The following is a 72,089-nucleotide window of genomic DNA, read 5'->3' as shown; positions in this document are numbered from 1 at the left end:
AGGATAAGAAACGAGCTTTTAAAAAAGTGACAGATAAAACCTTTCATAAAGACAATTGTCCTATTTTTATAACATTGAAACTTTAGTTCTCAAGCTCTAATTGGGATTTCCAGCCATTCAAGGTTATGTCTTAAACCGTTGTTGAGTGATGTATCCCCATTCACTAATGAGTGACGTGTCAATAACATCCCACATATTGAAGAGTGCTATTTTTTTCTTCATTGTATTCTATATTCAGTAGTTGAATCAGATTTTTTTCCAAAGTAAAGTGTTGTCACGAGTGTTTATGTCTAGTTTATTCTCAGTTGAAATTTTATAGGAGAGAAAATTTATAATGGTAAAATTTTGAATGACTAGTTAATGTTGTTGTTTCTTTTTCAGGTGCCCCAGTTGGATGAGGTCAGCTGATTGTATTTTTTTAGGTCATGGTACACTATTATCAATCCATGCAAACCCATCTTCAGTTTTATTTTTATTTGTTTATTTTTTAGTAGAGACAAGGTTTTGCCACATTGCCCAGATTGGTCTTGAACTTCCAAACTCAAAAAATCCACCTGCCTCAGCCTCTCAAAGTGCTGGGATTACAAGAGTGAGCTAATTGCCCAGACGGTTTTTTTTTTAAATGATTAATTTTATCCTTCAGTCCTGACCCTCAAATGCATTCATTCTTGCCCACTAGCCTCCAGTATGTTGCATTTACTTAGATATCTGTGTATGCTTGTAAAACTTTAGTGTTGGTGTGTGTGTATTTTGATGTGCATGATTAGATATTATCTACAATTATAATGCTGCATAAATTTCATTATGTTTCACTCAAAATTATTATTGAGCTCCATCCGTGTTGCTATCTATTACTTCTGACTGATGCATCTTTTTTTTTTAACTGTACACGTATACCACATTTTACTTTTTCATTCTAAATTCATGGATGCTTGACTAACTTTCTACTCTTCCTCCTGCAACAAATGCTGCAGTAAACATTCGTATGCATGGACCTGTGTATTTGTTTCACAGAATGACCAAAATGAAAGCTCTCTCTATTTCTACATAATTTCAAATTCAGATTGCCCCGTTTAAAAAATGTTAATTGCTTGGATTACATTCATTTTTCCAATTATCTATTCACTGAACTATCCTTTTTAGTACATTAGAATTTTAGTTTGCAGCCTCAAATGGAATTATACTTTTTTCTTTCTCTCTCTCTGCATTCACACTTTCCTACCTAGCAATTTTTGGGTTACCTCTAGGCTTTATATTGAACTTTCTGTCTCACTCTGATAATCAGTGTCACTGAGCTTGTGGGCACAGAAGTTAGGTCCTGGTTAGGAAGCTGTTTTTGCTTATTTCTGTCCCTTGAGTGTGCAGACATCCTCAGGTAGCAGTCTCAGCTTTTACTATTTCAGCTTCCTTTCAGAGAAAGGGCAGGCAACTCCATTCCTGGTTTTAAGCAGTGAGCCTGGCTTAGATTCCTCTGTTATTTAGAGTACTCTGGGTCCACATTAATAATCATACTGGTCCTTACTGGCTGTATAATTAGCTTTGTTACACAGCATCTCGGTCAGAAGCTCATAGTTATGAATTTTTAAACCTTTTCTTTCATCTAACTTGTTTATACTTGAGGACTTGACATATCATTAAAAGTATACTCCTATTGCTGGTTCTTGAAGCTCTGCTTCTTCCTTCAAGTTTCTTTTACAGTTGATTTTTTTTTAGACATGCTTTGTTCAAATGACGTGGAGTTCAGAACTAGGTTGAAAGGTCCTGAAAATATGTCTGTTTAATTTATGTGCCTTGCTGGTGCAAAAACTATCTTTGTTCTTTCCATGAGTCTCCAGGGAATCATAGGCCATCTTCCAGGCACTTTGGTATCAAATCTGACCAGTGCTTTAGTCTGACAAGATGGAGTTTGAAGTTCTAATTAAATGATGTTTTGAATTGGAGAAATAGAAATGTACATGTGTCTTAATTTTTAAACTGTGGAGTCAGACATAGTTCCTTGAGTAACGTTATCCACCATAACATTTTGAATGTGATTACCATAAATACCCCAATAAACAAACTGACTCAGGAGCTCCCTCTCTGATGCTTCAGGAAGAAGTGAGCAAGTTCCTCCTCCACTGTAGGGGACCCAATACACGGGGGCTGTTTTCACATCTTTCCAGAACAACACTTTTATTGTTTGATTACAAATATTTACTTTCTTCCTTCTTTTTATCCTAGGATTTAAGCTGTCTGTATCTCAATTTTTGGAAGCATTTTTGGAAGCAGGGGGTGGGATGTATGTTTATGTATATATATAATATTTTTGTTATCCATTCATCCATTGACTAAGACACTTAGATTGTTTATATATCTTGACAATTGTGAATACTGCTGCAATAAACATGGGAGTGCAGAGAGCTCATCGGTGTACTGATTTCATTGCAGTTGGATATATATCCAGAAGTGAGACTGCTGGATCATATGGTAGTTCTATTTTTAGAGAAACTTTCATACTGTTTTCCATAATGACTGTCCAAATTTACATTCCCACTAACTGTGGGAATGTAAGGGTTCTCTTTTCTATACATCCTCACTAATACTTGTTATCTTTTGTCTTTTCGATAATAATCATTCTCACAGGTATGAGGTAATAGCTCATTGTAGTTTTGATTTCCAGTTCTCTGATGATTAGTGATGTTGAGCCCCTTTCCATATACCTGTTATACCTGTTGAAAGTATACTGTTGGATCTTGCTTTTATATCCAATCTTACAACCTCTGTCTTTTGTTAGAGTCTTGTATCTTTGCTGTCCAGTATGCTATCTAGTATATGTGGCTAATTGAACTTTTGAAATGTGGCTAGTCCAAACTGAGACATAATGTAAGTATAAAATATGTACTTTTTCTTTTCATGTTTATAGATGTGGCTAGTGGAAATTTTTTTAAATCATACTTTAAGTTCTGGGATACATGTGCAGAACGTGCAGGTTTGTTATATAAGTATACACGTGCCATCGTTGTTTGCTGAACCCATCAAACCATCATTTTCATTAGGTATTTCTCCTAATGCTATCCCTCCCTTATCCCCTCACCCCCTGACAGTCCCCAGTGTGTGATGTTCCCCTCCCTATGTCCATGTGTTCTCATTGTTCAACTCCCACTTATAAGTGAGAACATGAGGTGTTTGGTTTACTGTTCCTGTGTTAGTTTGCTGAGAATGATAGTTTCCAGCTTCATCCATGTCCCTGGAAAGGAAATGAACTCCTCTTTTTTATGGTTGCATAGTATTCCATGGTGTCTATGTGACACATTTTCTTTTTTCTTTTTTCCTTTTTTTTTAAAAAAGTATACTTTATGTTCCAGGGTACATGTGCACAATATGCAGGTTTGTTACATATGTATACATGTGCCATGTTTGTGTGCTGCACCCATTAACTCATCATTTACATTAGGTATATCTCCTAATGCCATCCCTCCCCCTATCCCCCACCCTACAACAGGCCCCTGTGTGTGATGTTCCCCTTCCTGTGTCCAAGAGATCTCATTGTTCAATTCCCACCTATGAGTGAGAACACACAGTGTTTGGTTTTCTGTTCTTGCAATAGTTTGCTGAGAATGATGGTTTCCAGCTGCATCCATGTCCCTACAAAGGACACAAGCTCATCCTTTTTTATGACTGCATAGTATTCCACGGTGTATATGTGCCACATTTTCTTAATCCTGTCTGTCATTGATGGACTTTTGGGTTGGTTCCAAGTCTTTGCTATTGTGAATAGTGCCACAATAAACATACGTGTGCCTGTGTCTTTATAGCAGCATGATTTATAATCCTTTAGGTATATACCCAGTAGTGGGATGGCTGGGTCAAACGGTATTTCTAGTTTTAAATCCTTGAGGAATCACCGCACTGTCTTCCACAATGGTTGAAATAGTTTATAGTCCCACCAACAGTGTAAAAGTGTTCCTATTTCTCCACACCCTCTCCAGCACCTGTTGTTTCCTGACTTTTTAATGATTGCCATTCTAACTGGTGTGAGATGGTATCTCATTGTGGTTTTGATTTGTATTTCTCTGATGACTAGTGATGCTGAGCACTTTTTCATGTGTCTGTTGACTGCATAAATGTCTTCTTTTGAGAAGTGTCTGTTCATATCCTTTGCCCACTTTTTGATGGGGTTGTTTGTTTTTTTTCTTGTAAATTTGTTTGAGTTCTTTGTAGGTTCTGGATATTAGCCCTTTGTCAGATGGATAGATTGCAAAAATTTTCTCCCATTCTGTAGGTTGCCTGTTCACTCTGATGGTAGTTTCTTTTGCTGTGCAGAAGCTCTTTAGTTTATTTAGATCCCATTTGTCAACTTTGGCTTTTGTTGTTATTGCTTTTGGTGTTTTAGACATGAAGTCCTTGTCCATGCCTATGTCCTGAATAGTATTGCCTAGGTTTTCTTCTAGGGTTTTTATGGTTTTAGGTCTAACATTTAAGTCTCTAATCCATCTTGAATTAATTTTTGTATAAGGTCTAAGGAAGGGATCCAGTTTCAGCTTTCTACCTATGGCTAGCCAATTTTCCCAGCACCATTTATTAAATAGGGAATCCTTTCCCCATTTCTTGTTTTTGTCTGGTTTGTTAAAGATCAGATTTATGTAGATGTGTGGTATTATTTCTGAGAGCTCTGTTCTGTTCCATTGGTGTATATCTCTGTTTTGGTACCAATACCATGCTGTTTTGGTTACTGTAGCCTTGTAGTATAGTTTAAAGTCAGGTAGCGTGATACCCCCAGCTTTGTTCTTTTTGCTTAGGATTGTCTTGGCAATGTGGGCTCTTTTTTGGTTTCATATGAACTTTAAAGCAGTTTTTTCCAATTCTGTGAAGAAACTCATTGGTAGCTTAATGGGGATGGCATTGAATCTATAAATTATCTTGGGCAGTATGGCCATTTTCACTATATTGATTCTTCCTATCCATGAACATGGTATGTTCTTCCATTTGTTTGTGTCCTCTTTTATTTCACTGAGCAGTGGTTTGTAGTTCTTCTTGAAGAGGTGCTTTACATCCCTTGTAAGTTGGATTCCTAGGTATTTTATTCTCTTTGAAGCAATTGTGAGTGGAAGTTCATTCATGATTTAGCTCTCTGTTTGTCTGTTACTGGTGTATAAGAATGCTTGTGATTTTTGCACATCAATTTTGTATCCTGAGACTTTGCTGAAGTTGCTTATCAGCTTAAGGAGATTTTGGGCTGAGACAAAGGGGTTTTCTAAATAGACAATCATGTCATCGCAAAGAGGGACAATTTGACTTCTTCTTTTCCTAACTGAATACCCTTGATTTCTTTCTCTTGCCTGATTGCCCTAGCCAGAACTTCCAACACTATGTTGAATAGGAGTGGTGAGAGAGGTCATCCCTGTCTTTTGCCAGTTTTCAAAGGGAATGCTTCCAGTTTTTGCCCATTCAGTATGATATTGGCTGTGAGTTTGTCATAAATAGCTCTTATTATTTTGATATACGTTCCAACAATACTGAATTTATTGAGAGTTTTTAGCATGAAGGGCTGTTGAATTTTGTCAAAAGCCTTTTCTGCATCTATTGAGATAATCATGTGTTTCTTGTCTTTGGTTCTGTTTATATGCTGGATTATGTTTATTGATTTACGAATGTTGAACCAGCCTTGCATCCCAGGGATGAAGCCCACTTGATCATGGTGGATAAGCTTTTTGATGTGCTGCTGAATCCGGTTTGCCAGTATTTTATTGAGGATTTTTGCATCGATGTTCATCAGGGATATTGGCCTAAAATTCTCTTTTTTTGTTGTGTCTCTGCCAGGCTTTGGTATCAGGAGGATGTTGGCCTCGTAAAATGAGTTAGGGAGGATTCCCTCTTTTTCTATTGATTGGAATAGTTTCAGAAGGAATGGTACCAGCTCCTCCTTGTACCTCTGGTAGAATTCAGCTGTGAATCCATCTGGTCCTGGACTTTTTTTGGTTGGTAGGCTATTAATTATTGCCTCAATTTCAGAGCCTGCTATTGGTCTATTCAGGGATTCAACTTCTTCCTGGTTTAGTCTTGGAAGAGTGTAAGTGTCCAGGAAATTATCCATTTCTTCTAGATTTTCTAGTTTATTTGCGTAGAGGTGTTTATAGTATTCTCTGATGGTAGTTTGTATTTCTGTGGGGTCAGTGGTGATATCCCCTTTATCATTTTTTATTGCATCTGTTTGATTCTTCTCTCTTTTCTTCTTTATTAATCTAGCTAGCGGTCTATCAATTTTGTTGATCTTTTCAAAACACCAGCTCCTAGATTCATTGATTTTTTGGAGGATTTTTTGTGTGTCTATCTCTTTCAGTTCTGCTCTGATCTTAGTTATTTCTTGCCTTCTGCTAGCTTTTGAATATGTTTGCTCTTGCTTCTCTAATCCTTTTAATTGTGATATTAGGGTGTCAATTTTAGATCTTTCCAGCTTTCTCTTGTGGGCATTTAGTGCTATAAATTTCCCTCTACACACTGCTTTAAATGTGTCCCAGAGATTCTGGTATGTTGTGTCTTTGTTCTCATTGGTTTCAAAGAACATCTTTATTTCTGCCTTCATTTCGTTATGTACCCAGTAGTCATTCAGGAGCAGGTTGTTCAGTTTCCATGTAGTTGAGCAGTTTTGATGGATTTTCTCAGTCCTGAATTCTTGTTTGATTGCACTGTGGTCTGAGAGACAGTTTGTTAGCATTTCTGTACTTTTACATTTGCTGAGGAGTGCTTTACTTCCAACTATGTGGTCAATTTTGGAATAAGTGTGATGTGGTGCTGAGAAAAATGTATATTCTGTTGATTTGGGGTGGAGAGTTCTGTAGATGTCTATTAGGTCTGCTTGCTGCAGAGTTGAGTTCAATTCCTGGATATCCTTGTTAACTTTCTGTCTCGATGATCTGTCTAATGATGACAGTGGGGTGTTAAAGTCTCCCATTATTATTGTATGGGAGTCTAAGTCTCTTTGTAAGTCTCTAAGAACTTGCTTTATGATTCTGGGTGCTCCTGTGTTGGGTGCATATATATTTAGGATAGTTAGCTCTTCCTGTTGAATTGATCCCTTTACCATTATGTAATGGCCTTCTTTGTCTCTTTTGATCTTCGATGGTTTAAAGTCTGTTTTATCAGAGACTAGGATTGCAACCCCTGCTTTTTTTTGTTCTCCATTTGCTTGGTAGATCTTCCTCCATCCCTTTATTTTGAGTCTATGTGTGTCTCTGCGTGTGAGATGGGTCTCCTGAATACAGCAAACTGATGGGTCTTGACGCTATCCAATTTGCCAGTCTGTGTCTTTTAATTGGAGCATTTAGTCCATTTACATTTAAGTTTAATATTGTTATGTGTGAACTTGATCCTGTCATTATGATATTAGCTGTTTATTTTGCTTGCTAGTTGATGCAATTTCTTCCTTGCATTGATGGACTTTACATTTTGGCATGTTTTTGCAATGGCTAGTACTGTTTGTTCCTTTCCACGTTTAGTGCTTTCTTCAGGATCTCTTTTAGGGCAGGCCTGATGGTAACAAAATCTCCAAGCATTTGCTTGTCTGTAGAGGATTGTATTTCTTCTTCACTGATGAAACTTAGTTTGGCTGGATATGAAATTCTGGGTTGAAAATTCTTTCTTTAAGAATGTTGAATATTGGCCCCCACGCTCTTCTGCCTTGGAGAGTTTCTGCTGAGAGTTCTGTGTTAGTCTGATGGGCCTCCCTTTATGTGTAACCCGACCTTTCTCTCTGACTGCCCTTAACATTTTTTCCTTCATTTCAACTTTGGTGAATCTGACAATGATGTGTCTTGGAGTTGCGCCTCTTGAAGAGTATCTTTGTGCTGTTCTCTGTATTTCCTGAATTTGAATATTGGCCTGCCTTACTAGGTTGGGGAAGTTCTCCTGGATGATATCATGCAGTGTTTTCCAACTTCGTTCCATTTTCCCCGTCACTTTCAGGCTCACCAATCAGACGTAGATTTGGTCTTTTCACATAATCCCATATTTCTTGGAGGCTTTGTTTTTTCCTTTTACTCTTTTTTTCTCTACACTTCCCTTCTCACTTCATTTCATTCATTTGATCTTCAATTGCTGACACTCCTTCTTCCAGTTGATTGAGTTGGTTACTGAAACTTGTTCATTTGTCATGTAGTTCTCGTGTTATGGTTTTCATATCTATTAGTTCTTTTAAGGTCTTCTCTGCATGGATTATTCTAGTTATCCATTCTTCCATTCTTTTTTCAAGGTTTTTAGTTTCGTTGTGCTGGGTACATAGTTCCTCCTTTAGCTCTGAGAAGTTTGATCGACTGAAGCCTTCTCCTCTCAACTCGTCAAAGTCATTCTCTGTCCAGCTTTGTTCCATTGCAGACGATGAGCTGCGTTCCTTTGGAGAGGGAGATGTGCTCAGATTGTTTGAATTTCCAGCTTTTCTGCCCTGCTTTTTCCCCATCTTTGTGGTTTTATCTGCCTTTGGTCTTTGATCATGGTTACATACTGATGGGGTTTTGGTGTGGGTGTCCTTTCTGTTTGTTAGTTTTCTTTCTAACAGTCAGGACCCTCAGCTGTAGGTCTGTTGGGGTTTTCTTGAGGTCCACTCCAGACCCTGTTTGCCTGGGTATCAGCAGCGGAGGCTGCAGAAGATAGAATATTGCTGAACCACGAGGGTTGCTGTCTGATTCTCACTCTGGAAGCTTTGTCTCAGGGGTGTACCCCATCATGTGAGGTGTGAGGTGTCGGTCTGCACCTAGTGTGGGATATCTCCCAGTTAGGCCACTCAGGCGTCAGGGACCCACTTGAGCAGGCAGTCTGTCTCTTCTCAGATCTCAACCTCCATGCTGGGAGATCCACTGCTGTCTTCAAAGCTATCAAACAGGGACATTTACCTCTGCCAAGGTTTCTGCTGTTTTTTGTTTAGCTATGTCCTGTCCCCAGAGGAGGAGTCTACAGAGGCAGGCCGGCCTCCATGAGCTTTGGTGGGCTTCACCCAATTCAAGCTTCCTGCTGGCTTTGTTTACCTACTTAAGCCTCAGCAATGGTGGGCACCCCTCCACCAGCCTCACTGCCACCTTGCAGTTAGATCTCAGACTGCTGTGCTAGCAATGAGGGAGGCTCGTGGGTGTGGGACCCTCTGGGCCAGGTGTGGGATATAATCTCCTGATGTGCCATTTGCTAAGACCTTTGGTAAAGTGCAGTATTAGGGTGGGAATTACTCGATTTTCCAGGTGTTGTGTGTCTCAATTTCCTTTGGCTAGGAAAAGGAATTCCCTTCCCCCATGCACTTCCCAGGTGAGGTGATGCCTCGCCCTGCTTCAGCTCTCGCTGGTCGGGCTGTACCCGTGGACCAGCGCCAACTGTCCGACACACTCCAGTGAGATGAACCTGGTACCTCAGTTGAAAATGCAGAAATCATCTGTCTTCTGTGTGGCTCATGCTGGGAGCTGGAGGCTGGAGCTCTTCCTATTCGGCCCCTTTGGCTACTTTTAAAGGCTTAAAAGTTCAGGATTAGTTTTAATTCCAGCATATGCTAGTGTATTTTTAAAAAAAGATGTCCTGATGATAACTGAAGAGTAAGTGCATAATTTGATGAGTTTTTCTCCTGGTTATGGGTCAGATTTTCCTAAATTTTGCATGCTTGGTTATTTGAGATCAAATACTGAATTTTGTGAATTTTACATTGTTAGTGCTGATTTTGTTGTGTTATTTTAAATATAGTTGAACTTTGTTCTAGGACACAGTTTAATCACTTGAAACTAGTGTGGTCTTTCCAAAGCTACTTTTAAAGGTTTGTTAGTATAGGTCTGATCAGCTCTCAGTCAAGGGTTAATTTGGCCTCATTATTAAAACAGTATCTTTTGGAGGATTCTACCTAATGCCCTATGTATTAGGAGGCATTTCCACTCAGACTGGTGGGAAGATAAGTTATTCCCAGTTCTATGTGAACTCTAGAGATTGTTTTGCCTATTTCTTCCAGGTCGTTTATTCCCTAGGCCTTTGGCACTTTCTTCTTATACATGAAAAGAATAGTACTCAGACAGAGTCTTTAGGGAATCTCCTCCATAACTCCTCAGATAACTTTTATGCAGTTTCTTCTCTTATTTTGTTTTGTCCCACAATTCCTGGATATCTTTGCCTCCTTGATCTTACATTTCTCTCTCGTCAATTCAGGTAATTTGCTGGGCTCTGTTTGGATTCCCTCTACCTGCACTGTGGGCTGGAATTCTCTCTGGGTAGTAAGCTATGATATTTGCAATACTAGTCTCATTTGTTTTCCTTATATTCAGGATCACTGTCCTTTACTGCCTGTTTCCTAATGTCTTAAAACTGTGGTTTCCTGTTTTATCTGGTTTTCTAGTTTATACAAGGCATTATTTTAAGAATCAATCCAGTTATTACTCCATTATAGATTGAAGTGAAAGTTGGTAACTGAAATTTCCCTGGGGATAAAACTGGGCACTTGGGATAATTCAAGACAACTGGTCATTCTTCTGATAGTTGCTTCTGATGGAGCTTAGGCTCCATAAAATGAGTCGCATTTGGAATTTATTGAAAAATATAAAACTTAGGGAAACAACTTAGTACATTCAATTTATATTTTAAAGTTTACAGATAGCATTTCAAGTTAATGTTTGCAAGCTCAAAGAAAATAAAACACTTAGCAGTACAGCATAGAGCATGCATTCAATTTGTGAAAAGGCTAGAAAGATTTAAAGAATTTTGTGGTTTTGTTAAGCACAATCTTTTGGTGACATATGCTAACATGGAAGAATTATAAAAACTTAGGAAGCAAAGAAGTATATATATAATATATTATATATATATAATATTAGGTGTTTATCATAATGACTTTAATCTGTGTTTAGTTATACCATGATACGTTTGTTTTTATTCATGTATGTCACTACCCTTGTCATCTTTTAGTCAAATTCAAGAACAATAAAATTAAAATAGTGTATGATAGTGTTAAACTTGCTTTCACTGCTTAATTTTAGAGCATCAAGACAGATTGTATTACTTTATTTTTATAGTGACTTCTATTTCTCTCTTTATTTTCAAGAAAGATTTCTTAGAAGCTACCATAATTGGAGAGGTCATAGAAAATACAATTTAATTTATTTTTGATGTGCTTGCTATATTCATAGCACGGTTTATAGCACTGCTACAGATTGAAAAAGAAGAAACAACAGTTTCTGCTGTATAGAATTTTGTGTGCTACATGCACAAACAAGATTTATGTGCATGAAACAGCTTCAAGACAAAACAGTGTGCCTGATGCAGCACCAAATGAAATAAAACTGATGACAAATGTAGTATGTGTGAGTTGGGTTAATCAGCAAAGTGTTCATAAAAGAGGTGAGGTGTCAGAGCCTCTTAAACCGATATATTAATATTATAGTGGATGGATGGATCACTGGGAGGACCTTCTAAATGAGACATAATAAGTAAAGTCTTATATGATGGAAAAATCACGTAGAGAATAATTACAGGAGAGACATACAGGTGTCATTGCAGGGAAGGATAAACTTTAGTGCTTGGTAACAACTTTAGATATTTGACCTGGAAAGCAATGGAAGTCGCTGAAGTTTCTTGAAACTGGAATGATTGTGTTTACTGTAGAAGGGTTATTCTTCGCCTGTAATCCCAGCTCTTTGGGAGGCCAAGGCAGGCGGACTGCTTGAGGTCAGAAGTTGGAGACCAGCCTGACTAACATGGTGAGGCCCTGCCTCTGCTAAAAATACAAAAATTAGCTGGGTATGGTGGTGTGCATCTGTAATCCCAGCTACTTAGGAGGCTGAGGCAGGAGAATCACTTGAACCCAGGAGGTGGAGGTTTCAGTGAGGTGAGATTGTGCCATGGCACTCCAGCCTTGGGCGACAGAGCAGAACTTTTTCTCAAAAAAAAAAAAAAAAAAAAAAAAAGAAAAAGAAAAAGAAATACTATTTTTAAAAGCAAGCGCAGGATTTCTATTTCCAGCCCTGATTTCTGGTTTGATCTCCAGACCATATGTATAAGATAATTTGAACTTATTGATTTCCCCTAAACACAATCCTCTTTTAGACTTTCTATCACAGTGAATAAAAAGCAGAAACCTAGTAATCATTCTTCAAAGCTACATCTCTCTCTCTTTTACTCCCATGTTGAATACATCACCAAAATTTTATTAACTTTACTGCCTGGCAAAGCTCTTGAAGCCACCATGTTTCTCCGTATTCACTGCCAACCATGTCACCACCATAGTCATCTTTTCTTACCTGACTTTCCTAAGTGGCCTCCATGCATTCACCCGAGTCTACCTCAGACTGGTGTTCCATTCCTCATTTAGAGTTACCTCTTTGAACTGCAAAACGTCTTTTCCTTCCCTGTTTAAAGTCCTTCCATGACTCCTCATAGCTTTTAAGACAAAGAGCACATCCTTGTCCTAACTTATGAGTGTCCTCAAAGGCTGACTTGTGTGTATATCTCCAGTCTCATCTCTGCACTGAAACCACATTGACCTCCTTGTTCCACAGCCATGCCAAGACCCCTCCTATCATGGGACATTTTTACATGCTATCTTCTCTGTCTGTGATGCTCTTTCTTCCACCATGGTGGATTAAACATGTCCACAAATTCCTTGACACTCCTCACATTGGGAGATGGGGTCTATTCTTGTTCTGTTGAATCTGGGCTCAACTACAACTTCTTTGACCAATGAAGTAGAGTAGAAGTGACATTGTACCAGCTTTGGACCTAATTTTTTGGACTGGGAGTCTCTACCTTGGTCTCTTAGAGCTTTGAGCTATTACTGAAGAAGAATATCTGTCTGGAAAAATAATGTGGCAAGACTACATGAAAAGAGAGAAGGGGCCTTGTTAAGCCCAGTTTTCCACACATCCCTGCCCAGAAGCCAGCTGTATTTGTGGTGCTACCTTGGATCCTCCAGACTAGTTAAGCTGCCAGCTGAGTACTGTGGAATGACCCCACTTGACGCCACACAGAGTGGAAACTTGTTCAGTCAAAATATGACCCCCCCAAATTGTGATACATATAATAAAATGTTACTTGAAGCCACTAAGCTTTATTTTCAGCTGATAGGTAATGCAAAGAGTCACCTTTCCCCTGCAAAACTTGATAACCCCAATTTCCACATTACTTCTTTAAATCTCAGCCAATCATGCCTTCTTCAAGGAAACCAATTTTCCCTATTGTATGCTCTTGCGGGACCATGCTCCTCTCCTATGTACCACTTATTATAGCGATTTTACAGGGTTTGCTGATAATTTGATTAATACCCATCTCTATGATGAGGGCAGGGCTTATGTCCTTTTTACCATTCACCATTGCATTGATATGGGAGGAGGGAAGGGAAGTGCTGGGTAGAGAAAGGTGGGTCTCTGGCTCGGGCTTCACCTTAGGGACTGTGCCCACGGACATAGGTGAAGACAGACACTTCTGCCTTCATGCCCAAATGTTGCATTTTCCAAGACCACCCTGGCCCACCATGCCCCCATCTTGTGCCTATAAAAACCCCGACACCCTAGTGGGCAGAGACACAAGCAGCTGGATGTCAAGAGGAACACATCAGTTGAAGAGCACACTGACAAGTACTGGCAGATGCTGACACACTGGCAGTCCATCGACCAGCAGAATGACGTGGAGTTTGGTCAGGACAGTCAGAGGGGAGCACAGCCACTGGGCGGCCTGACCCCAGGGCAAAAACCACCTTTCCACTTCATCTCCCTTCTGGCTCCCCCATCTGCTGAGAGCTACTTCCGCTCAGTAAAACTCAATAAAACCTTGCACCCATTCTTCAAGCCCACATGTGATCCATTTTTTCCAGTACACTTAGGCAAGAACCCAGGACACAGAAAGCCCTCTGTTGTGATAAGGCAGAGGGTCTAATTGAGCTGATTAACACAAGCCACCTATAGATGGTAAAACTGAAAGAGCACATGATAACACATGCCCACTGGGGCTTCAAGAGCTGTAAACATACACCCCTAGATGCTGCCATGGGGTTGGAGCCCCACAAACTGCCTGTCTGTATGCTTCCCTAGAAGTTTGAGCAGCAGGGCACTGAAGAAGTGAGCCACTCTCCCTGTCACATGCCCTGTGAAGGGGACAAGGAAACCTTTCTCATTCCAGTATGCCCAACACGTACCTATGTGCTTGGCCTAGAGCTTTGTTCAATAATATTGTTGAATCAGTGAATTGATGAATGAATCTAAGATTGATGGAGTGGTGAGGAGAGGTTTAAAGCAAGTAAATTCACAGCATTTTGTGATAAAACGGAAATATATGGCAGTTCTAGTTTTCACTTTCCTTTGAGGGGATGGATACTGAAAATCAGTTGATACCGTAGTATTCTCATCAATCAAGTGGGACAAACATTTCTCCATGAAATACAGTCTTTAGTCTGAAATATCGAATGTTATTTTGGAGCTACACAGAGAAAAATGCATCCTCTTAAAATTATTGGGTTTATAGATGACGGGTTGACTGGTGCAGCAAACCACCATGGCACATGCATACTTATGTAACAAACCTGCAAGTTCTGCACATGTATCCCAGAACTTAAAAAAAAAATTGGGTTTATAACTGAATTGACTTATTGGGCAATTTGATCAGATTGTTAGTTAGTTGTCAGTTCGTCTGTCTGCTTCTGAAAAATATAAGCCAAACTGGTTGGTTGAGTAACATTTTTAAAAAGGCATAAAATGGCACATATCTTTACCACATTTACATTTTATATTAGAGAAAATGCATTCTAGATCATGAGGGGAAGTGGGAAATTGGCATCTGAAATGTTTCCTTGGAAATTTTGAGATTTATAAGGAAATAAAAGTCATATGAGTAAATTTTTTGGCAATTCATATAATATTTATGGATGGAATGACTCCAAATAACTATGTCTGGCACATTTTAAGTTTCCTTCTAACATAAAACAACTGAATTCATCAACGAATATTTTAAGAGGTATCTATACTATGTTCCAGAACATGTTAGGCACAGTATGGAAGTCCCTTTCTGCCACAGGTTGGCTCAACTGGAGATGCAGAATTTCCCCTGCAGGCTCAGTGCCAGCTCTCACCCCTCACAGCCTAATGCACAAGGGCAGAAACCCCATTTATTCAGCAACCTGATCCCAACACCTAGCATAATGTGAGGCTTATTATTTATGACTTTAGTTCCTTGTTTCAAATGAGTCACAACACAAAAAACAAAGCCAGTCAAGAGGTCTGAACAGAGATGTGTCATGATGAAAGCTGTGCTTTGTCTTGGAATAGAAGGCGGGAAGGTTGTCAGGAAGAGCTCTGAGAAGTCAGTCATCTCGGAGCTGACTGAGGTGCCAGTTTACTAACCTTATCAACAGAGGAAGAGCTGAGAAATATAACCTACAGAGGTGTTGTTGATTTGTGAGCTGTACATTCTCAAATAATTTCTTTTTAATTATGTCAGATAAAAATAAAATCTTACAGACTAAAGCTTTGTTTCTGTTTTTTAAAATTACTATATATGCGTACTTGATACAGTATGAACATATGTTGGTTCTCTTGCCGAAAATTAATGTTAATTAGTGTTATCCTTGCATCTTATTTATGAAGAACATCAGTTTTTTGGGCCTCTTTCCCCCATAAGCCACCTCATGTCAAACAAAATAAGAGACTACAGACAACTTCAGTATTAGCTTTGAGATCAATGCAAATTTCTGTTTTGGTTTGCTTCCATACAACGTTGAACAGACCACTTATTAGTAGTGTAGTCTTGGTTCACAGCCATGAACCAAAATGCTCTTTAGTTCTGTTCTATCCTTCATTCATTTATGGACTTTGAAAATGACATATGAATCTATCAGGATTCTATATGCCTTCATAACAGAGAACTGCCAACACAAAAATCCAGTATACCCATGTGCTGCAGACTAGCCCTTCCTAGAGTAGCAGAGCTATTCTGGAAATGCTTATAACCTTGTGCTGAACAAGTCTGTGATACATGGACTATCTACTGAGCTGTAAACCTAGGCAACAAAACAGCCATGCCATCTATAAACAAAGAATAAACTTAAGGTAGACAGTATTTTTAAATGGGAGATATATTTCACCCAAAATTTTCTCTTGTGGCGTTTGCTTAGCTTGTATGTAAATAACAATATTTTATAAAAAGCATTCTTAAATTCTGCTTTCCTACCAGCAGCAGCAGCGCCACCTGGGAACATGCCAGAAATGCAATGATCTGGCCTTATCCCAAGCCCACTGAATAGCAGACTCTGGAGCTTGGCCCACCTATCTATTTTAACAAGCCCTCCATGTCATTCTGATGACTATTTAAGTTAGAAAACTATTGGTCTATAGAGTTTGGTGGTATAGCAAATTTAGCAGAAAAAACTTTTAGAAATAGCCCTAAAAACGTATCTAGATTAATATGTCTGAATTTTTGTCGGTATTTGATTGTCACTATTTTTATAGTATAACTCACCTTAATATCTATGTCCTTAAGAATGTTGTCCCAGCAATCCATCAGCTTATTTGCCTTATGAAAATGATGTCTCTTTCACAAGAGCTAAGCAATAAACACAGCCCATTTTGTAATTTAAACTGTGGTTGTTTAAATGGAATCAAACTCAGTACTTCAAATTTCTCAATTATTGGATGTAGAACCAAACAGGCTCAGTGAATTTCCAAATGTCCAGCTGAACAATTCATTAGCTGATCTGAGTCTCTTCCAGGTTCTGCAGTGCTTTGTACTGCCCTGATGTTCCTAGTACTGAGTTATAGCAATCCACCCGGGCTGGCCTTCATTAAAGTATCCAGTAAGCCAAACTTACTATCCTTTCTTCCTCAATGACATCTTGTGACAAATCTCTGCCAGTTGAAGGAAAAATGCTATAGGACCAAATTAATTCCTGCTAATTGTCCATTTTAAGTAGATACTACTATACTAGTTTCTAACTGAAAGCATTTGAAACGTCATGAGAAGGCAGAAGAGAGAATTTCAACCACTGTGAGGGAGACATTTTGAGTTGTGCAGAACTTTTCTGACCTTTGAAAAATGATATTGCATAGGTGGCCAGTGACTTTTTCTACTCTCTTGGCATCATATAGTTTAGTTCTGGGCCAAGTGTTGACAGGTCAGCAATGGCCTCCTTCTCTGAGAACTTTCTTGGACATGTGTCTAGAGCTCACTCTCATGAAGGAACTTACCAATTCTTAGGACAATATGGGCAACTAAACTGCTTATATAGATTTTTAAAATTGGCCGGGAGTGGTCGCCCATGCCTGTAATCCCAGCACTTTGGGAGGCTGAGGCGGGTGGATCACCTGAGGTCAGGAGTTCAAGACCAGCCTCTCGAACATGGTGAAACCCTGTCTCTACTAAAAATATAAAAATTAGCTGGGCATGCTGGCGGGCGCCTGTAATTCCAGCTACTTGGGAGACTGAGGCAGAAGAATCACTTGAACCCAGGAGGCGGAGGTTGCAGTGAGCTGAGATCGCACCATTGCACTCCAGCCTGGGGCACAAGAGCGAAACTTCGTCTCAAAAACAAACAAACAAACACAAACTTGGTTAAAAATACATAACGGAAAACTTATCATTTTTAAGTTCACTAGTGTTTATGTACATTTTTGTAAAAATCTCAGAACTTTTCATTTTTCAGATCTGAAACACTCTACCAATTAAGTAACAGCTCCCTTAGCCCACCGCCTCCTAGCTCCTGGTAACTACCTTTCTACTTTTCTATGAATGTTCCTATGTTTCTATGAATGTTCCTACTTTAAGTGCCTCATATAAGTGGAATCATGTAGTATTTGTCTTTTTTTGTGACTGACTTATTTCACTTAATATAATGTCCTCAAGCTTCATTGGTGTTTCATCATGTGTTGGTATTTTCCTCCTTTATAAAGCAGAATAATATTCCATTGCATGTAGCATATACTTTATTTTATTTATCCATTCATTTGTTGATGGATATTTGGGTTTTGTCTACCTTTGACTACTGTGAATAGTGCTGCTATGAACACTATAGTGCAAATATCTCTTGAAGATCCTGCAATTCTTTTATTTTTCTTAAAAACTCTTTGGGATATGTAGTAAAAGTCAGATTGCTGGACCATATGGTAATTCTATTTTTAACTTTTTGAAGAATGTGTATAGTGTTTTCCATAATTGTTGCACCATGTTATAATCCCACCAACAGTGTGCAAGGATACTACTTTCTCTACATTCTCACCAACACTTACCATTTTCTGTTGTTTTTTTTTGCTTTTTTTTTTTTTTTGAAAGTAGCTGTCTTAATCGGTGTAGGGTGATATCTCACTACAGTTTTAATTTAAATTTCTCTGATGATTAGTAAAGTTAAGCATCTTTTCATATGCTTGTCAGCCATTTGTATATCATTTTTGGAGAAATGTCCTTTACCTTTTTTTTAGTCGGGATATTAGATTTTTGTTTTTGAGTTATAAAGAATTCTTCATGTATTCTGACTAACCCATTATCCCATGTGATTTGCAAATATGTTCCCTAATCTATATGTTATCTTTTCCCTCTGATTGTGTCCTTTGATGCACAAAAGTTTTAAAATCTGATGTAGTTCCATTTGTCTATTTTTGCCTTTGTTGTCTGTACTTTTGTTGTCATGTCCAGAAGATCATTCCAAGTCCAATGTCATGGAGCTTCCTCCTTGTGTTCTGTTCTCTTTTAAACTGCTCCTGTAGTTTTAACTTAATGAACTAAATTGTCACTCACAGTAACATTTTTTGGGTGTGAGTGTAATTATAACCACAAATAGTGATACAACACTGTGGATAAAATAAGAGAAGAAATTTATTTGAAACAGTGGTCTAAAGAAAGACAGTTCTAAAATTTGCCCATTGTTGAGAGATGTTATAACATGAATAAACTATTTCAGGTTTTTCTTTATAATCAATACGTAATCCCTTTTCAAAATATTTTTTTAAATGTATTTTAAAAATCTTTTAAAATTAGATTTAAAATGTATTTTTTGAAGTATTTTGTTAGAAGCATGGAAGACGAACAGACTTTATTTTTAATTAAGATATAAAACATCTCTTCTTTATAAGATGCCTGGCTTTGAGACTTTTTCTATTGCATTCTGGCCAAGTTAAAAATCACTAAAATTTCATATTTGGATTATGGTGCAATTGCAAAGATACGATCAGTGATCTCAGAACTAGCAATTTCCTGGGGAAAAGGATTGACTATTTGGCGAAGAAGAGATGACATTTCAAAGTTTAACATTCATCTGTAATTCTGGAAAAAAAAAAAAAAAACAATAAACCACCGATTGAAGAGATTAACATTTAACAAATATGGCTTTATATTCATTCTTTTTTGAGGCAAGATGTAGGTACTAAGTCCCAAAGAATTGCCTTATGACAAACTATTTTCAGAATAAAATGAAACATAAGTAATTTAATGAAGATATGATGGTATGAAACTGCAGTGATTTTCTAAAATGAGCTCTTTTGAATTCTGTGAAATTTGCCTAAAATAAATGAATAAGTGTTTTCTATCCCCAAAACACAGATATCGAAGTGACTCCTATATATTACTTCAAAATGATGTCTCTTCATAAAATTAACAGCGTTGCAAAAAGGAAGTTTGGGAGAATAATTTAAACCTCATTGACAATGAACAATGGGCATCTGGAAGAACATTTAGTAATTTTAATAATGTGAAAGTGAATAACTTCCAGCAAGTTTTAAATACATACTTAAGCCTCTTATTTTTCTGGGGGGACGGAAGTTGAGTTTTTTTCCGAATTTGCTAGTGTCAGGAGAAGGGCTGGATAGACATTGATCACCTGATTCACAAGGCAGGATCAAATAAAAGTCTGACAAGGAAAAGGAGATGATGAAAGTTACCTGTGATTTTCTGAATGGCATGAGAAAAGTAAATATATTCTGTAAGTTGCTGCAACAATAATCTGAATGCCTATTTTGTACCAGGCACTATTCTAGGTACTGGGGATTCATCAGTGAAGAAAACAAAAAGTGCACCTCTTCATAGAATGGAAAGGGGGGAGGGAGGGAGGGAGAGACAGAGAGGAAAAGAGAGAGAGAGAGGAGGAGGAGGAGTAGGAGGAGGAGGGAATCAGTCATTTGACATAAGTATAATAAGTACTATGTTTTAAAACGGTATGAGGGACTGCTATCTTAGGATGGTCACAGAAGGACTCTCTAAAGAAGTGACATATGAACAGAGGCTTGATTGAAATGAGGCAGCAAGACTTGTGATATCTGGAGGAACGTAATTCTAGACAAAGGGAACAGAGAACGTGGTGGCCCTGAGGTCTGAGGTAGGAGTCTGCTTTGAGGAATAGCAAGGTCAGTGTGGTTGGAGTAGAGGGAGCCAGGGAAAGAGCAGGATTGAGAGAAGAGAGCTAAGCACAGGCAGGATTATTCAGGCCTTGTAAATTGTGGATTTTATTTTAAGGTTGTTGGGAAGGCCCTGGATGTTTTGAGCAGAGGCATGATGTGATTAAATTTGCATTTCAAAAGGATCACTCTTATTGCCTTGTGGAGAATAGATTGTAGACGTGTAGAAGTGGATGTTTCTGAAGATTTATTTCTGCTTTTATTTAAGTAAATAAAACATTAAACGATTTATATCATTTTATAGTAATATGTTAAAATTTGGGAGAGGGAAGATATTTCTAGAAATTTCACTACATAATGTTGGACAAATTCTCATATGCATACTTGGCATCAGTATGTCCTCTTTGATGAATTGTCTGTTCAAATATTTTGCCCATTTATTAACTGGGTTGTTTTCTTCAGTAGAGTTTTTTTTAAAAATTATTTTTTATTATTATACTTTAATTTCTAGGGTACATGTGCATAACGAGAAGAGTAATTCAGTAGAGTTTTGAGAATTCTTTATATATTCTAAATTAGAGTTCTTTGCCAGATAGGTCACTCATTTGTAAATATTTATTTCAAGTCTTCAGTTTGTCCTTTAATTCTCTTAACAGTATTGTTTTCAAAGAAAAAGTTTTTAATTTTTAATGAAATTGAAAATTCTTTTGTGGCTCATGCTTCTTCTGGAGTCATTTCTAAGAACTCTGCCTAACCACAGGTCATTACTAGTTTCTTCTGAAAGTTTATAATTTTATGTTTTACATTTAGATCTATAATCAATTTTGAGATAACTTTTTTTTATAAGGTGTGAGGTTTATGTTGTGGTTCATTATTTTTGCATATAGATGTTCAATTGTTTTAGTACCATTTGTTGAAAACACGCATTACTTTTGTGCTTTTGTTAAAAATCAGTGGCCAGATTTGTGATTTACTTTGACAAATGTATTTTACCTTTTGTTCTTGCCTGAACATTCTCTAGAATAAATTGTTTGGATATAATTTTTATTTTCTACTAGGTTTTATAGCAAATCTTTGACAAGTGGCTTCATTTTGTGTTGTTATAAAAGGAGCCATATCTAATATTGAGTATATTTCGCTATGGAGGTTTAGCTACAGGGTACTGATAGGTTGAAGATCTAGATGAAGAATATTGAGTGGAGGATTAAGACCAGGATTAGCTGTTTGTGTTGCTAAATCTTGCATGTTAATATCAAATTGATATGCTATTGGCTATGGACTTACTTTTGTTCTTTTCTCATTTAAGGTGATGCCCTGATGTGGTTTGACTGTGTCTCCACCCAAATCTCATCTTGAATTCTCACATGTGTGGGAAGGACCCAGTGGGAGGTATTTGAATCATGGGAACTCATCTTTTCTGTGCCATTCTCATGATAGTGAATACGTCTCATGAGATCTGATGGCTTTATGTGGTGGAGTTTCCCTGCATAAGCTCTCTCTTTGCCTGCTGCCATCCATGTAAGAAGGCTCCTCCTGGCTTTCTGCCATGATTGTGAGGCACCCCCAGCCACTTGGAAATGTAAGTCCATTAAACCTCTTTCTTGCGTAAATGTCCCAGTCTCAGGTATGTCTTTATCAGCAGCGTGAAAATAGACTAATATATGCCCAGATCAGGTCTGAATTTTGCAGCTTTTGACCAGTGGTTAGGTGTCTTAGAAACAGTTCCTACATAAGTGACCTAGTCCACCAGCCAGGCATGTCAGCAAAACTAAAATGTTAGTTTCATCAAGGACTCTTGTCTCTGTCTGTTTTCAACAGCTGTCATAAGATAAAAATAAAGTTTTTTGATAGATAAGAAAATACTTTGGGAATTGCAATTCTCTCTTTATGTAAAAATGGTGCCACATACTGCAAAATAATTCTGCTGATTATGGAGTGCCCTGTTCTCATGAACACAGACTGTAAACTAGCCAGTCTCCTAAAGCCATAAGGCATCATGCATACATAGTATGAGGGCATGCTCATTTCGGGTCTGGCACATTGAAACATTCTTTATGATGATACCAATTTTTCTCCTAACATTATTTTAGCATAAACAATAGGAACATGTAATTTTTTGGGGGGTGTGTATAGCCTACAACATAAGAAATATGGCCAGTGATGACAAATACAAAAGTTATTGAAGAACTGTTAGAATTAGTTAGGGAGTTTAAAAGAGATCAACTTTATTGATGTATGATTTACATATAATAAACCACACCAAGGAAGTATTCAAGAATTCCTATGCTTAGGACTCCCCCTGCAGAGATACTGATTCAATTGTTGTGGGGTAGGGCCAGGGCCTCAGTACTTTGTAAAAACTCCCTAGGGTTTCCAGTTGGTAGCCAGGTTGCAACTTACCTATAGAGTCAACCTAATTATTCCATAAAGCACCTACCAAAGGAAATTGGTATGTTGCTAATAGGTGATGGAGTCTTAGTGAAAGTGTGTCTTTAATCTCAGGAGCTGTTACAGTGGAAATCTTCTGTCAAGTATCAGGAACAGATCTTCTAATATGGCTTTTACATTTATGTCCAAAGAACATGAGGCAGGATGGAAAGGTTTATTTTTCAGAGATTGTGTCCCACAGAGAATGAGGTGCCGATACCATGATTTCCTAAGCCTAATGGAGAAGGAGGACAGATAGCTGTGAGGGTAGTATAAAATGTGGAAGGACCAGTCCTGTTACCATAAACCTGCTTTCTACTCCTCCCACTCTATATCCAAGTGAGCAGAGGACTGGAGAGGATTCAGTAAGTGTTGAGGCTGCCTTAGTAGGAGGGAGAGACTCTTCCCTCTTCCCTGTACCTTCATGGGGAGGGTGTTTGTGGAGTAAAAGCAGCTCCAGGAGAATCTTTTATAAAGATGTGAGATGCTGTATTAGTCAGGGTTCTCCAGAGGGACAGAACTAATAGAATATATTCATATACAAAAGGGAGTTTATGAAGGAAAATTGACTCACATGATCACAAGAAGTTCCACGACAGGCCATCTGCAAGCTGAGGAGCAGGGAAGTTAGTGGTGCCTCAGTCAAAGCTCCAAAGCCTCAACAGTAGGAAAGTCGACAGTGCAGCATTCAGTCTGTGGCTGAAGGCCTAGGAGCCCCTGCCAAACCACAGGTATAAGTTCGAGAGTCCAAAGGCTGAAGAACCTGGAGTCTGATATTCAAGGACAGGAAGCATCCAGAATGGGAGAAAGATGAAAGACAAAAAACTCAGCAAGCCAGCTTAATCAGGGTCCTCCCACACATCCACATTCCAAGTTGCAGGGCCTCATTCTTTTCTAATCAATGCCCACACTTTAACAGTAGACAGCCGGCGAGGCTGAGCATGCACCTTTTGTTGCAGGTCAACTGCTTGCACGATAAGAATTTGTGTCTGATTTTTAGCAATTTCAGCCCTTTGTCTACAGGAGATAAGGCTCTCACTCAGGGCAATCTTAGAAGATTTGAGGCTAAGTATGTGCTTCTGGAACTGGGAGTTAGAATCCCTGAGCTCATCCTTTTCTTTCATCACTTTGTCCAGTGAGCGAACTTAGGAGCAACCAACCAACTTCATTATATTTCTTGGCTCTCCATATGTGGCCTAAGGCATTATGTATAGAGTCCTTGGTTCTCAAGAACAGTGAATGAGGAGTATTGAATTTATTTATTTTGCATAACTCTCTAAACAATTTGTGCCAAGGACTATCAGTATTCTCCATACTCTTAGAATTAGAGTTCTTAGCATTTTTGAGTCTAATTAGATTAAGCAGACAACTCCAGAAACCACAAAACCAACTAAAGAAATCCATCCTTAAAATTATGTTCCTCTGGAACTGCTCCTGGTGCCAAAATCTGTATTGGTCCTTTTCACACTGCTATAAATATACTACGCGAGACTGGGTAATTTATAACGACAAAAGATTTAATTGACTCACAGTTTTGCATAGCTGAAGAGGCCTCAGGAAACTTACAATCATGGTGGAAGGTGAAGGGGAAGCAAGGCACATCTTACATGGCAGCAGGAGAGAGAATGAGTGAGGAAGTGCCCTACTTTAAAACCATCAGCTCTTGTGAGAATTCACTCACGGTGATGAGAACAGCATGGACAACACCACTACCATAATCCAGTCACCCTCCACCAGATCCCTCCCTTGACATGTGAGAATTACAATCCAAGATGAGATTTGGGTGGGGACCCAGTGTTAAACCATATCCAATGTTATGAAAGAGCAGGTTGGCAACTTGTTTTCCTGTGGGGTATAGCTTGGCAGTGGACTTGCTCATCTGCTCTTTATGTCTGTTGAACAGAGAAGTTGAGAATTGGAGAAAGATCATATGGTTAAGAGGGAGGGCAACAATGGAGAGATTTGCACATCTCGGGTGGTGTAGCAATGATGTGGGGGTTCCCAAGTCAAGTGAAAGCCAAGAAGGAAGCAGAACTTGGGATCCCCTTTCTGTGTTTTCTCAACAGAGACACCTGGGATATGAGCAGAAGAGGAATAGGGTGTATCACATCATAGGAAGAGGTTGCCAGGTGTATTAGTCTGTTCTCATGCCACTGATAAAGACATACCTGAGACTGGGCAATTTTCAAAAGAAAGAGGTTTCATGGACTTACAGTTCCACATGGTTGGGGAGGCCTCACAATCATGGAGGAAGGCAAGGAGGAGCAAGTCACGTCTTACATAGATGGTGGGAGGCAAAAAGAGAGAGAACTTCTGCAGGGGATTTCCTCTTTATAAAACCATCAAATTTCGTGAGACTTATTTACTGTCACAAGAACAGCATGGGAAAGACTTGCCCCCATGATTCGATTACCTCCCATTGGGTCCCTCCCACAACATGTGGGAACAAGATGAAATTTGGGTGGGGACACAGCCAAACCATATCATTCTGCCCCTGGCCCCTCCCAAATCTCATGTCCTCACATTTCAAAACCAATCATGCCTTTCCAACAGTCCCCCAAAGTCTTAACTCATTTCAGCATTAACTCAAAAATCCATAGTCCAAAGTCTCATCTGAGACAAGGCAAGTCCCCATGATTCTGTAAAATCGAAAGCAAGTTAGTTACTTCCTAGATAAAATGGGGTAAAGACATTGGGTAAATATAAGAAGTATGGTACTCATATCTATTGGATTCTGGTGAGGGCTTTAAGCTGATTCTACTCATGACAGAAGGTGAAAGAGAGCCAGTGTGTGCAGAGGTCACATGGCAGTAGAGGAAGAAAAGGGTAGAGGGAATGTGCGAGGCTCTTTTTAATGACCAACTTTTGTAGGAATGAATAGAGAACCCACCCACTCTTAATGGTTGGTATCTATCTATTCACAAGGGATCTGCCCTCATGACCCACACATCTTCCATTAGGCTCCACCTCTAACATTGGAGATTTTATTAGTTCATTTTCATGCTGCTGATAAAGACATACCCAAGATGGGGCAATTTTTTTTTTTTAAAAAGAGATTTAATGGACTTACAGTTCCACTGTAGTGGCTGGGGAAGCCTCAGAATCATGGCAGAAGACAAGGAGGAACAAGTCATGTCTTAAATGGCAGCAGACAGAAGAGCTTGTGCAGGGAAACTCCCATTTTTAAAACCATTATATGTTGTGAGACTCATTCACTGTCATGAGAATAGCACAAGGAAGATCCACCCCCACAATTCAATCATCTCCCCTGGGGTTCCTCCCACAACATGTGGGAATTGTGGGAGTTAAAATTCAAGATGATATTTGGATAGGCACACAGCCAAACCATATCTTTCTGCCCCTAGCCACTCCAAATCTACTGTCCTCACATTTCAAAACCAATCATGTCTTCCTGATAGTCCTCCAAAGTCTTAACTCGTTTCAGCATTAACTCAAAAGTTCACAGTTCAATGTCTTATCTGAGACAAGGCAAGTTTGTTCCTCCTACGAGCCTGTAGAAACAAAATCAAGTTACTTGCTTCTTAGATACAATGGAGGTATGGGCATTGGGTAAATACAACCATTCCAAATGGGAGAAATTGGCCAAAACAAAGAGGCTACAGTCTGAAATCCAGCAGGGCAGTCAAGTCTTAAAGCTCCAAAATGATCTCCTTTGACTCCATGTCTCACATCCGGGTCATGCTGATGGAAGATATGGGTTCCCATGGTCTTGGGAAGCTCTGTCCCTGTGGCTTTGCAGGGTACAGCCTCCCTCCTGGCTGCTTTCATGAATTGATATTGAATGTCTGTGGATTTCCCATGTGCATGGTGCAAGCTCTTGGTGGGTCTGTTATTCTGGGGTCTGGAGGATGGCAGCCCTCTTCTCACAGCTCCCCTAGGTGGTGCCCCAGTAGGGACTCTGTTTGGGAGGTCAAACCCCGCATTTCCTTTACACACTGCCTTAGCAGAGGTTCTCCATTAGGACCTTGCCCCTGCATCAAACTTTTGCCTAGGTATCCAGCATTGTCATACATGTTCTGAAATCTAGGCAGAGGTTCACAAACCTCAATTCTTGACTTCTGTGCATCTCCAGGCTCTGTGCATAATGTGGAAGCTGCCAAGACTTGGGGCTTCCCTCTCTGAAGCAACAGCCCAAGCTGTACCTTGGCCTCTTTTAATCATGGTTGGAGTAGCCTGAATGCACGACACCAAGTCCCTAAACTGTACACAGCAGATGGACCCTGAGCCCAGCCCATGGAACCAGTTTTTCCTCCTAGGCCTCCAGGCCTGTGATGGGAGGGGCTGCTTTGAAGACCTCTAACGTGCCCTGGGGACATTTTCTCCATTGTCTTGGGGATTAACATTTGGCTCCTCATTACTTATGCAAATTTTTGAAGCTGGCTTGAATTTATCCTCAGAAAATGGATTTTCTTTTCTATTGCCTTGGCAGGCTGCAAATTTCCTGAGCTTTTATGCTCTGTTTTCCTTTTAAAACTGAATGACTTTAACAACAACCAAGTCACCTCTTGAATGCTTTGCTGCTTAGAAATTTCTTCCACCAGATACCCTAAATCATCTCTCTCAATTTCCAAGTTCCACCAATCTCTAGGAAAGAGGCAAAATGCTACCAGTCTCTGCTAAAACATAACAAGTGTTACCTTTGCTCCAGTTCTCAACAAGTTCCTCATTTACATCTGAAACCACCTCAGCCTGGACTTTATTGTCCATGTTGTTATCAGCATTTTTGTCAAAACCATTTAACAAGTCCCTAGGAAGTTCCAAACTTTCCCGTATTTTCCTGTCTCCAGTTTGCCCCTCTCCAAACTGTTCCAATCCCTGCCTGTTACCCAGTTCCAAAGTTGCTTCCATGTTTTGGGGTAGCTACAGTAGCACCCCACTCTTGGTACCAATTTGCTGTATTAGTCTGTTCTCATGCTGCTGATAAAGACATACCCGAGACTGAGCAATTTACAAAAGAAAGAGGTTTAAGGGGCTTACATTTCCACATGGCTGGGAGGCCTCACAATCATGGCAGAAGGCAAGGAGGAGCAAGTCATGTCTTACATGGATGGCTGCAGGCAAAAAGGGAGAGAACATGTGCAGGGGAACTTTTCTTTATAAAATCATTAGATTTCATGAGATTTATTCAGTATCATGAGAACAGCATGGGGAATACTTGTCCCCATGATTCAATTATCTCAGACTGGGTTACTCCCACAACACATGTAAACTCAAGATGGGATTTGGGTGCGGACACAGTCAAACTATATCACTAGGATTCCCACTCAAGGGAATCATGTGGTGGAGTGACCCTGAGAGCTTTGGTGGTGTCCTTACACATATGCTCTATTGGAGGACCAACCTTGTTTTACCAAGATCACTGGACAAGTCGGTCTCAGCTAGACAGCAGTGACAGCAAAGAAAGATGACAATTCTGTCATCCACATAGCGAGTAACCAGTATCTCAAAGAGGGTACTTAAACCTCAGAAGACTTTGTAACTGGGCTCTTGAGTCACTTGCTCAGCCTGCTCCCACCCTGTGGAGTCTTTTCTTGTTTCAACAAGTCCCTACTTTTGCTGTTTTGTTGCTTTGTTTCATTCCTTTGTTACTTCATTTGTGCATTTTGTTCAATTCTTTTTTCAACATGCCAAGAATCTGGATGTCTTACACTTGAGGCCTGCCTTCTGGTAAGACTACTGGCTTTTAATTTTTGTCAATGTGGTGTGAAATGATGTCTCATGATTTTAATTTGCATTTCCCCAATTACTGAGTTTGACAGTTTTAAAATGTTTCATATTAATATGTAATATATTTTCTATTTTGTGAAATACTTGTTTGGAACTTTTGCCCTTATTGAGTTTTTGTTTTCTTGACTTATGGGAGTTGTTTGTATGTTTGGGATTCTAATCCTTTTTTGGTTACATAAATTACAAAGATCTGTGTGGCTTGGGTGTGGCTTGTGTTTTAACTTTTTTTATGGTAACTTTCATGTAAGAAACTATAAATCTTGTTGCAAATAACACTTCTATACTAGAAGGTTATAAAGATATTCTCTATATTTGAAAAATTTTAGATGTTTTACATTTCACATTGAAATCTAATTCACATGGAAATGAGTTATTTTGTGAGTGTGTTTGGTAATGATGTAGATATACTATTTAATTAGGTATACATAAGTAAACTGAACATTTTATTATGTAGCAGCCATTTTTCATCTCTGATATTGTGCTTTGCTTTAAAGTCTACTTTTATGCCATAGGTACAATGACATCTTTTTTGGTTAACATTTGCTTTGTACATTATTATGAGTTGTACATTGTTATTTGTTGTGTGTTTTAATGTTTTTTCTTCCCTTCTATATTCATTTTGTGAACTCAGAAAATTTGAGACAGGTTTCAGTTAATTTAGAAAGTTTATTTTGTCAAGGTTGAGGATGCACCCATGACACAGCCTCAGGAAGTCCTGATGACACGTGCCCAAGGTAGTTGGGGCACAGTTTGGTTTTATGCATTTTAGGGAGACATGAGACATCAATCAATATATGTAAGAAGTACATTAGTTCTGCCCAGAATGGCAGATACACAGATGGTTGCATTCTTTTGAATTTCTGATAAGTCTTTCCGAAGGAGGCAATCAGAATATGCATCTATCTCTGTGAGCAGAGGGATGACTTTGAATAGAATGGGAGGCAGATTTGCCCTGAGCAGTTCCCAGCTTGAAGTGGCTCAAGATATTTTCCTTTCACATTTTGGGTTGTGTTTTTTTCTTTTTTCTCGTTCTGTATATTCTTTCTTTACCCTTTTGAATTTATTCACTTCATGTGTATTTTTAAATCAAATTTAACCTAAAGCTACTTCCTTACATATTTTAAATTCAGCCTAAACATTTCTGGGTAAATCGTGAACTATAACCTAAATGGAATTGTAAACAGACTGTAGACCACACTTCTGCCAATCACTGAGTTTTGGCCAATCAAAAGTGGCCAACTGTTCAAACTGTGTTCAAATAAGGCAAAAGCCAAGCTTTGGCCAATCCACCTGTTTCTCTACCTCACTTCTGTTTTCTGTTACATCACTTTCCTATTTCTGTCCATAACTCTTCTTCTACCATGCGGCTGCACTGGAGACTCTGAGCCTACTCTTGCTCAGGAGGCTGCCCTATTCACCAATTGTTCTTTGCTCAATTAAACTTTTAAATTAAATTTGTCTGCAGTTTTTCTTTTAACAGTATTCTTTTAGTAGTTATCCTGGCTGTTTTAACATACATGTCTCATACTTAGTCTCAGATTAATTAACATTGTTACTGTCCTTCTAAATAACACCAGGACTTTCAGTCATTCTAATGTTCCTCATTTCTATTATACCTTTCTGGAACCATATACATGCCTAGAATCCAGCAAATTTAGAATAATCTTAGGGCTTTTGGTTATTCTAATGCTCTTAATTTATATCTATTATACTTTTCTGGAGCAATACACACACCTAGAATCCACTAAATCCCGGATTTAAATTTTGTATTCTGTCTTATTCCCCAGAATTTTTAAGACCATGGTAACATTTATAGCGTTCTCACTTTTTAAAATCTGTTTTCAACAATTGGAATAGGAATGGTGAGCTTTCAAGGGGAATGAGGAGAAGCTCATTCTGATCTCCCTACTGGTAATACTCGGCTCCAAAGGAAAACAGTGTTGTTCTCTTCGGTTTCTGATGTGTTTATTAACTTGCCTTTCCCATTTTCTTCTTCCCATTTCTGTGTCTCTTCATCCTCTCTTATGGTGAACTCTATTCTTCTGATTCTGTATGATATAACTTTATGTAAGGAGTTTCTAAGTGATTGTCTATAAAATATGTTAGCTTTCTCAAGATCTGAAACTTGTTTAAAAGTACTTGTTACACAACACAGATACCATCTCTATTATAAGGATGATGATGATGATAATAATAATTTCACTTTTGTCTTCCCTTCCCTCTGAAGTGTTGCATAAGCTAATTATTTCAGGTTAGTTGATGTATCTAGGTCTCCTAAACAGAATGACACATAAATATGAAGCTGGAATGCATATTTAAAGTAAACAAAGATTTGATTTCCAACTTACTGCCTCCCTCCACCTGCATCAGCATTTACTATTGATGCCAATTTTCATCTGCATCTAGCACATTCTGTCTTTCTAGCTCATGGGCTCCCCCCAGCTCATAAATTCTCCCTCAAAATGCTTTCATAAAAATCACAATTTGAGGCATGATGCTAAATATCAAAGATCTTCACCCACTCCAGCAAACAAAGCGTTTGCCCAGCTGCCACCAACAATACTTCCAAATGCCAGTCAAGGCATGCAAAAGCAAAGTATATGGCATTTTTCTGGGACTTATAATGATAAGTTAAAGCATCTTATTGATGCTCATCAAGGATGAAAAGTAAGAATTTTACATGAAAATAGAAAAAGTGCTTGGAAAAACAAGCTGTGCTTCAAAAGCTGTGCTTCTGAAGTTACTATTGTACACAAAATAAGATGAAGGCCAAAAAAAACTTTGGAAAATTGCTTTAAAATTTGTGGATTTTTAACAACACATTCTGATATTCTGATATCAGAGTTTGATCTGATTTGAAAGTAGGGGCTGAAATTGGAGGAGATCTGATCACTATCACCTATTTTTCTTTTCTAGCTCCTACTTACGCTTTTTAAAACTCCCTTTACCTCAACAACTGGGCTTGAATCTAGTTACTGAAAAGAAGAGCAATGCATAGCGTGCATTCAATCACAGGCCCACATCTTTGTGGTCAGCAATGTTGCTAGTAAGTTACATGTGCTTTTAGAAGCCTTTGGCCTCATCACAGTAAATAATAATAATAGCAATTATTTATATGGAAGCCAGGAAGAGAGCCCTCACCAGAAACCGAATTGACTGGCACCTTGATCATGGATATCTAGGTTCCAGAGCTGTAAGAAAATATAATTCTGTTGTGGAAGCCAACCAGCCCATGGTATTTTGTTATGGCAGCCTGAACAGAGATGGTAGCAATGTGGACTGTTTTAGGACTTCTCTATTGAGGCGTCATGGCAAATGGGAGGCAGGACTAGATTACAGTTCTGACTTGGATGGACAGAGCAGCATGTGGAGGCTCACATCATGAATTTTAGCTCCAGAATGAATGCAGAAATAAATCAGGAAACCCGAGAGGACTCACAGACTCTCTAAATAAAGCAATTTTTTCCTGCAGGACCTGGGAGACACCCCAAATACCGTGAGTGCACAAACTGCCGAAGTGGAAAAGGGAAATCCTCCACCCCGTAACACACACCCTCACTGGAGAAACTGAAGGTCTAGTTTGCCGGAGAAGATTCTGACCTTACCTGGAGCTAGTCAATTTAGAGAACTGAGCGAAATAGAGGGGTAGAAGAAGCAGTGGGAAAGGCCCTGGGAGCTCACTGCATCCCCAAGCAGGTCATTCCTGCCTGGTACCACAGGGACCCTTCTGCAGGGTGGCCACAGGTGTGGGGAAAATGCCACAGAGGGAAGGAAACCACCAGCTGAACTTCATAACAATCTGAACTGGTCAAGAAGCCTCCTGGCCAGAACTGGGGGGAGGGCACAAATCCTGCATGTGGACTCCCGCCATGACTCAGCAGAGGCAGCCATAATTGTCCTAGGCACATAACTCCATTGACCTGGGAACCTCACCCCACTCCCTATAGCAGCCTCAGCAAAACCCTCCCTACAGGAGTCTGAACTCAGACCCGCCAAGCCCTGCCCCCACCCGATGGTCCTTCCCTCCCCACCTTGGTAACTGAACACAAAGGGCATATACCCTTGGGAGTTCTAGGGCCCTGCCCACCACCACTTCCTCTCCATTCTACTACAGTTGATGCTTTCTGGAAAGTGCCACCTCCCTGCAGGAGGCCAACCAGCACAAAAATAGAGCATTAAACCACCCTTACAGAGAATGCTTACAGAGACCATTTCACCCCCCTGCCACCTCCACCAGAACAGGTGCTGGTATCCATGGCTGACAGACCCGCACACGGCTCACATTACAGGACTCTGTGTGGACAACCCCTAGTACCAGCCTGGTATCTGGTAGACTTGCTGGATGGCTAGACCCAGAAGAGCGATAACAATCAATACAGCTTGGCTCTCAGGAACCCACATCCATAGGAAAAGGGGGAGAGTATTACATCAAGGGAACACCCTGTGGGACAAAAGAATCTGAACAACAGCCTTCAGCCCCAGACCTTCCCTCTGACAGAGCCTACCCAAATGAGAAGGAACCAGAAAACCAACTCTGGTAATATGACAAAACAAGGCTCTTCAATACCCCCAAAAATCACACTAGGGCACCAGCAATGGATCCAAAACAAGAAGAAATCCATGATTTACCTGATAAAGAATTCAGGAGTTAGTTATTAAGCTAATCAGGGAGGCACCAGAGAAAGGTGAAGCCAGTTGCAAGGAAATCCAAAAAATGATATAAGAAGTGAAGGGAGAAATATTCAAGGAAATAGACAGCATAAAGAAAAACAATCAAAACTTCAGGAACCATCGGACACACTTATAGGAATGCGAAATGATCTGAAAAGTCTCAGCAATAGAATTGAACAAATAGAAGAAAGAAACTCAGAGCTTGAGGACAAGATCTTTGAATTAACCCAATCTAAAAAAGACAATGAAAAAAGAATAAAAATAGACCCATAGACCAATGGAACACAATAGAGAATCCAGAAACAAACCCAAATACTTACAGCTAACTGATCTTTGAAAAAGCAAAGAAAAATTTAAGTGGGGAAAGGGCGCACTTTTCAACAAATGTTGCTGGGATAATTGCCTAGCTACATGTAGGATAATAAAACTGGATCCTCATTTCTCACCTCATACAAAAATCAACTCAAGATGGATTAAGGACTTAAATTGAAGACCTGAAACTGTAAAAATTCTAGAAAATAACATTGGAAAAACCCTTCTAGACATTGGCTTAGGCAAGGATTTCATGACCAAGAACCCCAAATCAAATGCAATAAAAACAAAGATAAATAGCTGTTAATTAAACTAAAGACATTTTGCACAGCAACAGGAACAATCAGCAGAGTAAACAGACAACCCACAGAATGGGAGAAAATCTTCACAATGAATACATCTGACAAAGGACTAATATCCAGAATTTATAACAAACTCAAATAAATCAGCAAGAAAAATCAAAGAACCCCATCAAAAAGTGGGCTAAGAACATAAATAGACAATTCTTAAAAGAAGATATACAAATGTCCAACAAACATATGAAAAAAAAAATGCTCAACATCACTAATGATCAGGGAAATGCAAATCCAAACCACAATGTGATACCATCTTACTCCTGCAAGAATGGCCATAATAAAAAAATCATAAACAGTAGATATTGGCATGGATGCAGTGATCAGGGAACACTTCTATTCTGCTGGTGGTAATTTAAACTAGTACAACCACCGTGGAAAACAGTGTGGAGATTCCTTAAAGAACTAAAAGTAGAACTACCATTTGATCCAGCAGTCCTACTACCCATGGAAAATAAGTCATTATATAAAAAAGATGCTTGCACATGCATGTGTGTAGCAACACAATTTGCAATTGTAAAGGTGTAGAACCAACCCAAATGCCCATCAATCAACAAGCAGATGAAGAAACTGTGGCATACATATATATATACACACACATACATATATATATATGATGGCATATATATATGATGGCATATATATGAGATGTATATATATACACACATCATATATATACACACACACATGTATATATATATATGAGATGGAATACTGCTCAGCCATAAAAAGGAATGAATTGATGGCATTTGCAGTGACTTGGATGACATTGGAGACTATCATTCTAAGTAAAGTAACTCAGGAATGGAAAACCAAACATCGTATGTTCTCGCTCATAAGTGGAAGCTAAGCTATGATGATGCAAAGGCATAACAATGATACAATGGACTTTGAGGACTTGGAGGGAAGGGTGGGAGGGGGCTGAGGGATAAAAGACTACAAGTAGGGTGCAGTGTATACTTCTGGGATGACGGGTGCACCAAAAACTCACAAATCACCACTAAAGAACTTACTCATGTAACAAAATACCACCTATACCCCAATAACCTATGGAAAAATAAGAATAAAAAAATAATAATTAAATAAAACATGGTTAAAAAATTTTCAAAAAATATTTGTATGGAGCTTACTCTGGGTAAGGCACAATACTAAAAGTATTTTATGTGTTAACTTATACTTAGCACAATTTTATATTACTGATAAGGAAACTGAGTTACAGACAAGTTATGTTACTTGTTGTAGCTTTAGAGTAGCAGATTTGAACTGGGTCAGCTGGCCCCTAGACTTCAGACTCTTACCCTTTGTTTTACAATGCCTAATGTCTTTTAGTTATCATAGAAGAGGTCATAGTCTATTCTTCTCTGAGAATTTGACAGTGTTAAAATGTCCATCATCTCAAATCAAGTTTTCATTGCTCCATCCTACACTGCTATAAGTCCTCCTTTGCCCACATCCATCTTCAGACTAAAGTCTCTGAATTCTAGAGGCACTTCCTGCATTCAGCTAATATTGATGGAATATAATCTATTTTGGTACTATCTCTATTTTTGTTTAATTCGGACCTGTTTTCGAGTATAGGCATTTGGAAAGTAGAGACTATGTCTTACATTATATGGTTACCAATTCCTAGCACAATCTTATTGCCTAGGAACTATTCATGTGGCATATGGGTGGATAAATGGGAAAATAATAATTGGAGACCAAAGATAGAAAAATTGTTTGAATACCTAAGAGAGGTTCTAAAATGGGTTGGGAAAGACAAAAGAAAAAGAAAAACTACCAACTTTCAAGTAGAAGCATTCCAGAACAGGAAAATGGTATGATGAGTTCATTTGACAGTCAGAGTTCTTTGTTTCTTACTTTTGCTATTTTTTAGAGACAGGGCCTCAATTTATTGCCCAGACTGGAGTGCAGCAGTGTCAAAATAGCTCACTGCAGCCTTGGACTCCTGGGCTTAAGGGATCCTGCCACCCTACCCTTGTGTGCAGCTAGGACTAAAGGTATGTACCACTGTGCCTGGCTGATTTGTAAATTTTTTGTGTAGATAAGATCACTATGTTGCTCAGGCTGGTCTTGAACTCCTGGCTCCAAGCAATCTTCCTGCCTTGCCTCCCCAAATACTGGAATTACAAGGGCGAGTCACTGTACAAAGCTGGAATTCTTTCTAATTTAGGGGGGCAAAGCTCGACTTAGACCTTCCTTTGTGGTTGTATATGTGTATATGTAGGTACTCATATACAATCATATGTATGTATGTTGGATGCACATATATATCCTGCAATAAAGACATTTTTTTTTCTATGCTCAGAAAGGCCAGCCTGGCAATATATTGCTGTTATAAAGAATAACCATGAAGATGAATAGAAGGATCTATAAGAGGATGGCTACATTCTAAGGTCAAAGTCGGAGCAAAATCCAAAGCTTTTGGAAACGGCAGCAAAGCTAGGAATTTATTGAGTGTACCTGTAACCCGTTGTTCCCCAGGAATTCCTCCATAGAGTTTAAAGTCATGTGGCATAGTGGGTATCCTGGCAACATGAGCAGACAGTAGACCTCATTACCTTATATAAATATTTATATCATTGTATTAGATTAGGTAAAGTGGAAGCTTGTTTTAGTAAGAAAGATGAAAAAATTGAAAACATTTGAAAGGCCCAAGCTGTGTTGGAGGAATGATGAAAAGATTTGATCAGACATAAAATTATGGGATTTTGCAGTGACTATGTAAGATTTTAGTTTGAGGCACATTTTTGTGCCATTAATTTTAATAATATAAATAAATTTAATTGAATGAACTATCTTTTTTTTGTTGTTGTTGTAATCTATTCTTTTTCCATAAGTCACATTTACAGGCAGTTCTACAGAGTTTGGCTTTTGCTCTGGTAATATGTGTTGCCCTCTATCAAGACTTCTTATTTAATTTTACTGTTTCTACTCTCTAAACTGCTTCTGAAGTAAGCAATTTTAAGCAAGCCTCCCTCCCACCCAGTCTTCTGGAGGACTGTTGTTCCAAGAGAACCACAATTGATTCAATAATTTTCTTCACAGTCTAATTAGTGGCTGTTATCAGATTATTCTGTAAGTATCTGGAAAGAGTTCATAGAATAGCCTTTCAGCAAAGCAAAGTAAAATTGTGCTTTGAATTATTTTAAAATCACATATCGTGTAAAGATTCTAACTGCAACTCCTACAAAATTGCTTATAATTGCTCGAAATGTAACTCATGGTTGTTTTTCTTTACAAGACATTTCATAAAAATATTTCCTTAAAACCAGTCTACTGCAGCCCTAATCAGTGAATATGAGTATTCTCGCCTATCTGGCAGATCTCTATTGATTTGAACTTGGATGCCTAAAGCTGTCATTGCTCCATGACAAGGGTTTTAAAGTCCTTTAAATAATTCCCTTTCCTTTGCCTCCATGCACACAGCACAATTTTCTGATTATGCTGTGGTTCCTAAATAGATTTTTAAAGAGAATTCATGCATGACTGAGTGACCCTGGATCTTGTGGTCCGATTTTTCTCATTGGAATTTTGGCAGATGCAGCAGAGTCTGTTGGGAGTTTCGTTAACATGAAAGAATGATGTCAGTTCCTTAGAAAGTGAGGAACTCTGAGTACACTGGCAAAATCATAATTTTAGACTTAAAAAATGGTACTATACCAGAGAAATACCTCTCTGATGCGGTCCACTAAAGGGCCAGCTTGTTGTACCAGAGCATCTTCATCTCATGCTCTATAAATGCTGCATGGGTATCATGTGGTGGCCATGTGACTAGGAAGGATTGGCTTCCTTGACACACCTGGGGAGTCTTTATCGTCCCTCTCCTCCTAACCAGCTATATCATGGAGTGGGGAGAATCTTCTTGTTTGGTAGCTCATTTCCTGGTAAGAGCAGAGCAGAACATAGTCTTGGTCCAGCTTCATGGACTAATTCTACCACTTTATACATGGCTTAACTTTTCCTCTTGCTTCTTTCCATTATTATTTTCAGAGGTGAGCCACGTATTTTTCTACTTTTTAACCCTGCAATGACCTGCTAGGTATTACCAAATATTTCCGTAATAGTTTATGTATCATCACAAGAGACATACAAAATACCTCAAATAATTTGTCATATACAGGATGGCATATATGAAGTTACAACGTCAGGAAATTCTTATCCCTCATTAGTCATTTACCGTGTGTAAATATATATCCTCTCTTTATAAAGTCTTAAAAATAAATTTCTTTCCTTCCATATCTAACAACGCCTGTACAGACCAGGTCCTCAATTGCTATGGTCATAATATTACTTTTAAAATGCCTTTTGTCCTACATGGGTAATGTCATAAGAGCTTGGGACTGGGAACCAGGAGACATAGGCCACTAATTAACATGAATGTGAATAAATTAGTCACCTTCCTGGACCTCAGTTTTTTAAATATAAAAGAATGGGGATAGACTAGAATGTTTCTAGAAGTCCTTGCTGCACTGAAAAGGAATTGCTTTGTCAATCCCTCAGTTCCCACCTCTATCGCAAAGTCCCAATAACTCTCCACTCTTTAAAAAAGAAACTCTAGCATCTGAGGCCTTTATATTCCTGGCAAATCTCATTTAAAACACTTTCCTCCTGCTTAATCTTGTTCTACAGATGGTTCTAACCACATGGTTTACATTGATGACTTCTCCCTCTTTGCTCCAGCTGCTGTTCCATCTCTTCCCTCTTCTGTGCTTGTTTCAGTTTTACCCTTCTTTCAACATCTGGATCAGGCATGCAGCTGTAATGCCTTCCCTAATCATCTTTCAACACTTGTCATGATTTTTGCCTTCTTTAGGTTCACATTTGGCCTGAATATGCATTCCTGGGAACCTTGTATTCTGCAAAATTGTGCACTAATCAAGTATTAGAACTTACGAGGAAAATGTGCTTGGGGCAGGTCACTCAAAACCTAAGCTTTGTGACCAGACCACTAACAAGAATAACAGTAATCTGATATGGTTTTGCTCTGTGTCCCCACCCAAATTTCATGTTGAGTTGTAATTCCCAGTGTTGGGGGAGGGACCTGGCGGGAGGTGATTAGATCATAGGGGTGGATTTCCCCTTGCTGTTCTCATGGTAATGAGTGAGTTCTCATGAGATCTGATGGTTTAAAAGTGTGCGACACTTCCTCCTTCACTCTCTCTTACTCCTAGTTTGCCATATGAAGAAAGTGCTTGCTTCCCTATTGCCTTTCCTCCGTAATTGTAAGTTTCCTGAGACATCCCCAGCTGTACCCTCTGTACTGCCTGTGGAACCATGAGCCAATTAAACCTCTTTTCTTTATAAATTACCCAGCCTCAGGTAGTTCTTTGTAGCAGTGTGAGAACAGACTAATACATAATCCTAATACAAATTTTAGTTTCAAAATACCTGAATTCCAAATAAATAAAATACTCCAGTAAATGTATTTTAAAATTGAAAACAAAGGTACTTTCATAATGGGAGTGGCATGGGGGGAAACATATCAGACATAACTACTGAGTTAGAAAGACAAGAGCAAACTGTAGCAACATCTAGGAGAACCTGAAATAACCATTTTCAAGACAGAGTACATGACCAAACTGAGTCAATAGTACATGACCAAACTGGTGCAAATTTGCAGTGGCCTACTGTATTCAGCTGTGTTGTTATATTCAATTTTGTTAGTGTTCTTTGAATTCAACTGCTAGTACTTGGTGGCACAAATTATTACTGGGCCAAAATAATCATGTATAAATCAACTTTAATGTTATTCTGGTATCATTTCTTCATTTACCAAACCCATACAATCCTATTTGTATTTATACCAAAGCAAATTATTTACTTCTTTTACTTTAGGTATTTTATGTGTCACTAGCAGATATTTTTTTTCAGTAGTAATGAAAAAGGGCCCAGGCATATGAAAGATTTCACTGGGTGCTCAGCTTGCTAATTTGTCTTCCTTACAAATGATTTCTGAAAACAATTACTTTCAAGATGGGACTCTCTTTTACTGTCTTGTAAATTCCTTGAAGAGGATCATGCCTGAAATCTTTTTAGATTCCCAGAGTCAGTGTATTTTGACCTACTACGTGAGCAATATGTTCTTGACTAATGACTGATTGCCCAAAACACACACACGACTATAATTGAAGGCAAATATTTAAGTCTTATTTCTCTAACTAATGATGGCCTTTAAACCATTGTTCTAAATATTTATCTTACCAATCATGAATACAATTAAGGAAGTAAGTTAAGGTTTGCATTCAGTAAATCAAGGGAGGAAAAACTATAAATTACCTATATGTTATGTCTTATTGAGCTCGTTATTGTTCTGGTCAGAAACGAAATACAGCTGCTGAGGGGAACCACCTATGTGTGCTGCACTTCTGCCATTGTGGACCTGTGGGAAAAAGAAGAGCCCAAACAATTCTAAGCATTTCCACAATTCTATCCTTAACACATTAAAAGTACTAACCTCAAAGGAATGGATAGCAGCTACTTAAACCAGAAAGTGTCTGTGTATGCGGGATCCAGCGCACTCCCTGTTCCCAGCAGGCATATGGTGCTGGTGTGGGGAACTTGTCAGTGAGTACATGTCGAGTGCCATCGTGCACTTCACACATGGAGGAAATCTGCTGCCAGGTTCTGTGTGCTGCCAGTGAACAGGTTGCTAAACCTATATTACTCTGAAAATAATCAGAATATGAAAATATGTTTCCTCCCTCCACTTTCTAACAGAATGCCAATCACGTGGTCTCTAATGAGCTATGTGTCACTCACATCTTCTAAGTTGAGAGAAAGGAGAAAGCAGGACATATTAGTTTAGAATCTGGTGATGTTCTGTGTTCCTCAGAAGCCACTTTGGCCAAAGAGAACTTGATGTCAGGGTGGGTGAAATTATTAGATTTCCCCCTAGGGAAAGTGATGTTGCTATGGGAATCAGATGAAAGTAATTGTGTGAAGTATAGGCCATCACAGAGGCACTACAGATGAGCATGGACACTAATAATAGGTGACGGATTCTTTTTTAGCAGTGGACTCATGGTAAAGGGAACAACTGAAGAGAGGTGTATTTATAGGAATACCTTGTGTTGTGGAGTATGGAAACTCAGCCTTCCAAATAGTTGCTTGGTTTCACTGTAGCGATTAGCTACCTGCAGCCAGTATCTTTTATCTGCTAGATGTGACCAAAAATGTGACCCTAATTATGACAAATGACAAACACACTGAAAACTGGAGTCCAAGGTCGAGTGCTTGAAGTCTTGGTAGTTATTAATGTTATTTGCTGGTTCTCAGATGAATTAATTTAAAGCCTATTTATCCTGTGGCCATTTTACCTCTTTTAAAAATATTAAGAAAATGATACCTTTTATTATGGTAATTTTCTCCCGCACTTTATAAATTTTAGACATATTACATGTTTTGATTAGAAAGAATATGACACGAGTCAATGTAGCTTCCATTCCAAGTACTTGCTTCTATTCGGCAACAGTATAGACAAATAATTAAAAAAATATAATATTTAGAAGAATGCAGACCTGAGGCTGAATGATGGTCAGGGTTAATAACAATGTCTGCCCAAACATTTTCATGAAAATTGAATTTTCAGGGACTCTCAGTATTCACTGTCTTTCAGAATCTCTTGGGGAAATGTAAAAAATACGGACATCTCGGCCCAACCCTTAAAGAATCTAAAACAATTGATCTGTAGCAGACCTGGGCAGCTGTATTTTTACAAGCTCTCGACGTTCTAAGGTGCAGCTAGAACTGAGGGCAGTTTACTTTAGATCATACATGTGGAGGCAATATGTTAAAAGGACAATGCCTGCTACAAGTCATTGTTCAGTTAAAGATAGCGATGATGACGGTGATGGTGATGATGATGGTGAAGGAAGAGAAGGACCTTCTTTGTTCATCCAGAGAGAAAATGGACAAAAGGAACACTCAGTTAAATTTTTACCTCAGAACAAATCACATTGTGATTTCTGAAATCGTAACACTTGGAAGAGTTTTGGAAAATGATGAAATAGCTGGTGACTTTCCCTTCCTATTCGAGTTTGAATGGTCATCACCCAGTAAAATTAATCTAATTAATGATGGGAGTCTCCAGGAAAGTGTCTGTTTAAAAACAACAAAATGAAATCAGCTTATTCAGGGAGGGGGAAGATTTCCTCTCTCTGTGCATTTCAGTAAAGTCTAAATCAGTTTATTTCTAAGAAGTTCCTTTCTCCAATTTCAAATATACGGTGCATTGCTGATACTGCTGCACAAGTCATCAAAATGCTTTTCATCACTTGTAATGGGGAAAGCTAGAAAGTTTGTGCATGCAAGGTGTTAAAGACACTGAAAAATGAAACAAGCAGACTGAACTGCTGACTCAGGTGGTTTTTTTTTTTTTTTTTTTGTACTCCTCCCCGAGACAGTCTCACTCTGTTGCCCAGGCTGGAGCGCAAGTGATATGATCTTGGCTCACTGCAACCTCCACCTCCAGGGTTCAAGTGATTCTCCTGCCTCAGCCTCCAGAGTTGCTGATATTACAGGTGCATGCCACCATGCCCAGCTAATTCTTGTATTTTTAGTAGAGATAGGGTTTCACCATATTGGCCAGGCTGTTCTTGAACTCCTGACCTCAAGTGATCCACCTGCCTCGGCCTCAGAAATTGCTGGGATTACAGGCATGAGCCACCATGCCCGGCCTGAATCAGTTTCTTAAAGGACAACTTGAGAAAAAAATACTATGCATTATGCCTAGAGATTGAATTATGTATTAGCTAATCAGATCAAAAAATTTTATTTGTCTGATATGAAAAAATAAGTTGCACTTCAAATCTTTCTCATAATTTAGTTGTACTTTTTCATACAAAATAATTTTCTTTCTCTTTTGTTCTTGCAAATCATTGTGATCTCAACAGGATGTTAAATTTCTCAGAAGTTAACATAGTATCTGTGAAAGATGTTTTACAAAATGAATTTTAATGAACTATTTGATCTTTTTTTCTGGAGTAATCCCTTTTTACAAGTGTTCTTGTGTTTTGTATATTATACTGTTAGAAAGACAGTAGCCTTTGGCCTTTCTCCTTCTGAACTTTACAGACTCACGAAATAAAGACATCTGTCTCTTTAGCAGTAGATAACTAGTTTATGGTTACTTACGCTATCTCTGATAGCACAAAGAAACCAGAGATTTCTTTGGATGTATTTCTACATCCAAAATGGGCAAAAGGAACACTCAGTTAAATTTTTACCTCAGAACAAATCACATTGTGATTTCTGAAATCGTAACACTTGGAAGAGTTTTGGAAAATGATGAAATAGCTGGTGACTTTCCCTTCCTATTATGGATGTATTTCTTTATATCCAAAGAATATATATATATTAATATATATATAGTTACATATAATATGTATTATATATCCAAATAATATATGTATTTATACAATATAAATAATATATGTGTGTGTGTGTGTGTGTATATATATATATATGTATGATGTTTTTAGAGATGGGGTCTTTTTTAGAGATGGAGTCACTCAGGCTGGAGTAGAGTGGCACCATCATAGATCATTACAGCCTCCAACTCTTGGACTCAAGCAAACCTCCCTCCTTAGCCTCCCCAGTAGCTGGGACTATAGGCATGTGCCACCATGCTCGCCGAATGTTTTTTTTTTTTCCATTTTTTTAGAGACAAGGTCTCATTGTGTTGCCCAGGCTGGTTTCAAACTCCTGGACTCCAGTGATCCTCCCTCCACAGCTTACCAAGTAGCTGGGATTACAAGTGAGAGCCACTGTGCCTGGCTCTTTGGAAATATTAATTTTCTATTTTACCCCTATTGCGAATATAAAATCAGAATACCTAATGAACAATGTCAGAGCACATGCACATTAAATTTTTGCTGACTCCAAAAGTTTTTGCTGACTCTACTGTCTCCATGTTTTTATTCTAGGAGGGTATTGAAATATGAGACTTAATTGTTTTACATAAGATTTTCATTATGAGTAGGACAATGACTGAGAAAAGCAAAAAAGAGAAAATATTGCATCTGTAAATTTTCTGCAAGTTACCTATTGTGAGAGTATCTTCATTTGCTTTGAGATCTATTTAAAGATAATTGGAGGAGGAACTTGAGCTCAAAGAAAGTTTCCTCAGAGAGAGTTGTTTAAACTCGTGTTATCAGAGATGAAAACAGTTTCTGACATTATCGTCTGCATAGGTAGTTGCCTGATTTTCAAACTATAAATAGGCATTTCGAATTAGAAAAGAAAGGGTTCTTTATTTTTAAAGAAATTCTAGAAGAACACAGCAATATTTCTGTAAAGGACTGGGTATTTGTTAATTTTGGACTTCAGGAGACAGACCAGTTTGCTCAACAAACCAGTTGCTGCTGATATTCCACAGGATTAAATGTAGCAGCAGTAGAAATATTAGCAGCAACTGGTTTGTTGAAAAGAGTCTGTACTTAGTTGAGGCACAAATATGAAATGCGTTCATTTTTTAAATAAACTGTATTTTGTGGACTCTCCTTTTCCTATGGCTTGGTAATATTCTTTGGGCTGGTTTCAAACTTTGTGGTCATTCTGCAACACGGATGAAACTTGAATTACAGTAAGTGAAAAAAGACAGCTACAAAAAGAAAAATATTATAGGATTCCACTTATATGAAGTACCTAGAGTAATCAAATTCATAGAGACAGAAAGTAGAATCATGGTTTCCAGGGCAGTGGGGAGGGAGGAATGGGGAATTATTGTTTAATGGGTACAAACTTTCAGTTTTACAAGATGAAAAGAGTTCTGGAAATGGATGGTGGTGATGGTTGCACAACAATGAGAATTTACTTAATGCTACTGAACTATACACTCAAAAATGGTTAAAATGATACAATTTACGTTGTGAGTATTTTAGTACAATTAAAAATGATATTGTAATGTTTTTGTTCTTGGGTTGGATAGTGGCCTCATGGATATTTGTTATATTGTCAAGCTTTATTACTAACATCTTACTTATATATTGTACAGATAAAAAAGGTATTGAAAAAGATAATAAGTGAAAGGTCCATTAAAAGGTCCACATCTCCATCTCATGCCCACTTTACTGCTTATCTACTTCTTTCTCTGCCCTCTGGATGAGACTAAGGGACCAGATGTGTAGAGGGGCATCATCTGTCCTCTCTCTCCTTCTCTCACCCATCTTCTGGCTCTGTTTTTCTCCTGGAGTGTTGCCTTGCAGAGGAAGATGATGGAAAGAAAAGCATCTCTTACTTAACTGCAGCTTTAGTTTATCTTAGCTGTCTTTGTCTCCTGCCTAAGATGGATTGGCTGACACTGTGATCTGCAAAGGCTTCTCCATGGATGGCGTGGGCTCTCCCTTGACACAATCTTCTGCAGGCAGAGACAGCCTCAGACCCCACCTCTTTCTGACGTCCATCAACTACTGCCTCTTGTTCAAGTCATTCTGAGTTCACTGGACCCTGAGAGTCTCAAGCATCCCAGCTCTACCAGGCTCCTACTGCTCCCTGCTGGATCTTCTCTTACTATTGCTTTTCTCGTCTTCCTCAGATAGGCAAAAGGAGCATACCAGAAAATGTAACAAGTAACTAAGGAATGAGAAAGTGCCTCCTCTTTTTGCAATATTTTTTGTTAAATGTAACTACTTACTTATTTTTCGGAATAGGTAATGCATTCACATGATTCAAAATGAAAATGTACAAAAGAGTAGAGTGTGAAAAGTCTCCTTCTACCCCATCTACAACTTCCCACAGGTAACCTGTGTTATAGTGTTCTTATGAATCTTTCCAGAGAGATTTTAGGCAAGTACAATCAAACATTTATATTCTTTCCTCTCTCGTTGACACAATGGAAACATGCTATACACGCTATACTGTATCTTGTTTTACCACAACTTATAGTGAGATTGTTTTGTCTCAGTAGATAAAAAATTGTTTTACTGCATTCTTAACAGTTTCAGAATATTCTTTTATTTATTCAACCAATTCCCTATTAGTGACATTTGGTTTGTTTTGAATCTATTGCTATCTGAAATAATATTAAAATGTATAACTTTGTATGTAGGTCATTTTGCATAAATGTATATGTAGAACAAATATGTATGTATATGTATAATGTGTGTATTTGCATGTAAAATAGGTTCCTAAAATTGGAATTGCTGGGCAAAAGGGCATGTACATTTGTAATTTTAATAGATGTTGCTGAAACCCATCATAGATCTGTGCTCCAGCTAGCAAGATGCAAGTGTTCCTGTAACCTCTGCCATAATATATTATCAATCATTTTATCGTTGCAACTCTAATATGTAAAATATATCAGTAGTTTAAATTTCATTTCTCTTATGAAAAAAATTTTATATTGTCTATTGTCTTCAAGAGGTGCGAATATTTTCTTACTGATGACTAGTGTCTATTATAATAAAAGCAGGTATGCTTATGTGTGCGTGTGTGTGTTTGTGTGTGTGAAAGTGCTTTTGATTGTGGATTTTTCCCCCTACCTTTTTGGTAATCATGTATTTTGACTTTTCTGTGGTGGAGTTCGCTGTGGCTATGAACAAATATTTAAATTTTTAGCAGAACTTATCCTTATTTTACTTTATGGTCTCCAGTTTTGTGTCACAGTGAGAAAGCCTATACCACTGAAAGATTAGAGAAGATGTCTCCCAGGGTTCTATTTAGTACCTTTGTAGTTTTAATTTTAAATTTTTGATTTAATTTGAATTTATTATGTTATAACATTTTAGGTAGATGTCCAATTTTATTGTTTTTCCGTGGTTACACTTTCCCCTAATATCATATTTTGAAAGATAAAAATCTAGCATCACCTTACTAATGTGAGATCATTTTTATTAGAATTCCCACATAGATTTGAGTTTATTTCTACTCTTTTTATTCTCTTCTATTGGTTTGAAATTTTGTTCATGCAAAATCACCACACTGCTTTAGTTATTTTGTCTTATAAGATGATTTGATATTAATACATAAAAAGAATGTAGAATAGTGTTTTTTTTTTTTTTTTTGTTGTTGTTGTTGTTGTTGTTGTTGTTTTTAGATAGAGTCTCAATCTGTTGCCCAGGCTGGAGTGCAGTAGTGTGATCTCCGCTCACTGCAAGCTCCACCTCTTGGGTTCACACCATTCTCCTGCCTCAGCCTCCTGAGTAGCTGGGACTACAGGCGCCTGCCACCATGCCCAGCTAATTTTTTGTATTTTTAGTAGAGATGGGGTTTCACTGTGTTAGCCAGGATGGTCTCCATCTACTGACCTCGTGATCCACCTGCCTCGGCCTCCCCAAATTCCAGGATGACAGATGTTAGCCACTATGCCCAGCCCTCTCTTTTATTACCCTATTTTTTCTGGTTCTTAATGCTCTCTTTTATATATATACATAGCAGTTTATGTAATTAAGAATCCTGTTGGTATATTTACTGGGATTGTGTTATATTGTAGTTTAACTTATAGAGATTTAATTTTATGATACTAAATATTCTTGTCTAAGAACATGATATACCTGGAGCCCTTTACAGCTTCAAGTTGAATTTTAAACCTCTGTTTCTCTATGTGGTTTTCCATAATAGCGGTTTTTAAAAATAGACTTTAGTTTGATAGAAGTTTTAGGTTCACAGTGAAAGTGAGTGAAAAGTAGGTTTCCCAAATATCCCTCCCCTGCCTGCCCCTCACCACCTCCCCCACTCTCAGTATCCCATACAAGAGTGGTACATTTGTTACAATTGATAAACATATATTGACACATTATCACCCAAAGTCCATTGCTTGTTTTCTTATTCTGTTGACACAGTCTTTTATAGAGCATAAGTGTTAAATTTTAATGAATGTCAGTGTGTTAGTTATTTCTTTCTAGGAACATGCCTTTATGTCATATCTAAAAAGTCATTGCCTTCAAAAAGCCAGAATGTCCTCTTACCTCCAAACAAGTCCACTAGTTCCCCAGAAATAGTTAAATGAGTCAGAAATGACTGAAATGACAGATATAGAATTCATAATCTGGATGGCAAGGAAGCTCATGACGTTTCAGGAGAAAGTTGAAAGCCAATCCAGGCAATCTAAGGAATCCAGTAAAATGATCCAAGAGCTGAAAAATGGAGTAGCCAAGAAAGAAGAAAACTGAACTTCTAGAGATAAAATTTCACTACCAGGGTTTCATAATACAGTCAGAAGTATTAACACCCCAATAGACAAAGCTGAGGAAAGAATTTCTGAGCTCAAAGACTGGTTCTTTGAATCAACTTAGTCAAAAATGAAGAAAAAAGAATTTTAAAAATGAACAAAACCTTTGAGAAATATGGAATTATGTAAAGAGATCAAATCTATGACTCATTGGCATTCCTGAGAATGAAAGAGAATAAACAACTCAAAAATATATTTCAGGATATAGTCATAAAAAATTCCCTAATCTTGCTAGAGAGGTTGAAGGTTTACATGCAAATCCAAAAACGCTGACTAGATACTATAGAATACGACTTTCCCCAAGGCACATAGTTAGTTGTTAGTTTCACCAAGATCAATGCAAAATAAAAGTTCTTAAGGGCCACTAGAGAGAAGGGTCAAGTCACATACAGAAGGAACTCCATCAGGCTATTAGCAGGCCTCTCAGCAGAAACCTTAAAAACCAGAAGACTTGGGGCCTATTTTCAGCATCTTTAAAGAAAATAAATTCCAACCAAGAATTTCATATCTTGCAAAACTAAGCTTATAAGTGAAGGAGAAATAAGATCTTCTCAGACAAGCAAACACTGAGGGAATTCCTCCTAACTACACCAGCCTTACCAGTCATTTAGGGAATGCTAAACATGGAACCAAAAAAATGACACCTGTTACCACAAAAATATGCTTATTCACACAGCTCATAGGCACTATAATACAATCATACATCAAGTCTACATAATAACTAGCTAACAACATGATGACAGGGTCAAAATCTCACATATCAATACTAATCCTTAATATAAATTGGCTAAATGCCCTACTTAAAAGGCATATAATGGCAAGCTGGATAAAAAGAATACCCAACCATCTGCTGTCTTCAACCGATCCATCTCACAAGTGATGACACCCACAAGCTAAAAGTAAAGTGATGGAGTAAGACCTACCATACAAACACAAAACAAAAAACAACACGAGTCACTATTCTTATATCAGATAAAATAGATTTTAAGCCAGTAAAAATTAAGAAGGACAAAGGAGGGCATTACATAATAATAGAGGGTACAACCCAACAGGAAAACTTAACTATCCTACATATATACATACCCAACACTGGAGGACCCAGATTAATAAAACACATTCTCCTTGGCCTATGAAAAGACTTAAACAACCACACAATAGTAGTGGGAGACTTCAACACTGCACTCACAGTGTTAGACAGATCATCAAGGCAGAATACTAACAAACAAACTCTGGATTTAAACTCGATGCTTGATCAATGGAACATAGCAGACATTCCAGAACACTCCACTCAGCAACCACAGAATATACATTCTTCTAATCTCCACTTGAAACATATTCTGAGATTGATCACATGCTTGGTTATAAAGCAAGTCTCAATAAATTAAAAAATTTAAACCAGACCTTGCACACTCTCAGACCATAGTGCAATAAAAATAGGAATCAATACCAAGAAGATCTCTCAAAACTACACAAATTCAGGAAATTAAACAACCTGCTCCTGAGTAACTCCTGGGTGAACACCAAAATTAAAACAGAAATAAAAATAATTTTTGAAATTAATGAAAATAGGGACACGACCTACCAAAATCTTTGGGAGGCAGCTAAAGCAATGCTAAAAGGAAAGGTTATAGCACTAAATGTCTTTATTGAGAAGTTAGAATACTATCAAATTAACAATCTAATTTTACACCCAAAAGAACTAGAGAAAAACCCAAACCAACCTGGAGAGTGGCAGAAAAAAAAATTACTAAAACCAAAGAAGAATTGAACAAAATTGAGTTGTACAAATCCATCCAAAAGATTGTTGAAACCAAGGTGGGTTTTTTTGAAAAAATAAACAAGACTGATAGGATGCTAGCTAGATTAACAAAGGTAAAAGTGAAGATTCAAATAGATACAATCAGAAATGACCAAGATGACATTACAACCAATCCCACAGAAATACAAAAGATTCTTAGAGAGTACTATGAAAATCCTATGCACACAAATGAAAATCTAGAGGAAATGGATAAATTCCTGGAAACACACAATCTCCCAGGATTGGATCAGAAAGAGATTGAAACCCTGAAGAGACCAATATCAAACACTGAAATTAAGAATAGAAAACCTACCAACCAAAAAAAGTCTAGGACCAGATGGACTCACAGGTGAATTCTATCAGATGTGAAAAGAAGAAATAGTACCAATCCTACTGAAACTATTCAAAAATATCAAGGAACAGGGGCTCCTCCCTAACTCATTCTATGATGCCAACATTAGCCTAATGTCAAAATCTGGCAGAGGCATAATGAAAACAGAAAACCTCAGACCAATATCCATGATAAACAGATGCAAAAATCATTTACAAAATACTAGCAAACGGAATCCAGCAGCACTTCACAAAGTTAATATACCATAATCAAATAGACTTCATTCCTGGAATGCAAGGCTGACTCAACATATGTAAATCCATAAATGTGATTTACTACAAAAACAGAATTAAGAGCAAAAACCATATGATCATCTCAATAGACACAGAAAAAGCTTTTAATAAAATACAACATCTTTTCATGATAAAACCCTTCAACAGATTAGGAATCAAATAAACACATTTCAAAATAATAAAAGCCATCTATGATAAAGCCCCATCCAACATCATACTGAATGTGCAAAAGTTGGAAAAATTCCCCTTGAGAACTGGAATAACACAAGGATGCCCACACTTATTACTTCTATCCAAAATAGTACTGGGAGCCCTAGCCAGAGCAATCAGGCAAGATAAAGAAATAAAAGCATCCAAATAAGAAAAAAAAAAGTCAAACTCTTTCTCTTCACTGACAATATTATTCTATACCTAGAAAATCCTACTTTGCCAAAAGTCTTCTAGAATGGATGAACAATTTTAGTAAGGTTAATGATACAAAATCAATGTACAAAACCAGTAGCATTTCTATACACCAATAATACCCAAGCTAAGAGTCAAATCAAGAACATGATATCATTTACAATAGTCATGAAGAAAATATAATACCTATGAATACAGCTAACCAAGGCAGTGAAAGGTATCTACAAGGAAAACTACAAAACGATGCTGAAAGAAATCAGAGACAACACAAATAAATGAAAAAACACTCCATGCTCTTGGATAGGAAGAATCAGTATCATTAAAATGGCCATACTGCCCGAAGCAATGTACAGATTCAATACTATCTTTATCAAACTACCGATGTCATTCTTCACAGAATTAGAAAAAAAACTATTTTAAAATTCATATGGAACAACAAAAAAAGAGCCTAAATAAACAAGGCAATCTTAAGCAAAAAGAATAAAGCCCAAGGAATCACACCACCTGACTTCAAGCTATACTATAAAGTTAAAGTAACCCAAACAGCATGGTACTGGTACAAAAACAGACACATAGACTAGTGGAACAGAATGGAAAACTCAGAAATAAAGCTGCATACTTAGAACCATCTTCTTTTTGACAAGACCCACAAAAGCAATCAATGGGGAAAGGACTCTCTATTCAACAAATGGTGCTGGGATAACTGTCTAGCCATGTGCAGAAGAATGAAACTGGACCCTTACCTTTTACCATATACAAAAATTAGCTCAAGATGAATTAAAGATTTAAATGTCAGAACTCAAACCATAAAAATCCCAGAATAGAACCCAGGATATGCCCTTTTAAGCATAAGCCTTGGCAAGGAATTTTTGTCTAAGTCCTCAAAAATAATTGCAACAAAACAAAAATTGACAAGTGTCAATTAAGGAGTTCTGCACAGCAAAAGAAACTATCAATAGAGTAAACAGACAACTTGTAGAATGAGAGAAAATATTCACAAACTATGCATCTGACAAAGATGTAATATCTAAAATCTATAAGGAACATAAACAAATCAACAAGAAAAAAACCAAATAACCCCATTAAAAAATGGGCAAAATATGTGAAAAGACACTTTCCCAAAGAAGACAAGTGGCCTACAAACATGAAAAAATACTCGTCACCACCAATCATCAGAGAAATGCAAGTCAAAAACCACAATGAGATACTATCTCATACCAGTTAGAATGGCTATTATAAAAAAGTCAAAAAACAACAGATGCTGGTGAAACTGCAGAGAAAAAGGAATGCATATTAACTTTTGGTGGAAATGCAAATTAGTTCAGCTCTTGTGGAGAACAGTTTGAAGATTTCTTGAAGAACTTAAAACAGAACTACCATTTGACTCAGCAATCCCCTTACTGAGTATATAACCTGTTGTTTACATTGAACAACTTCAATGTGAGTTGTTCTCACATTGCTATAAAGAACTACCTGAGACTAAGTAATTTATAAAGAAAAGAGGTTTAATTGGCTCATGGTTCTGCAGGCTGTCCAGGAAGCATGGCTAAGGAGGCCTCAGGAAACTTATAATCATGGCTGGAGGCAAAGAAGAAAGAGGTACATCTTGCACGGATGGAGAAGGAGGAAGAAAGCCCAGGGCAAGGTGCTACATACTTTAAAAAAATACAGATCTCATGAGAACTCACTCATTATCATAAGAACAACAAAGGGGAAGTTTGCCCCCGTGATCCAATCACCTCCCACCAGGCCCCTTTTCCAACATTGGGGATTGCAATTCAACATGAGATTTGGGCAGGGACACAAATTCAAACACATCATAACCCAAAGAAAAATAGATCATTATACTGAAAAGATATGGGTACTTGTATGTTAATTACCACACTATTCACAATAGCAAAGATATGAAGTCAACCTAGGTACCCACCAATGATGGATTATATAAAGAAAATGTGATGCTTATACAGTATGGAATACAACACAGCCATAAAAAAGAATGAAATCATGCCCTTTGCAGCAACATGGATGAATCTGGAGGCCATAATCCTAAGTGAATTGACACAGGAACAGAAAATCAAATACCACAGATTCTCACTTATAAGTGGGAGCTAAACATTGAGCACACATGGACACAAATATGGGAACAATAGACACTGTGGACTACTAAAAGGGGGAGGGTTGGAAACTACCTATTGGGTATACTATGGACTACTGGTGGGGGAGGGTTTGAAAAACTGCCTATTGGGTACTATGCTTACTACCTGGATGCAATATTTAACAATATGTAACAAACATGCAAATGTAACCCCCTGTATCTGACATAAAAGTTGAATTAAAAAATAAAAATAAAAGTCATTGCCATATGCAAGGTATCTAGATTTTTCTCTTATATTATCTCCTAGTAGTTTTGTAGTTTCGCATTTTACATTTAGGTCTGTAATGTATATTGAGTTAATTTTTGCGAAGGGTATAAAGTTTGTGTCTAGATTGTTTTTCTTGTTTTCTAATATTGATGTTCAGCTGTTCTAGCACCATTTGTTGAAAAGACTATCTTTCTTCAATTTATTCCTTTTCACTTTGTCAAAGTCCAGTTGACTATACTTATATAGGTCTAGTTTTTGTTTCCTATTCTGTTTCCTTGATCTATATCACACTGTTTTGGTTACTGTAGCTTTATGGTAAGTCTGTAAGTCAGATTGTGACAGTTCTCTGACTTTGTTCTTTTTCTTCAATCTTGTGTTGGTTATTTTGGGTCTTTCAGATCTCAAAAGAAACTTTAGAACTAGTTTGTCAATATCTACAAAATAATTTTTTTGGGATTTGGATTAGGATTGCATTGAATCTATAGATCAAGTTGGGGAGAATGAATATTTTGACAATACTGAGTTTCCTATCCATGAGCATGGCATATCTCTCTATTTTATTTAGTTCTTTAATTTCTTCGATTAGAGTTTTGTGGTTTTCTTTAAACAGATTCTGTATATGTTTTATTATGTTTATGCCTAAGTGTTTCATTTTTGGGGGTGCAAATGCAAATAATAGTATGTTTTAAATTTCAAATTCCACTTGTTCATTGCTGATATGTTAGAAAGCAGTTGACTTTTGTATATTAACCTTGCATCCCATAACCTGGCTGTAATTTCTTATTAGTTCCAGCAGATTTTTTTTTTCTGATGAATTCTTTTGGTTTTTCTACATATACAATCATGTCACTTGTAAACGAAGACATTTTTATATTTTCCTTCCCAATTAATGCAACATTTATTTCCTTTTCTTGTCTTACTGAATTAGCCAGGACTTCCAGTACAATGTTTTAAAGGAGTGGTAAGAGTAAACTTCCCGCCTTGTTTCTGATTTTTTTGGGAAACCTTTTCCTTTTCCCCAATAAGTATTAATATGATGTTAGTTGTACATTTTTTTGTAGGTGTTCTTTATCCAATTGAAGAAGTTCTCTTTATTCCTAGTTTGCTAAGAGTTTTTATCATCAATGAGTGTTCAATTTTGTCAAATGCTGTTTATATGTTTATTAAAATAATATGTGATTTTTATTCTTGAGCCTATTGATGTGATGTATTACATTAATTAATTATTGAATGTTGAGCTAGCCTTGCATTCCTAGAAAAAATTCCAGTTGGTTTTGGCATATAATTCTTTTCATAAATTGTTGGATTCAATTTGCTATTTACTTTGAGGATTTTTGCATCTTTGTTTATGAGAGATATTGGTCTGTGGCTTTCTTTGTTTGTGATATCTTTGGTTTCAATATCAGAGTAATGTTGACCTCATAACATGATTGAGGAAGTATTCCCTCTGCTTCTGTATTGTGGCAGTTATTGAACTGATATAATTTCTCTTAAATGTTTGGTAGAATTTGCTAACAAATCCATCTGGGCAAGAGACTTTCTGTTTGGGATGGTTACTCATTATTGATTCAATTTATTTAATTGATAAAGGCCCATTCAGGCTGTCTGTTTTTTCTTGTGTGAATTTTGGCAGATTGTGTATTTTAAGGAATTGGTTCATTTCATCTAGGTTATCAATTCTTGGGGGCATAGAGTTGTTAATAATAGTCCTAATATTCCTTTATTATCTTTTTAGTGTCCATGAGATCTGTGATGATATCTCCTTTTTCATTTCTAATGTTAGTTATTTGTGTCTTCTCTTTTTATTCTTAGTCTGGGTGGAGGTTTGTTGATTTGGTTTCATTGATTTTTCTTTATTGATTTCCTGTTTTTAATTTATTGATTTTTGCTGTAATTTTTATTATTTTGTTTTCCCTGCTTGCTTTGGAATTGATTTGCCTTGTTTTCTGGTTTCCTATGGTAGAAGATTAGATGATTGATTTGAAATATTTATTATTTTCTAACATATAAATTTTAATATTAGAAAATTTTCAAAGCAGTTCTTTGCTGCTTCTGCAAAGTTTGATAATTATATGTTCATTTTCATTTAGTTCAAAATGTTTTAAAGCTTTTCTTGAGATTTATTTTTTGATCCATGTTGTCTTAGTCCATTTTGTGTTGCTATAAATAAATAGGATGGGTAATTTATGAAGAAAAGACATTTATTTAGCTTATGCTTCTTCAGGCTGTACAAGAAGTATAGCATTCATATCTATTGGATTCTGGTGAGGGCTTCAAGCTGCTTCCACTCATGATAGGAGGTGAAAGAGAGCGAATGTGTACAGAGATTACATGGCAGGAGAGGAAGAAAAGGATCAGGGGGATGTGTCAGGCTCTTTTTAATGCCAAGCTCTTGTAGGAACTAATAGAGTAAGAACTCACTCACTCTCAATGGATTGTATCAATTTCTTCATGAAGGATCTGTCCTCATCACCAAATATCCTCCATTAAACCCCACCTTTAACATTGGGAATTGTACTAGTCTGTTTTCATTGCTACTAATAAAGACATACCTGAGACTGGGCAATTTACAAAAGAAAGAGGCTTAATGGACATATAGTTTCATGTGACTGGGGAAGCCTCAAATTGTGGCAGAAGGCAAGGAGGAACAAGTCACATCTTACATGGTGGCAGAGAAGAGAAGAACTTGTGCAGGAAAACTCCTGTTTTTAAAACCATCATATCTCGTGAGACTCATTCATTATCACGAGAATAGCACAGGAAAGATCCACACCCATAATTCCACCACCTCCCACTGTGTTCCTCCCCTGTCATGTGGGAATTGTGGGAGTGAGAATTCAAGATTATATTTGAGTGTGGACACAGCCAAACCATACCATTCCATCCCTGTTTCCTCCCAAATCTTATGTCCTCATATTTCAAAACCAGTTATGCATTTCCAACAGTCCCCCAAAGTCTTAACTCACTTCAGCATTAACTCAAAAGTCCACAGTCCAACAGCTCATCTGAGACAAGGCAGGTTTCTTCTGCCTATGAATCTGTAGAATCAAAAGCAAGTTAGTTACTTCCTAGAAGCAATGGGGGTATTGGGTAAATACTGCCAACCCAAATGGGAGAAATTGGCTGAAAACAAAGGAGCTACAGTCTGATATCTGCCAGGGCAGTCAAATCTTAAAGCTCCAAAATGATCTCCTTTAACTCCATGTCTTGCATCCAGGTCACACTGATGCAAGAGGTGTGCTCCCATGGTCATGGGCAGCTCTGCCTCCGTGGCTTTGGAGAGTACAGTCTTCTTCCTGGCTACTTTCACGGGCTAACATTGAATGTCTGCAGCTTTTCCAGAAGCATGGTGCAAGGTTTTGGTGGATCTATAATTCTGGGGTTTCCAGGATGGTGGCCCTCTTCTAACAGCTCCCCTAGGTGATGCCCCAGTAGGAACTCTGTGTGGGGGCTCCAATCCCACATTTCCCTTCTGCGCTCCCCTAACAGAGGTTATCCATTAGGGCACTGCCCCTGCAGCAAACTTTTGTCTGGGCATCCAGGCATTTCCATACATCTTCTGTAATATAGGGAGAGGTTCCCAAATCTCAATTCTTGACTTATGTACACCCACAGGCTCAACACCATGTGGAAGCTGCCAAGCTTGGGGTTTCCCCACTCTGAAACAATAGCCCAAGCTGTACCTTGGCCCCTTTCAGTCATGGCTGGAGCTGCCGAGATGCAGGGCACCAAGTCCCTAGACTGCACACAGTAGAGGGACCCTGAGCCTGACCCATGAAATCATTTTTTCCTCCTAGACCTCTGGGCCTGTGATGGGAGGGGCTGACGTGAAGACCTCTGACATCCCTGGAGACATTTTCCCCATTGTGTTGGGGATTAACATTTGGCTCCTCATTACATATGCAAATTTCTGTAGCCAGCTTGAATTTCTTCTCAGAAAATGGGATTTTCTTTTCTATCACATTGTCAGGCTGCAAACTTCTCAAGCTTTTATGCTCTGTTTTCCTTTTAAAACCGAACACCTTTATCAGCACTCAAGTCACCTCTTGAATGATTTGCTGCTTAGAACTTTCCTCCACCAGACGGCCTAAATTATCTCTCTCAAGTTCAGAGTTCCACAAATCTCTAAGGCAGGGGCAAAATATCACCAGTCTCTTTTCTAAAACATAACAAGACTCACCTTTGTTTCACTTCCCAACAAGTTCCTCATTTTCATCTGAGACCACCTCAGCCTGGACTTTATTGTCCATGTTGCTAAGAGGCATTTTTGTCAAAGCCATTCAACAAGTCTCTAGGAGTTTCAAACTTTCCCACATTTTTCTATCTTCTTCTGAGCCCTCCAAACTGTTCCAACCTTTGCCTGTTACCCAGTTCCAAAGTTGCTTCCACATTTTTGGGTATCTACAACAGCACCCCACTCCTGGTACCAATTTACTGTATTAGTCTGTTCTCACACTGCTGATAAAGACATACCCGAGGCTGGGCAATTTATAAAAGAAACAGGCTTAATGGTTTTATATTTCCACATGGCTGGGAGGTCTCACAATCATGGCAGAAGGCAAGGAGAAACAAGTCATGTCTTACATGGCGGCAGACAAGAGAGGAGCTTGTGTAGGGAAACTCCCATTTTTTAAAACCATCAGATCTCATGAGACTCATTCACTATCATAAGGACAGTGCAGGAAAGATCCGCCCCCATATTTCAATCACTTCCCACTGGGTTCCTCCCATGACATGTGGGAATTGTGGAAGTTACTATTCAAGATGAGATTTGGGTGGGGGGACAACAAAACCATATTAGGGATCAAATTTCAACATGAGGTTTGGGGAGGACAAATATCCAAACTATAGTAAATATGTCATGTAGAAGTGAGTAATTTAATATCCAAATATTTTGGAAGTTTTTTGCTGTCTTTCTGTTATTTATTTCCAGGTTAATTCTATTGCGCTCTGAGAACAGATAATGTATAATTTCTATTCTTTAAAATTTGTTAATGTGTGTGCTTTACAGTTCAGAATTTGCTCTAGCTTTATGAATGTTTCACTTGAGCTTGAGAATAATTTGTAATCTGCTGTTGTTGGATGATGTAGTCTATAGATGTTGACTATAGCCAGTTGATTTGTGGTGCTGTTGAGTTCAACTATTTCCTCACTGATTTTTCTGCCTGCTGGAAGTATCTATTTCTGGTAGGGGGTATTGAGGTATCCTACTATAATAGTGGATACATATATTTCTCTTTATAATTCTGTCAGTTTTTGCCTCGTATATTTTGATGTTTTGTTGTTGAGTTCATAAACATTAAGGATTGTTATTTTGTCTTGGAGAATTGAACCCTTTTTCATTATGTAATGTCATTGTTTATTGTTGATAATTTTTCTTGCTTTGAAGTCTGCCCTGTCTGAAATTGACGTAGCCACTCCCATTTTCCTTTGATTAGTTTTACCAAGGTATATATTTCTTCATCCCTTTACTTTTAAAGTATATATTTTTTATATTTGAAGTAGGTTTATTATGAACAACATATAAATAGGTCTTGCATTTTGATCTGCTCTAGTCCAATCTTGGTCTCTAAAATGGTATATTTAGACCTATCACATTTAAAGTGATTATTTATATATTTGGATTCATATATACTGTATTTGTTACTGTTTGCTGTTCATTGAGTTTGTAATATATGTTTACAACTAATCCAAGTCCACTTTCAAATAACAGTATACATCTTCACGGTAGCGCAAGTGCATCATAATATTATAAACAAAATAATTCTAGTTTCCCCTTTCTGTCTCTTATCGCTGTAACACATTTCATACATATATATATATGCTACACATAATCAAATACATTGCTGCTATTATTATTTTGAACAAACTATTGTCTCTTAGATCGATTAAGAATAAGAAAAATATGAAGATGGTTAAAGGCTTTTCCCAAGGAAATAAAGCTGCTTCTTTCTAAGCAGAAGTTGGGGAGAATAGCTTCTCCAAAATTATTTTACTTTTATTAGAGAATAATGAAAATATGCCATATAAATGTATATATGTATATTGTTATATACTTAAAAGTATATGTACTGTTTGAAGAGACAAGTTAACTAAAACACATAGAAGAGAAAATATTAGTGGGACTGAAATTATGAAGGGAACAGTAAATTTACGGAGCATAAATAGCATATACAATTGTGTTATTAAATTGCTGTTCACTGCCTTAAAGTTTATGTTACTTCAGACAAAATTTCTTCTAAAATGTAACATTACCCAATGTGGGGTGGGCGGGGGGTGAGGCAGGGGGACAGAAAGGAGAAAGGTTATTTTTCTGTCTCTTAGACTTATGTATGGTTTATTTTGTTTCTGAGGCTTCAAAATTTGAGGTAACAAAGAAAATTGCTGCCAGTAAACAGTGTTATCAAGATGTCAAGGGGAGGAGAGTGGGCATAGTATGGACACCTTTCCATGTCACAGGGGTTTTAATGGTTCCTCCTGGGTTTTAGGGAATGGGCATGTGGTGGCGGATATGCTGTTGTTGTTTGGAGTTCCTTCAGATGAGGGGTGCCCTCCCATTGGCCAGTTTCTCCTTTGATTCAGAAGTCGATTTTAGTACCCTTCCATTTCATTTCTTTTTCTTTCTTTCTTTCTTTCTTTCCTTCCTTCCTTCCTTCCTTCCTTCCTTCCTTCCTTCCTTCCTTCCTTCCTTCCTTCCTTCCTTCCTTCCTTCCTTCCTTCCTTCCTTCCTTCCTTCCTTCCTTCCTTCCTTCTTTCTTTCTTTCTTTCTTTCTTTCTTTCTTTCTTTCTTTCTTTCTTTCTTTCTTTCTTTCTTTCTTTCTTTCTTTCTTTCTTTCTTTCTTTCTTTCTTTCTTTCTTTCTTTCTTTCTAGAAGGAGTCTCATTCTATCACCTGGGTTGCAGTGCAATGGTACGATCCTAGCTCACTGCAACCTCTGCCTCCCAAGTTCAGGTGATTCTTCTGTCTCAGAATTTCCAAAAGCATGAGAGAAGCCGAGACTTTGAGGGGTTTGAAGAAGACGGTGGCATGCTTCTTCCAAGGTCAGCTGCCCACAGTGGTCCAGCATCTCAGGAAGACAATGGGATGGAGTCCTGTAAGAGGACAGTGAGACAGATGGATAGGATGGTAAAGGTATAAGGACTTAATAAGGGCTGGAGTAGGGCTTAGGATTCCATAGAACATGGGCAACTTTCACAGAGGCAATGACCAGGACCATCCACTAGTAATGGCTGTGGGTACACATGTGATGCTGTATGCTGGTGACCTTGCTGGTCACCAGCTTTGTAAACAGAGTTCTTTCTACACTACAGAAGAAATTCTAATCTGAACATAAAGAAATATATTTTGGATTAATACATTCTTCTAAAAGTTAAAAAAAAAAAAAGAATAAGAAAAATAAAAGTTTTCTTTTTGCCCTCACTGATTTCTTTAAAAATTTTTTTTTTTTTAAATTATTACACTTTAAGTTCTAGGGTACATGTGCATAACATGCAGGTTTGTTACATATGTATACTTGTGCCATGTTGGTGTGCTGCACCCATCAACTCGTCAGCACCCATCAACTCGTCATTTACATCAGGTATAACTCCCAATGCAACTCTCTCGCCCCTCCTCCCTCCCTATAATAGGCCCTGGTGTGTGATGTTCCCCTTTCCGAGTCCAAGTGATCTCATTGTTCAATTCCCATCTATGAGTGAGAACATGCGGTGTTTGGTTTTCTGTTCTTGCGGTAGTTTGCTGAGAATAATGGTTTCCAGCTGCATCCATGTCCCTACAAAGTACACAAACTCATCCTTTTTTATGACTGTATAGTATTCCATGGTGTATATGTGCCACATTTTCTTAATCCAGTCTATCATTGATGGACATTTGGGTTGGTTCCAAGTCTTTGCTATTGTGAATAGTGCTGCAATAAACATACGTGTGCATGTGTCTTTATAGCAGCATGATTTATAATCCTTTGGGTATATACCCAGTTATGGGATGGCTGGGTCATATGGTACCTCTGGTTCTAGATCCTTGAGGAATCACCATACTGTTTTCCATAATGGTTGAACTAGTTTGCAATCCCACCAACAGTGTAAAAGTGTTCCTATTTCTCCACATCCTCTCCAGCACCTGTTGTTTCCTGACTTTTTAATGATTGCCATTCTAACTGGTGTGAGATGGTATCTCATTGTGGTTTTGCTTTGCATTTCTCTGATGGCCAGTGATGATGAGCATTTTTTCATGTGTCTGTTGGCTGTATGAATGTCTTCTTTTGAGAAATGTCTGTTCATATCCTTTGCCCACTTTTTGATGGGGTTGTTTGTTTTTTTTTCTTGTAAATTTGTTTGTGTTCTTTGTAGGTTCTGGATATTAGCCCTTTGTCTGATGAGTAGATTGCAAAAATTTTCTCTCATTCTGTAGGTTGCCTGTTCACTCTGATGGTAGTTTCTCTTGCTGTGCAAAAGCTCTTTAGTTTAATTAGGTCCCATTTGTCAATTTTGGCTTTTGTTGCCATTGCTTTTCGTGTTTTAGACATGAAGTCCTTGCCCATGCCTATGTCCTGAATGGTATTACCTAGGTTTTCCTCTAGGGTTTTTATGGTATTAGGTCTAACATTTAAGTCTCTAATCCACCTTGAATTAATTTTTGTATAAGGAGTAAGAAAAGGATCCAGTTTCAGCTTTCTACTTATGGCTAGCCAATTTTCCCAGCACCATTTATTAAATAGGGAATCTTTTCCCCATTTCTTGTTTTTCTCAGGTTTGTCAAAGATCAGATGGCTGTAGATGTGTGGTATTATTTCTGAGGACTCTGTTCTGTTCCATTGGTCTGTACGTCTGTTTTGGTACCAGTACCATGCTGTTTTGGTTACTGTAGCCTTGTAGTATAATTTGACATCAGGTAGCGTGATGCCACCAGCTTTGTTCTTTTGACTAAGTATTGTCTTGGCAATGTGGGCTCTTTTTTGGTTCCATATGAACTTTAAAGCGGTTTTTTCCGATTCTGTGAAGAAAGTCATTGGTAGCTTGATGGAGATAGCATTGAATCTATAAATTACTTTGGGCAGTATGGCCATTTTCACGATATTGATTCTTCCTATCCATGAACATGGTATGTTCTTCCATATGTTTGTGTCCTCTTTTATTTCACTGAGCAGTGGTTTATAGTTCTCCTTGAAGAAGTGCTTTACATCCCTTGTAAGTTGAATTCCTAGGTATTTTATTCTCTTTGAAGCAATTGTGAATGGAAGTTCATTCATGATTTGGCTCTCTGTTTGTCTGTTACTGGTATATAAGAATGCTTGTGATTTTTGCACATTGATTTTCTATCCTGAGACTTTGCTGAAGTTGCTTATCAGCTTAAGGAGATTTTGGGCTGAGATGATGGAGTTTTCTAAATAGACAATCATGTCATCTGCAAAGAGGGACAATTTGACTTATTCTTTTCCTAACTGAATACCCTTTATTTCTTTCTCTTGCCTGATTACCCTAGCCAGAACTTCCAACACTATGTTGAATAGGAGTGGTGAGAGAGGTCATCCCTGTCTTTTGCCAGTTTTCAAAGGGAATGCTTCCAGTTTTTGCCCATTCAGTATGATATTGGCTGTGGGTTTGTCATAAATAGCTCTTATGATTTTGAGATACGTTCCATCAATACTGAATTTATTGAGAGTTTTAGCATGAAGGGCTGTTGAATTTTGTCAAAGGCCTTTTCTGCATCTATTGAGATAATCATGTGGTTTTTGTCTTTGGTTCTGTTTATATGCTGGATTACATTTATTGATTTGCATATGTTGAACCAGCCTTGCATCCCAGGGATGAAGCCCACTTGATCATGGTGGATAAGCTTTTTGATGTGCTGCTGGATTCGGTTTGCCAGTATTTTATTGAGGATTTTTGCATCGATGTTCATCAGGGATATTGGTCTATAATTCTCTTTTTTTATTGTGTTTCTGCCAGGCTTTGGTATCAGGATGATGTTGGCCTTGTGAAATGAGTTAGGGAGGATTCCCTCTTTTTCTATTGATTGGAATAGTTTCAGAGGGCATGGTACCAGCTCCTCCTTTTACCTCTGGTAGAATTCGGCTGTGAATCCATCTGGTCCTGGACTGTTTTTGGTTGGTAGGCTGTTAATTATTGTCTAAATTTTTGAGCCTGCTATTGGTCTATTCAGGATTCAACTTCTTCCTGGGTTATTCTTGGGAGATTGTAAGTGTCCAGGAAATTATCCATTTCTTCTAGATTTTCTAGTTTATTTGCGTAGAGGTGTTTATAGTATTCTCTGATGGTAGTGTGTATTTCTGTGGGGTCGGTGGTGATATCCCCTTTATCATTTTTTATTACGTCTATTTGATTCTTCTCTCTTTTCTTCTTTATTAGTGTTGCTAGCGGTCTATCAATTTTGTTGATCTTTTCACAAAACCAACTCCTGGATTCATTGATTTTTTGGATGATTTTTTGTGTCTTTATCTCCCTCAGTTCTGCTCTGATCTTAGTTATTTCTTGCCTTCTGCTAGGTTTTGAATGTGTTTGCTCTTGTTTCTGTAGTTCTTTTAATTGTGATGTTAGAGTGTCAATTTTAGATCTTTCCTGCTTTCTCTTGTGGGCATTTAGTGCTATAAATTTCCCTGTACACACTGCTTTAAATGTGTCCCAGAGATTCTGGTACATTGTGTCTTTGTTCTCATTGGTTTCAACGAACATCTTTATTTCTGCCTTCATTTCGTTATGTACCCAGTAGTCACTCAGGAGGAGGTTGTTCAGTTTCCATGTAGTGGAGTGGTTTTGATTGAGTTTCTTAGTCCTGAGTTCTAGTTTGATTGCACTGTGGTCTGAGAGACAGTTTGTGATAATTTCTGTTCTTGTACATTTGCTGAGGAGTGCTTTACTTCCAATTATGTGGTCAATTTTGGAATAAGTGTGATGTGGTGCTGAGAAGAATGTATATTCTGTTGATTTGGGGTGGAGAGTTCTGTAGATGTCTATTAGGTCCGCTTGGTGCAGAGCTAAGTTCAATTCCTGGATATCCTTGTTAACTTTTTGTCTTGTTGATCTGTCTAATGTTGACAGTGGGGTGTTGAAGTCTCTCATTATTATTGTATGGGATTCTAAGTCTCTTTGTAAGTCTGTAAGGACTTGCTTTATGAACCTGGGTGCTCCTGTATTGGGTGCATATATATTCAGGATAGTTAGCTCTTCCTGTTGTATTGATTCCTTTACCATGATGTAATGGCCTTCTTTGTCTCTTTTGATCTTTGATGGTTTAAAGTCTGTTTTATCACAGACTAGGATTGCAACCCCTGCTTTTTTTGTTTTCCATTTGCTTGGTAGATCTTCCTCCATTCCTTTATTTTGACCCTATATATGTCTCTGCATGTGAGATGGGTCTCCTGAATACAGCAAACTGTGTCTTTTAATTGGACAATTTAGTCAATTTACATTTAAGTTTAATATTGTTATGTGTGAACGTGATCCTGTTTTTATGATATTAACAGGTTATTTTGCTCGTTAGTTGATACAGTTTCTTCCTAGCCTCGATGGTCTTTACATTTTGGCATGTTTTTGCAATGGCTGGCACCAGTTGTTCCTTTCCATGTTTAGTGCTTCCTTCGGGAGCTCTTGTAAGGTAGGCCTGGTGGTGACAAAATCTCTAAGCATTTGCTTATCTGTAAAGGATTTTATTTCTCCTTCACTTATGAAGCTTAGTTTGGCTGGATATGAAATTCTGGTTTGAAAATTCTTTTCTTTAAGAATGTTGAATATTGGCCCCACTCTCTTCTGGCTTGTAGAGTTTCTGCCGAGAGATCTGCTGTTAGTCTGATGGGCTTCCCTTTGTGGGTAACCCAACCTTTCTCTCTCGCTGTCCTTAAGATTTTTTCCTTCATTTCTACTTTGGTGAATCTGACAGTTATGTGTCTTGGAGTTGCTCTTCTGGAAGAATATCTTTGTGGCATTCTCTGTATTTTCTGAATTTGAATGTTGGCCTGCCCTACTAGGTTGGGGAAGTTCTCCTGGGTAATATCCTGTAGAGTGTTTTCCAACTTGGTTCCATTTTCCCCCTCACTTTCAGGCACCCCAATCAGACATAGATTTGGTCTTTTCACATAATCCCATACTTCCTGAAGCCTTTGTTCATTTCTTTTTCCTCTTTTTTCTTTAGACTTCTCTTCTCGCTTCATTTCATTCATTTAATCCTCAATCGCTGATACTCTTTCTTCCAGTTATCGAGTTGGTTACTGAAGCTTGTGCATTTGTCACGTATTTCTCATGTCATGGTTTTCATCGCTGTCAGTTCATTTATGACCTTCTCTCCATTGATTGTTCTAGTTATCCATTCTTCCATTCTTTTTTCAAGATTTTTAGTTTCTTTATGCTGTGTACGTAATTCCTCCTTTAACTCTGAGAATTTCAATGGTCTGAAGCCTTCTTCTCTCAACTCATCAAAATCATCCTCCGTCCAGCTTTGATCCGTTGCTGGCGATGAGCTGAGTTTCTTTGGATGGGGAGATGTGCTCCGATTTTTTGAATTTCCAGCTTTTCTGCCCTGCTTTTTCCCCATCTTTGTGGTTTTCTCTGCCTTTGGTCTTTGATGATGGTGACGTACTGATGGGGTTTTGGTGTGGGTGTCCTTCCTTTTTGTTAGTTTTCCTTCTAACAGTCAGGACCCTCAGGTGTAGATCTGTTGGAGATTGCTTGAGGTCCACTCCAGACCCTGTTTGCCTGTGTATCAGCAACAGAGGCTGCAGAAGATAGAATATTGCTGAACAGCGAGTGTACCTGTCTGATTCTTGCTTTGGAGGCTTTGTCTCAGGGGTGTACCCAGTCATGTGAGGTGTGGGGTGTCAGTCTGCCCCTAGTGGGGGATGTCTCCTAGTTAGGCTACTCAGGGGTCAGGGACCCACTTGAGCAGGCAGTCTGTCCATTCTCAGATCTCAACCTCTGTGTTGGGAGATCCACTGCTCTCTTCAAAGCTGTCAGACAGGGTCATTTGCATCTGCAGAGGTTTCTGCTGCTTTTTTTTGTTGTTGTTTAGATGTGCCCTGTGCCCAGAGGTGGAGTCTACAGAGATAGGCAGGCCTCCTTGACAGGCAGGCTGTGGGCTCCACCCAGTTCGAGCTTCCCAGAGGCTTTGTTTATCTACTTAAGCCTCAGCAATGGTGGGCGCCCCTCCCCCAGCCTCGCTGCTGCCTTGCCATTAGATTGTAGGTTGCTGTGCTAGCAATGAGCGATGCTCCAGGGGCATAGAGCCCTCCCAGCCAGGTGTGGGATATAATCTCCTGGTGTGCCATTTGCTAAGACCCTTGGTGTAGCACAATATTGGGGTAGGAGTTACCCGATTTTCCAGGTGTTGTGTGTCTCAGTTCCCCTGGCTAGGAAAAGGGATTCCCTTCCCCCTTGTGCTTCCCAGGTGAGGCAATGCCTCACCCTGCTTCAGCTCTCACTGGTCGGGCTGCAGCAGCTGACCAGCACCGATTGTCTCGCACTCCCTAGTGAGATGAACCCAGTACCTCAGTTGAAAATGCAGAAATCACCCGTCTTCTGTGTTGCTCGCACTGGGAGCTGGAGACTGGAGCTGTTCCTATTCGGCCATCTTGCTCCACCCCCTTTTGCCCTCATTTATTTCTTCTCCAATCTACTTTTGTTCTTTACTTGGATCTGGGTTTTTGGCTTATATTATATTCCTTCTCTCTGAAGAACTTTTTAGAACATTTTTTGCAAGGCCGGAGCACTACAAAAATTTCCTCTTTTTAAATATTGTTTGAGAACATCTTTATTTCTCCTTCATGTTTGAAATGTAATTTTTCAGGGTACTGAATTTTAGGTTGGTGTTTTTTTCTCTCAATGCGCTAATGTTACACTGCATCCTTTTCTCATTTGCATGCTATCTTAATCTGTTTTAGTTTCTGTAACAAACTACCACAGACTGTGTGGTTTATAAACAACAGACATTTATTTCTGACAATTCTGAAGGCTGGAAGGTCCAAGATCAAGGTGACTGCAGATATGGAGTTAGGTGAGGGCCTGTTTCCTCTTAGGCAGCCATCTTCTTACTGTTACTTCACATGGCAGATGAAGTGAGAGATCTGTGTGTGTGTGTGTGTGTGTGTGTGTGTGTGTGTTTTTGTTTTTTTTGTTTTTTGTTTTTTGTTTTTTTTTGTTTTTGTTTTTTTTTTAACCTCCTGGTAACATTACTTAAGGGGATACTATGTCAACACGAATTTTGAAGTAACATAAATATTCAGCCCATTGCACATGGTATCTGAGAAGCTGAATGGAATTTTTATTCTTGCTTTTATATTATAGGTAAGATGTTTTTTCCCCTGTGGCTTCTTTTAAGAATTTTTCTTTAATTTTATGCAGTTTGTATATGATATGCCTGGGTTTAGGTTTTTTTTTTTTTTTTTTTTTTTTTTTTTTTTTTTTTTTTTTTTTGGCATTTATCTTGTCAGGTGTTCTTTGAGGTTCCTAGATTGGTGGTTTGGTCTCTGCCATTAATTTGGGGGAAATTGTCTGTTGTTTTTGTCTCAAATATTTCTTTTGTTCCTTTTAATCTTTCATCTCCTGGTATTCCCTTTACCTTTATGTTACACCTTTTGTAGTTGTCTCACAGTTCTTGGATATTCTAATCTCTTTTTCCCATTCCTTTTTTTTCTTTACTTTTCAGTTTTGGAAGCTTTTATTAATGTATTCTCAAAGCTCAGAGATTCTTTCCTCAACTATGTTCAACTACAAGTGAGCTCATCAAAGACATTCTTCATTTCCATTAGAGAGTCTTTAATCACTAGTATTTCTTTTTGATTCTGTGTTAGAATCTCTATCTCTTTACTTATATTACTCATCTGTTCTTACACGTTATTTACCTTTTTCATTAGAGACCTTAGCATTATTAACCTTAGTTGTTTTAAATTCCTGCTAACTCCAACATCTCTGCCATATGTTAGTCTAGTTCTGGTGCTTGCTCTATCTCTTTAATCTGTGCCTTTTGCCTTTTAGTATGCTTTATAATTTTTGTTGAAAGCCAGACAGAATGTATTACATAAAAGGAACTCCAGTAAATAGGCCTTTGGTGGTGTATGGTAAGGCATGAGGAAAGGCATTTTATTGTCTTATAATTAGGTCTCACTTTCTTAGTAAGACTATGTACCTGTGCTGTCAATTGCACCAGTGCTTCTCAACCCTCCTCCAACCCCTTTAAATAAGAAAGGATTACTAGAATGGGCTAGAATTGGGTATTTTTCTTTACCCTGGCCAATTAGGCTTTGATAAAACCCAAGAGGTTAGGTTTTAGTAAAATAATTTCTCTTGAAGGCAATTATTGTTACTGACAGAATGCTTTGGTGTCTGTCTTTTTTTTTTTTTTTAATTATACTTTTTGTTCTAGGGTACATGTGCACAGTGTGCAGCTTTGTTACATATGTATACATGTGCCATGTTGGTGTGCTGCACCCATTAACTCATCATTTACATTAGGTATATCTCCTAATGCTATCCCTGCCCCCTCTTTCAAAATACTTTTTTCTCCTTTCCTGACAATGGAAGCATAAGGGGATTTTTCTCTGATATTTACCATGAGAACCTGATCAAACTCTTGGAGGGAAACTCACAAAAGTGTGGGTGCCTACAATGTCTAGGCCTCCTTGTAATTTTTAATCTCTCAGATGTGTTCATACTAAGCCTCCATCAATTTGTCAGTGACAGTGTAGGTTTTCCTACCCTGGTAGTGGTCCCTAGGGGAAGTTTCTGCTTGTGGGTTTCTCCTCCAGTATATTGTCATTCTCCCTGTCTCTCTCTCCAATTTTTGGAAAAGCCATTTGTTCTGTGACCTCACTTGTCTGATGGGTCTAAGAATAATTATTGATTTTCCGTTTGTTTAGCTTTTCATTTGTTGTCAGAATGCAGCAACAACTTCTAAGTTCCTTACATGCTGGACTGGAAACTAGAAGTCTCATATTGCCCTTTAATATTAGGTTTGATCCTAGGTATTTAATATTTCAAAATTTCAATTTTAAATTGGATATTTTCCACCATTTCTTATGCCAATTAGTGTTACATAACTACATTTTCTTTGTTTTAATTTCACTCAGTCATTTTGCTAAATTATTTTATTATTGTAAATAATTTTTTAGCAGATTCTCTGGGCTTTCCAGATATACAATCATGCTGGATCACCACTGGGTCAACATAGTGTACAACCAGAGTACAATGGCAATAGTGGCTTCTGAGTTTTGCAACATGATGGATATATAATAGTATCCCTTATCTAAAATGCTTGGGACCGGAAGTGTTTTGAATTTTGGGTTTTGGAATATTTGCATATACATGATAGGATACCTTGGGGTATAGGACTCAAGTCTAAACATAAAATGCATTTATGTTTTATGTACACCATACACACATAGGCTACAGACAATTTTGTATAATTAAAATAATTTTGTGCATGGAACCAAGTTTGTATACATTGAACCATTAGAAAGCAAAGTATCAGGTGTGAAAATTTCCACTTGTGGCATTATGTTGATGCTCAAAAAGTTTTGGATTTTAGAGTATTTTGGATTTTGAATGTTCAGATTAAGGATGCTCAACATATATATACACACACACAAAAATCTACACATATATATGTATTCTGTTAAAGATACCTTGAATTCTTTCTTCTTGTTAATATTTTAAAAAATTTAGATAGAAGAGTTTTTTTTTTTTGAGTACAGATGATACTGGAGGTTGTCAACATCACTGTGGTTACAAGGAAGAGCAAGTGTATAGATAGAGAAGACAGGAAAAATAGATTAAACTTGAGGAAACACCAGAATTTAGAGGGTATGAGAATAAAGGACATAGGGATGCAGTAAAAAAAGCATCCAAGGGAAGATATAACTGCCTGATAGTGATTTAAAGTGCTCAAAGTGTAAGTTATTTGTGCTTAAACAGAAGTTCCAGTAACCAGTAGGGGTAACAAAATCAGGATGCCGCTTCTTTGGTTTGGAAGAATAATATGTATTGGCTCGGTAGAATTGCAGTAGAATTTATAAATGATGTATGAAATAAAAAGATAACTCTTACTTGCTGCAACATTGCATTCAGAAGCAATCAGACAGGTCTACTGAGTTCAAGGCCCAAGATGAAGTAAAATGAAATCCTTCTCTTCACATTCTGAAACACTGAACCATTTCTTGCTTACGTAATGTTTCACAAAATTGAATCTGTTACTCTCTAGAGATGCCTCATATCAGTTCTATGTTAGCAACAACACAAAAGTGATTCTCAGTTGTCTAACATTTTCTCAGAAACATTTCTGTATAATGCATATTTCAGCAATGCTTTTTTAAAGAAATGGTCAATTTACTCAATTGAAAAGTGCAGATGGAAGTGGCAGAATAACTGCATCACAAGTGACATCTTGCATATTTTGGAAATGCATAAACATGTAAAATAAGTTGAGTAAAGAATTCAGAGAATAGCTTAGTTTCCTTTGAGAATTTTTCTATCACCTGTCTTCCATTTCCCTTGTTAACTCAATTTTAACTACCTGTGGAATTTATTATTTTAGAGATTTTTGATGTGTAACATAAATTTAGGGCATTATTCTTTGAACTACCTAATTATAGGAGTATTGGTGGTTCCACTGGGAGTTGATCCACAAAAGTCTGGGTTCATAAGGATTTTTTCTTGATGGAGAGGGGAGAGGACAGATGAAGCAGAGAGGCACAGAGGCTGCAGAAAGGAAGAAACATGAAGAATGTTGAAGACAGCTGTCTCTATTCATTAGTCAGCTCCAAGGATTTCTACCTGAACTATAGGAAGAAAAGTGCTGCTGGAAGCAACTCTTTTTATGAAACATTCTTTGAGATTTGGGAACAGACAACATGAATTCGGTGCCCAGAAGATATTTTTGGTAAAATGCCTTAGCTAGGTGTCTAAGAGAAAGCTCTGGAGACATCTTCCTTGAGTTTAAACCCCAGATCTGCACATTTCTAGCTTTGTGACTATGGACAAATTACTTTCCAAGCTTCAGTTTCCCATCTGTATTAGTTCTTTAGTTGCCATAACAAATCATCACACACTTGGTGGTTTAAATAACAGAAATTTATTGTTTCATAATTCTGGCCTCCAGAATTCTAGTATCAAGGTGTCAGTGGGGCTATGCTCCCGTTGGAGGCTCTGGGTGAGAATTTGTTTCTTGCCTTTTCTAGCTTCTGGGGTGACTGCTGATTGGAGGTCCTTGGCTTGTGACTGCATCACTCCAATCTTTTCCTTTGTCTTCACATTCTTTTCTCTCTCTCTCGCTGAAATTTCCCTCTGTCTCTCTCTTAAAAAAGAGACATATGTGATTGGATTTAGGACCCACACAGATAATCTAGAATAATCTTCCTATGAAGTTAAGATCCTTGGCTTAATCACATATACAAATACTCTTTTTCTTTATGAAGATAATATTTACAGGTTTTGAAGCTGACCTGAATAGTCCCATAGATAGTTTTTTTGATAAATATTCGAGGTTGACCCTTCTGGTCTTAAAGTTTGAAACTTACGTTTGTTTTAACTGAGTTCCTTCCTCAGGAAATCTTCAGGCCTTTCAGAGCATCAAAAAACTGAAACTCACCAGATCATCACATCCAGACAATGAGATGCCAGACCCCTCATTTATCATGATTGCTTCTTTTCCCCTCCCTAATTCTTGTTTCTTGTACACTGCTGCATTTCTTTTCTGCTATATAAACCCCTAGTTTTAGTCAGGGAGATGGATTTGAGACTGAGCTCCCATCTCCTTGACTACAACACCCATTAAAGCCTTCTTTCTTGGCAATAATTGTCATCTCAGTGATTGGCTTTCTGTATGGTGAGCCCCAGGACCTAGACCGAATCCCTTGTGTTTTGGTCACAGTTGTAGGAATTAAGACCTGATACCTGGTATCTTTGAATGGCTGTTATTTAGCCTACT

The 72,089-nt window shown here is 38.0% G+C and overlaps 1 long non-coding RNA gene across 1 annotated transcript; it reads right to left on the bottom strand.

Annotated features, from left to right (window-relative positions):
* Positions 1 to 22,514: 22,514 nt before the first annotated feature.
* Positions 22,515 to 49,193, bottom strand: LOC105499462 (uncharacterized). Its single transcript, XR_011624282.1, has 4 exons — positions 49,059 to 49,193; positions 40,085 to 40,187; positions 23,296 to 23,491; positions 22,515 to 22,956 (listed from the first exon to the last, which is right to left on the bottom strand). It is a non-coding gene; the product is annotated as an uncharacterized lncRNA (long non-coding RNA).
* Positions 49,194 to 72,089: the final 22,896 nt, after the last annotated feature.

The sequence above is a fragment of the Macaca nemestrina genome, chromosome 6 (assembly GCF_043159975.1).
Source record: "Macaca nemestrina isolate mMacNem1 chromosome 6, mMacNem.hap1, whole genome shotgun sequence".
Lineage (NCBI taxonomy): Eukaryota > Metazoa > Chordata > Mammalia > Primates > Cercopithecidae > Macaca > Macaca nemestrina.
The sequence above is the reverse complement of the archived record's forward strand: the minus strand, read 5'-3'. Positions and strand labels throughout refer to the sequence as shown.